A 54695-nucleotide genomic window follows, 5' to 3' on the forward strand; every position below is an offset into this window, starting at 1 on the left:
GATTCGTAATTTCTCGCCCTTTGATTCGCCGGGGTCAAGGCCGTGATCATTTCCTCCAATCGGGGTGACTCATATCAACGTTACATTAATTTGATCGCGATGTCTTAATTCGCGACCTCGTGACCCTGCCCGTGTTGTGTGCGCGCGAGGCTCTTCTCTCGACGCGCCGAGCAAGCGGTTGTTTTTGTATCCCCCGCGAACCGGTTATCGCGTTAACTCCCGTCGCGGGGACAAGATTCGATTCGTCTTACATAGGTGTCGCGTCGCGTACCTCCGACACGTCACAATATATAAATTTGGCACGAAACTCTACCGAGTTTCTTAATCATCTCAGAGGTTGATTTGCAGTGGGTAAAATCGTCTAATACGGTGTATTGGGATTTTGATTTTTACAAAGCTAAGTACTTAATGGACGGTTTGATGAAATGAAAGGTGTCATTATTCTGACGAATAGGAGTTGGTATATGTTGGTACAATTGAAAGGATCTTTCAGTTACTAAAGAATTTTCTATTACAAAAATCAGTCCGTTTTTTATGTAATAAACCTGGAGGTTAATATGGCTTAGAAATTCATGTACATTTTCATTATCTAGTACACACGGGTAAGTTGCTTCGGGTGGCAACAATCTCACAGTCTTTTTTTAATCCGTCGATATATTGAGTCGGTGTAATTATCTTGGGATGTAAAGTGCCTTATTTCGTGAATAACACTGCGCAGGGTCGATAATTCTCGATCGACTTCATTGGTTATAAGGGTTAGAAAAGATAGGTGCAGTTTGACATTCTCCCTAGTCTCTAGATCGTTTATCCTACGGCCAATGTCCTTATTGTATTCTTCTAATGTTAAAATGTTCTTGCTAAATATCCTTTCGCTTTTATGCACGTTGGTTATGGTTTCATTAAAGTTACTAATCGTGGTTTGAACTATCTGTACCTGAGATAATCCGTTAATTCGTATTCGTCGACATTTTGTCGGTCTATGGAGGCGTTATAATACTCAGCGTCATTGGCATCTAAATTATTCGTGATGGTTTTAAAAATAGTGCCGATTGCATTAAACCATCCTCTTTTAACACGATTGTGTCCTAACAAATCTTTTAGGTTTGATCTTTTGTTTTCATTTCGGGAATTAATGAGCGAATATTTCTAACGGTGTTTGACAGCTTTAATTCCCTGAATTTATTGAAGTCTTGACAATAAGTTCTTGTTTTTTCGAAATTAGCATCTACTAGCTGTATCTTGTCGTTTATATGTGATGAGCTTCCATGTAGTACCGTAAAAGTTAAGCGGTTGTAGGCTGTCATAATAGATTCTCGGCGAGTGGTCGATTTTAATAACCTGGTAAGACTCGGCGTTGATCGCCACAATGTACCTGTAACAAATGTGTCATTCGTTACTTCGCTTCGATGAATTTGCATGTGTTAAACGATCTGTGTGCACCACGGTTCTCGTTTTCTTAATCTGTATGGTGACGTTTACTAGAGAATTGACTTCCACTATGTGATAAGGACCTGTATAATTGGGTGTTAAATTCTTTGAGCCGGTGAATTGTTCTACCCTTAAGTATACTTTATCTCCTATCTTCTATTTTACAGTACTAGTTTGTTTATCATAATATTCCTTGTTCTTTTGTTTGGAGACAATCAAATGGTTTCGCAGGATTTTTGAAATTTTAGGGCTAGGTCGCTTACGATGTCATCATAAGTATATTTAAATTCTGGTGACTTCCAACGCGGTCGGGGTCTCTGGTTTTTCTCCAAAAACTAGCTCGTAAGGGGTATAATTAGTGGAAGTATGTTCCGTGGTATTGTACGAATACATGGCAGTGGTAACCATTCATCACAATCTGTTTGACTTGGTTTTATATAATGTTTTAAATAATCCCCAAGAGTGGCATGGCTTCTTTCGAGAGATCCGTTAGTTTGTGGATGATACTCGGTGGTCTGAATTTGTCCGATTTTAAATAATTTAACGGTTTCCTTTAATAAGATAGACGTAAAATCACTACTTTGGTCGGTTAAAATGAATTCAGGGATTCTGAACTTGCAAATAAATTCGCGATGAAACTTTTTAGCAATCGTGGCGGCTCCGTGATTCGGAACTGGGTAGGCTTGAGAAAATTTCGTTAGGTCGTCCTGAACAGTTAAAATATACTTATTTCCATTTTCTGTAAAGGGTAGGGGACCGACCACATTTGAACTTTTGAAGGTCGTACCTATTCCGGGAAAACTAACCGAGCTTTGCTTATTTTTTATTAGCCCTCTATGGGCCGAATTTCTGATTTAAATATAAAAAAAATTGAGAGAACGAAAAATCAACAATTATAAACCTATATATGCAGATGAAAAAAAAAAGGTCTCAATTCATTTTACGTGTATAACTGGACTAATCACCAACCCCGTGTATATCTGGATCACTGGAAAAAGGGGCCAGCATGCATCGGTATTGATGCTACAGGAAGCTTAGTGGACAAAATAAAAGGATGCAGTAATGGTCAATCCGGTCTAGCATTTTTATATAATAGCATTTTGACATTTTAAGTAACATCGACAATAGTAGGATAATCACAGCTACCTGTACGCAATGTAACGGCTCATATACTGTGACAACAAATGACGATTCGAATTAAAGAGGGACGGTTCCGGGCCCTCAGCGTCCGGACGATCACTCGTTACCTTCACCCGATCGTCCAAGCGGAGCCGTTCGAGCCACTCTAGAAATTCCACCAGGAACGAGATCAAAAGTAAGGTTCCAGGCCTCCCCGGATGCCAAAAGATACTACGCAGTACTCGACAATCTCAAGATTTCAAACGAGTACAAACATTACTCGAAATACTGGGCTGGAATGGTCTCTCCGCCTCGACGATAGTTACGGCGCGGCCGGCTAATTCAGGGCATACGCGCCAAGGCTCAGAGAGGGCGGGGTAAGACAAAACTGCAGGGAAAGGAAAATTTAAACGAGAATCGGGGAGCTCAAGCCGGAAGATGGGAGAATTCAATCAATAAAATAACGATAGCCAATCGAGGAAAGAAAATCCACAATTTTATTCTAATAAAGAAAACAGAAATAAAGAAAAATTATCAGTTTGACAAATTTTAATCATGGACCAGAGAAAAATACAGCTGGGACGGAGTTCGCTGCAAGGCCGTCTCAGCGAGGAGGCCACGCTAAAAAATCACTCAAGATACAATTAAAGAAATCCAATCGGCTCAGACATAGGTTGGATAAATCTCAAAATGGATCACAAAGAAAAATAAGTTTCGCCGCTTTCATGGACCAGTATCCGTGACAATTACACAAACTCAAAAATAAGCTCCTAGATGATTTGATTCAAATTCAAGCTACGGTAATCGAATTCTCATGAAAAATTACATTACGCAAAATTCTCGGAATCGCAATACAATTCGAACTTGATTATCTCATAACTACGCGAAGTTTAAATTCTTACACAATATTATTCAAGAAAATCCGACTCGAAATTGACTACGTAGAATAACCTCTATGCTAAATCAAGACATTTGCTCGAATGCTAAATTAACACAAAAGTATTGCCAAAGGAAAGATAATAGGGCTCTCCCGAAGAGAAAACAATGGTCGCGAACGCGGGCGACCGCGTGGTCTGCACACAGTTTCTCCGCCTCCAAAACCGACGGAAAGACAATTAGACAATCCTACTCAGAAACTGGCCCTAAAGAACAGACTAAATTAACGCATCAGCAAAACTATCCCGCCGAAGACCAAAACCATTCATAGATCTCTGCGCGAGAAATGAACTAAATTTTCGCGACCAGACAATTTACCATTCGAAATACTACTACGCGCCTTTATCTAAAACTACGCGACAGAAAATTTCGGGACAACGCAAAAGAGAAAATGAGTTCGCTTCCCCGTCGCTCGAGGAGCCCTACGGCCTCCCTGGAGACCAAACGAAAACACGGCTCTCTCTCAGTCTCTCACCAGAGAAGAAAGGCCCTACCAGGAAATCGCCCGCGCGAGAAATTGGAGGATTGCCGACGCGATACTGTTCTGGCCCAAAGAACTCGAAAAGGGCTCGGATTCTACCAAAGTACCGACAAGACGGGTTCCTCGAGACAGACTGGGTACTTATTTTACACAAAAAATTCCGCTTCCGCTCTCCGGTCCCTCGGCCAAAGTCCCTCGCTGAGTCGGAAAGTCTTAGAACTCTGCTGAAGTTCGGGAGAGAATCGAGACAACGCACTAACAATAAGTTAAGGAAAACTGCTTGGACGGTGAGGCGATCTGCTCGCTCCGGCGGTTGAAGGCAGATAAGGATGGAGCTCTCCGTGTGTTGCTCCTTGTAGGGTATCGGCTGAGACCCCACAGAATCCTAATCCGCGTCGCCAATTGGTCGGGAGAATCGGCCCGTGCCCTGCGCGCGCCGAGCCGCCGGTGATGCCATTGCGGCCGTTGCGATCGGTGGCCCGTCGGAGCCCGTCGCGGTCTGGGTTCTTGTGGCAGCCGAAATTTTCTACTCCGGGGGATCCTGGCTCACCCAGGGCAGATCATCCGACAAGCCCCAGGTACTCCAACAAGGGCGTGGTCGGACTCCTGGCCCGCAGGTTGTTGCTCCTTCCCGGAGCACGGCACCCACGTTTTGTCCGGTCGGTGGCAGTCAGGGTCTTCTCTGGAGCCCCTGTCTCCTGGTCCGGTTCCTGATCGGGTAGTCCTGGATGCTCTGCGTGCGGCTGTGCTCGAGCCGCTACAGCCCGTCTACGGCTCGCCCCCGCAAGGCAAGGCCACCAGGGTCAGTTGCACGGTCGGCTTGATCCTCCAAGTCATCCCGACGGACTGGCCGTGGCACCTTGATCGGTGCGTTCAATCTTGCATCTCTGTGCGCCGCGGCTTCCTCGGCGTCTTTTCTCTTGACGCCAGGGCGACGAGCGACCGCAAGCGCGCGACCACCGCAAGGTTGGGGCTGTTTACACGCAGGCTTGAGCCCCGGTAAGCCTGCCGAAATTTACGAGCTCTTGAACATTTGACCGAATACTCTGTGAAATATTGCGGTGAATGCCCAAGAATGCGCATTAACAATATCGACTAAACATGCATGTTTCACAGAGAATTGAGAAGAAATTGTATACAATATAATAATTTGTACTGAAACAAAAGACGCCGAAAAATTAAATAATTAAATGTCATGATTTTCCTCCCCTCGGGTCGGTGACCGCCGGACCTGGGATCCTTTATGGCTCTAAAAATGAGTAAAATAGCAAAATTGGAGGAGTCGTGACGTGGCCCAAATTCTACCACATCACAATACATTTAAAAAAACATTTCTTTGTGAGTACTAAAAAAACATGTCAATTAATAATGGCAGATGAAACTACAGTTTACAGCTCCTAGAACTATTTGCGATGTTATACTAACAAAACAATTTAATAGAACATTAGTTAATTTTACTAAGTTTACTCCTCAGTGTAACAATTAAATTTAATTACAACGCATTAAAATATTCCGTTCTAGTAATTTCGTATACTTTGGTATATTGTATGATTACTATAACTATATAAATATTGTTAAAGTTTCAGTAGGCATAAATATTTTTTATCGTTCTAGTGAAAAAACTATTTATTCGCCGCAACTAAAAACATTTCATTGATGTCGTTTTTCACTTAAGTAAATGGCATGGTTTTCTAGTAACTATAACTAAACATTTTTTTTTCTGTGTAAGGGGAGTCTCAGGGTACTTCAAATTTTTTTTTCATATAAAAGTAAAATTACATCTTTCAACGCTATTTAATTACTGTAATTAAAATGAATGTTGAATAATTTATACAAAATATTTCAACGAGTTCAGTACTTAGCAAAGGAGTATATCTTAAATTCAAATAACATTTTGTTTAATGATTTTCTTGCATATAAACGAGAAAATTAATAGATACGATGGAACATACTTATACCAAATAGAACTACCGCTTTGATTAACTTTGATTCTAATTACGTTTTGAAGAAGTCATTGTGTATTACTCGCTATAATCTTGCGGACTGTCCATAATTTTGTTTATGGGAAATTCAAAGATTATAAAGCTCCTATGTATCAACCTCTTACTAAGACGTGGCTGCAGGTTTTTAAAGAGAAAACTGTCTCCTCGCAAAAACACCTTTCGTGTAAAAAAAAAAATTGCGCCAAATACGTTCTACTGTAAAAAGATCTACCCCTATTTTACAAAATCGTACCCGTGTACTTAATAGCGAGCAATCGCACAAAACAATGAAATAAGTTACTTTTGCCAATTACGTATCTTGGTGTTACATGGAAAATAAAATTCTATAGAACCATACCCTTAAAGTATTAATTGTGCACATGTAAGTAACGAACCATTGTAGCTAAATACGTATATTATGTTATATTGAAAACAAAATCTATCTTAAGAGTTTGCGATGGATAACCTTTTTGGGGTTCACTTTTGGCGGTTTATGATTCAGGGCCGCCGAAGAGGTTGCACAATTCCAGCAGTGATCAGGTACCTTGTACCTCACCCTCGCACATTATCTGAGCCCATTTACTTTAATACCTAGCCCAATTATTTTAATACCTAAATTACTCAAAATGCTTGGTGTGTGCCAGATACCTTAAGATAATGAATTCCCCTACGCGAGCTTCGTCTAAGTGGGTTCCAGGTCTCTCCGCAAGAGCGGGCTTGGAAGGTGAGGGCAAAGGGCGCGAAGTTGCTCATCCCGAGCTCGTTTCCGAACGAACCTTTATTTCCTCGGAAACTCAAAATTTAACCGTAGGATTCTCGGATCTTCGGGTGCGAAGTGCCAGCTAGCTCATTAATAAGTCACTCTGAGTGGCAACGGAGAAGAGCGTGATAAGTTCAATGTGAATTCTACTACGGACGGTAAAGGCCCGATTTTCTGCGTTATGGTTGCCTTGACCAGGAAAAGGTTTCTCAAAATAATTTAAGAAAATACAAAATTTAAGGGGATCACCCGTTCTCAGTTTTATTAAAACAAAAGAAATAAATTCGAATTTGAAATTAAGTTCGGATCACAAGATCCAATCATAGTTAACAATCATATGGTAACAATTAATTACACCGCATTTTCTGATTGATATTTCCCGACCGCTTCGGGTGAAAGCTCGCTCGTAGATGCACAAAAGGGACTCGTGAATCACTAAATAATTTGCCGATAAAAATATAAGAAATATTCGGCCGATGAAAGTTATGCCGTTTGGAACATTTACATTTCAGGTTAAAAATTCAGAACAAGAATTAATTACACACTTAAAGCGCATTAAACCAGAGAAATAAACCTCGAGGAGAGAAACACGACTCAGATAGTTTTGTGATAAAATCTTTATCGATTTATTATTATTGATGTTGTTGTTGTTGTTTGTTGGTGTAATAATAACAACAATAATAATGATGATAACAACAACAACGATGGCGACGATGACGATGATGATGATAATAATATAAATGTTAATATACTCTCTGGATTCTCAAATTTCGGAGTCCGTCTCCAGCGGGTGAGCGGCATAAACGCGTTCGTAAGAACGAGATTAAAGTGCTATTTTGAATATTAACAAGCCGTTTCCGCCAAAGCCCTGTTTTTTTCCCGCTCACCCGTTTTGAAGCCCTACAAAATGAAAATTATATTCCATTTTGGATAGAATGTTATATTGATCTCGAGCAAGTACTTAAGATAAAAAAATATTAATGGTGAATTTGAAAAAATGTGGTAAATCCCAATTTGAAATAGTATGTCAATGTGTTATATTGTGAATATTTAAGCTATTATTCCAAATAATTCTACCATTCAAAAGTATTTTAAATAATATTGTAGAGAATCACACCTTGAAACAGTATTTCAAATATTATTTCAGAGAATTATATTTTGAAGTAATATTTGAAATTGTGTTTCAATACATATTATTTTTTAAATAATTTTTAAAATATATTTTTTATTTCAAATAAAATTTTACACAGCCCTGCCTATAAGAATGATTTTCAAATGTCTAGCCGACCTTGTGTGTGACGGTATTTTCATGGAAAAAATGTTATGTCACGTAGTATATCATTAAAAGGATTGTTAGGAATTTGAGAAATTTAATTATGAACATTTTGATATTACAATTTAATAATTGTATGCTATTTGACTTTAAACATGTATTTAAGAAATAATCAACTCTTCTTAAAATTACTTTCAGTAAAGAATGTTTCCCCTGGATTCTTGACCTATATGGAATTATCAGAATTTTTAAAACTCTCTGAGTAATGTGCAGAAAATATTTCATTGAATAAGTTTAATTCAAATTGATCCATTATAAGTGTATGAAACAAGGAACTTATTTTTGAACGGAACTGAGGGATGATTTGATCTCCTTCAAATCAATTAGAGCAGCTATAAACGAATAGGAAGAAAATAGGAAACGGACAGTTAAAAAACATTTTTCATCAGTAGCATCTCGCTCAAACCGATCCCCTAAACTGATTAACATATCGATTTTGTCACAAAAATGTATTTGGTACAAAACGCTACCGAGTTTCTTGCTTATTGTTACTAATGCAATACGGAGCCAACGTGCATTCATTTCATAATCTGCAAATAACCGAATTTGTTAACATTTATAGTATGACGAAAATGCACTTCATTTGAACTACTGGGTATATTCTTAATTCATTTATATAGACTTGTTTTCTTTGTTCATAGATGGCACCAAAAAATAAAAGTTCCAATTCTGCAAATAAAAAGAAAATACAGCTTTCGGAAGAAGAAGACGACGAAGACTATAGGAGGCGTCGCGATAGAAATAATCAGGTAATTATACTTGCTTATCGTCATACAAGAATAAATTAAGTTTATTATACAGATTCTGGCTGCATTTTCAAGGCACAATTCTCGGGGGTACAAATTGTATGAAGCGAACTGATTTTAATTAAGAATGAATAACCGTTTATTGGGTTGAATCGTTCATCTGTTTCAGTACAGAAATTAAAAGAATATCTTTAAGGCTTGGCGAAGAAACAACTAATTTTCGGTTAGAATGGATTCTGGAATCTATTCTGCTTGTAATTCGATATACATTGCGACGCGTTTTCCTGCCTCAGGTTTGCGATCTGCCAAGTGGGGAGGGGATAGGGGTCTGCTAGGTCGTCCGGCGCTCCGCGGGGTCGGTCGACGGGAGGTCGCTTTACGGCCGCAGGGCCGTTTTAACTTTATCAGGGCGTCGGGCGCGAGAAGTGAGCCGTGGTACGCGGTTCCCGGCGAGGGGGCGGGATCTACACTGCGGAACGCGAGAGTGCCCGATCTCCGGCCATTCAGCCCCGCGAAAGTCGTCCTGACTTTTCACGGGACGGTACAGGCGGGAGGTTAGCCGTCCGGGCTAAAAGCAAAATGGACCGGGTGGTCGGAACGTCCGAAAAACTGGACACCAAATTCCGGGAAACGGCGCGGTAGCTGTTTATTCACCAACTAACGGATACAATCGATAATTAGAACTAACAGAGACACTCGATAACAGACTTCGGGATCCTGCCGGCACAAGAACTTGAAATGGGAGCCATGTGGCCCCGACGAGGACTGGTTGCGGCGTAGACCCTCCAGAGCACCACGCTCTGCTGGACTCTGTGCGGTCCTCGGCCCGTCAACTTCGACTCGGGGAGCGGCAAGTACCACGCAAAGCCGCGGGATCACTGACACGTCACAACAGTAACGTCCGAGAGCTACCCTCCCCGCAGAGGAGGTCTCCGGTATCGCGGGACTGCAGGACTAATACAATTCTGACACGCTTCACCGGCCGTCGGTCGCGAGGCGCACAGTAAGATCGAAAATGGAGGGAGTGGCACGCGTCGAGAAGGGTTTCGGCAATAAATCGAACATTAATATCGCCAAAACGGATTCTATTTGACTTCAGCTTGGGTTTGCTCACCCAATTTTTCAGGAACGGGCGGCAACGGGGTAGGGCTTTCCCTTCGGCAACGGAATTTTTTACCCGGGACACGGAAGACGTAATAGCACCGGTGACACTCGGAGCATCCAGGACAATAAGCTCCGAGGGTCGGCAGGATCGCCCGAATTGCGGGAAACCCTCTCCCGAATTCCTCCGGCGACTGCGAGATCGCATAGGCGATAGGCAATTAACTAGGCCCACGCTAGATGTCGAGAAGGGTCTCGCGGCGCGCCGATTAAAGATCAACGCTCCGCTGAAAGCCGCCAATTGCCTGATAAATGGGAGCGCCTTCCTCAAAAATCGCCTTGACACGACACGGTAACCGAAGGCCCACACGGGACTGCGCGCGGTAGGTCTGCCGGCCGACCGATTACTTAAACAATCCGCCGCTACTTACACTTACTGATTATTTCTGGAGGCCCCGAGCATCGCTGACCGATGCTGGAAGGAGAATTAATGAATAATTTGGTACTTGCTCTTCCCGTTCCGCCCCGATTTGTGCCGGCAGTCCTACCACGTCACAACATACAGGTGACTATCGAAACAGTTGGGACGTATGCACTCGCCACAAAAATGCTAAGCGCTTAGCATGGGTTACATAAGGACATTGGAATATTCCTAGCAAACAGATTCACTTTGTCTGCACGTCAACTTGAGATCATTTATAAACCTAATAATGTCATGAAATGATTAAATCTAACGTCCATTTTACATACTTCATTAGGCAAAATGCCACAGTTCAATGACGTCACATGATCTCGTTTTCGTGACCCCTGTGAAGTTGGCGTCTCATAGATTAGCGTCTCACTGTTCAATAACAGTTCTAGCAATGTTCACGATGCTTCTACAGTTCCCAATAAGATTAAGAAATAGTTCCGCTCACTACCCCAAAAATCGTACTTTGAAGAAATGAGTCGTTAACTTTACACATCACATCACATCTCACGAACGTAGCTATAAATTTAGAAATATTCGGTGAGTTTCCTGCTCGAAAATACGTTAGTACAATAGTTTCGAATAGTTCATCCGAAAATCGGTACCCCGCACATGTTGAAAAAATTGTATTTACATAAACGAAAACAGTAACAAACTATAGCGCCCCAATGTAAAATGGACTATCGTATTTCAATAGAATATTATCATCGTGGAAGAATTTAATAATTCGTTTTCTATCCCTTCTTTAAAAAAACTTAAATCCTCATCCTGAAGGTCATTTCGATTTTCATTAATAAACGTGTATATATGTTTTTTTTTGCTTATACTCAATCTCAGAGTTTCCAATTCGTTACAAATGGATCGAGAAACTACTTCAGACGGTGGTAGAGGATATCCGATATTGTGTTGACGGTGCAAAACCCACCAAATCCACAGCTGAATAAAACCTACGTTATTGTATAAGCGAATTGCATGCAAGAACGGAGCCGAAAAACAAACAAGGCAGTGAAATGCTGATCGACAATGCTGATCTGGATAGCAATCAATACTCTGAATCCGTTCTATCTATCGGCCTTCTCTGAATGTCGTATTTCGAAAGAGACAAATCTTTCGCCTCTTTGTTTGTTTTCCGGGCATCTTCTTGTATGTAATACACCTACATAATAACGTAAGTATTTCTCAGTTGTTGATTTGACGGGGTTTGCACCGTCGACAATGTGGGGCATCCTCTTCCACCGTCTGATGCAATTTATCAATCCATTTGTAAGAAAATGGAAACTCTGGGACCGAATTTAAGCAAAAAACATATATACACGATTACTAATGAAAATCGAAATGGGCTTCGTGATGAGGTTTTAAAGGTATTTGGCAGTACAGGAACGATAGAAGACGAATCTTTAAATTCTTCTGTTAGTAACCAATGCGATACAACCGTTCAATTGAAATAAGATGATTCCAAGTCAACATTTGACAGAAGACTTAAGGTGATATAAAAGGGTCGGCTTATACATATTGCGATGGGAATTTCTTATCCCTAGTCGGCAAACAGTCATACGTCCAGGGATATAGTACGAGACAGGGGTCGAGCCCGATCATCGGCCCTTCCGGGAGCCCGATTTATTTAGGGCGCCAGGTGCGCAAGCGCACCTCGGGATCCCGGTACCCGGTAGCGCGAGCACGCCGACTTGGTCCGACGACGGGAACTTCCCCTGGGCGTATCCGACCGGCTACCCAGTCCCGCGAGGACCTTAGGCCCTTCGCGGCACGGCAGAGCTGGGGGGTTCGTACTCCGGGAAGCGCGAGCGAGGAGAAGTCTGATTCGGGATTCGATAATCAGGGTAGGGTAAAGTAACGAGAAACAAAACTGCGATAGATCCTCCCTTCGGGAGATTTATTTCGCCTGAGCCCTACACGGTAGCGTGTTACAAAATCGGCGGAACGTTACGCCAAGTTGATACGGAAAAAACTTAAACGGGGAAATCGAAACTTAACGGGACCAATGGAAAAAATTAGAGCGCGCGATTACAGAAACGAACTCCCCGGTGGGAATTCGTACAGGGTACAACACCCTAGCGGACGGACCTTTACTGTGCCCCCAGGACCCCGATAAGAGCCCGGTGCCTTCGGTAATTGCGCAAAAGGGATTCGGTGCCGGCCCGCGATACGGCCCTACATCTCCCACTCACTCCGACCTGCTCACTGGCAGCCTAAAACGAAATTCCTATCCAATTACGGAAATACGCGACAAGACGGTACGGGGCGCGATACATTCGAGCGGGTGGGAGTTTCCGCCCGTCGGAAAATTACATTAAAAACCCGACGCGCTTTCCGCGGCTCGGAAACGGTACTTCGATAAAGGCGAAAGTTCTCCCAAAACATTCGGGAGGCACGCACGGAAATAAAGACCTCCCAGTTACATTCGGCCGTTTAGACGCGTAATGGCGGCGATCGCGGCGCGGTATCGGCTCACGGTTCGGGAAAGATAGCGGTCAAAGAGGCCCCCTGGGCAGGCTCGGGCTCACCGGTAAGATGTCCGCTAAGGCCGGGACACTCGGCGGAATAATTCCGACACATGCGCCGTAAGATCCTACATTCCGGCTTCGGTGTCCTGGTGGGCCTAGTGTAACTTCTTACAGGGCCCCGATCTGCCATCTCGCTTAGTTTAAATAGGTCACTAGGCCGCCTAATTAGGGCGGCCGCCGACTGATGGCAGCAGGACCTCCGAATTCGGGGGCTCCGCGCGCTGTCCGTGAGCCTGTGCAAATTCTTTCCGCGTGCACGGTGCGCCTGGCGCACCGTGAAGCCTATCGCAAATTTTACATTATTAGGAAACCAATAATAATTATATAATTGCCAGAGGGACTCCTCCCCGCTCCGGTCTTAATATTCCTTGTGACGAGCAACGATTTTTGCTACGTCACACCACATATAAAGTATGGGGTTTATTAATTATATATCTTCAGTAAAATAAATTATATATCTTCAATAAGCACTAACTTTGTTCGATGCAAACATTCGGACAAGCGTCTCCAAACAGATTTGGCATTTTTCTGTGATTGTTATTCTTGAGGAATTTCGTAAGAAACAAATGATAAAAAGAAAATACTGATGTTACATTCCAGGAAAAGATACTCGATGTGAAATAACTTTAATCGCTAGTCATATATCCAATACACGGTATCTTATGCAGAGCGTCTAAAGTCGCCTGTCATGTCAATTGCATTTTATGAAGAGCAACTGTAGTCGCCCGTAGTATGTCAGTGGCATTTTATGCAGAGCGACTATAGTCGCCCGTAGTAGCGAAAGGGTTAACTAACGCCTTAAGCGCTCCTCGCGGAAGGCGCGAGAGTTGGCGGTGAAGCCGCCTTTCTCAGTGATTGCGACGCCGCGGTGCGGGCGCCGCTGGAAACAGCGGCGAAGCCACCACTGCCCCCCAAATTGACCCACCATCTGGGCGTTTATTATGTATTTTTGGCGAGGCGCTCACTTCTCGCACTGTCATCTCACGGGGGTTTATTCGCCGAATTACGTATTCGCTATATGAAAGAACAAGATCACTAGCACTTCCGGTCTAGTAATATTGCTAAATAATGGTACATATCTTGTATATTGAAAACTGTTGAGAGGTATTGGGTTATAGGCAGGAAAAGCGGGAAGATGGAAATCCGTTAAAAGTAAAGAAAAGGACTCGAGTCTATCTATATTTTTTAAATATGTATTACATTCATATTTACATGTACTGTAATTAGAAGTTCAACAATATAATTTTCTTATGATGTCATATAAACATGAATTATTTAACAGTTTTCAATGTTTAATAATGTAACATAACCTCGCAATAATAAAAACTAACCTGTACATATTAGTCAATTCTCTTTCTTCTAACGAAAATGGGATGTGTTTGAAAACCTGGCACTGCATACTGCTCGCTTGCGCGGCGTTACCGCTCGGCTACGCACTAGTTGCGAGGACAGCTAACTCCACTATCTTATATTCTACGAATCACATTCCTTTGAATCCAAGGGGTAATTTACCCTTCGAATGTATCGGATGGTACCTGATCGTATTCGTTTATTAATTTTAATCATTAAAGTCCTTTAAGTCCAAGAAAGTCGTACAAAGCTAGTTTTAAAACGAAATTATACATCATTTTATTAAAGGGTTGTTACAACCCTTAGAATTCGTTTTTCGAAAAAAACCAAAATATGCTTTTTTTGTATTGTTCTGGTCTATGAATTAACCAAGTTTCATTTGGATAGAGCAATTACTGCTCGCGTAAAGGGTAAAAGAAGTATTAAAAGGGGTGGCTCACCCCTTAAAAATGAATATTTTCGAAAAATTCCAAATGTATGTTTCATAATTCTTCATTCCCTACATTTTGACGGTTGTTCCATGAAAATCGATCGAGTGCTTCTATATGAAACAGCAAACTCACCCCCTTTCACGGCCAACTTTGAAGCCTGATTTCACCCCCTAAAAGTGTTTATCCGTCGATAAAAAACAAAACGGGTCCCTTAGATTTTAGTCCTCTATAACATATTTAAAAATGAACAAAATCGGAGGGGGACACCTCAGGTACCTTTCTTGTTAGTCAGGCCGACTCAGGACTTCCTTTCGCAAGCGTATGTCAAAATCGCGTGCTAATTAACCGAATTCCATGGCTACCTTTTGGTTTACTGGGTTATGACTATTTCGTAAACGGTGCCTACGTAACATCTCCCCTCTTAGATGAAACATCATCTGACGGATGGTGCTTTCAAGGGTGTTAACCTAGAGCTGCTATTTTACTCGATCAACCGTGTGGGTTTTTAATGGTAAGTGTGCCAGATGTTGCGAGAATGGGAATTTCTCCTCTTTTAATTTCTGTGGGGATGAGTGTGATCTGAGACGGTTAATCGGGTATCACAGGGTTTGACAGAACCAGACGGGTGAGCTAAAGTGCCGTGTCTATGTTACTGATCGGTAAGATGGCCATGACTATTCGTCGGAGGTGTTGACAGAGGAATTGGGTTCAAGATGAAATGACTGCGTGGAGAGATGCCTTTTGTGAACGCGAGGGGTTCTCTCGGTGATTGATGGCATACGGCGCGGTGACCTTGGCAACTGACATCGTCGGTAAAAACAGGTACGCGAGTCCTGCGAGGACGATAAAAAGCGTGGAAATTGAAATTCCTACCGGAAGGTAGGTTGTGAGCTGGCGGTGGAGTTGAGTTTGATGTTGGGTTTCGATGCTGTGAGCTTCTGCTTCCAGTCGTGATAGAGCCATTCCGTCCTTGCCGTGCTCCCAATTTTAGTTGGTACTGCCGAGGGTAAGTTCATTGGCTAAGTGGTTGATAGCTATTTGGTGAGGTTCGGCAACTGGTCCGGAAATCGATGTGAGGTTCAGCACTATTGATGGCGTGTAGTGATAGGACGTGTTGGTGGACATTTCTCTGGTTGCTATTAGCTGTGTGGTTGGGCTGATCATCCTGCATCCGGGGGCCAGTTGCAAGATCCCTTGTCCTTTGATTTCTTCCATGCCTGTGATTTTATTCTGGCAATGGATCCTTGGGGTGTCAGGTTTAATGGCGGCGTAGAGCCAGCTGTTAGATGTTACCAGCTTTTGCCAGTACGTGGCTCCAGGGGTTGTAAGTCTAAGGTTGCAGGTCTTCCAATCCATTTCCTGCGGCTGGATCAACAGTTGAACTTCACAGCTCGTGGATGACTCGGTTTTATGAAGGGGAATGGTGAAGGAGGCATTGTTGGATGTATTGGTCTTCTGGTGCAAAGAAGTAGGTTTGATCTTCGGAAAGGGCTATATAGGGTGTTTTGGGTAAAACGTAGGCTGCTATTGGGGTCGTTGTTCCGTAGGATTGTTGAGTGGGAATTGGATATGTTTTGTATAAGTGAAATGGGTCTCTGTCGAGGAGGGGGAAGATTAAGATGAGGATTAATCGATTGTTTTGGTATTGGGTTTGAATTTCTGCTATGTGGTTGAGGGAGCCTGCTAGGAGTTCTTGGGTTGATAGAGGAAATTGCAAGGGTGAACTTGTTTGTATTAAGTTGACTGATTTTGTTAGTTCTGGAGATAGGATTGTGGGGTGTAAAATTCCTTGCCGGGCAAAGAGGACTGTGGCTGTTATCAACAAGATTCCGGAACGGTACTCCTGGACCAAACTTCCTAGGGCAGTTATCCAGCGCCATACGGAAGTTCTATATGCTTCTCAATGTTTCTCGAGGCTTTGTTGACTTAGTTCCCCCGGTATTCCTTTCGTGATTACAAAATATCTATTGGTCTCGTATGTTAAATTATCCAACCGTTGGTGAATGTTTTGGAACTCGGAATTTACGATATGGGTTTGGTTTTCTATGATCTGCGAGAGGGGTTTTGTCCGCTTCTAGCTGATTTAATTGCTGGTTGTAATATTCGGCGGCCTCAGATTGAGGGTGCCGAATAGAGGTTTGCTAATGGTCCCAATAAAGGATAGCGGAGCTCCGCGTTTGGACCGTCTGTTCGGAGTTGACATTTCCGAGATCAGGTTATTAAGTAAATCTACGTATTTCTGCGTATCAGTCATGAACGCGTTGATACGCAGAGTCCATTCACTGGCCTCACAGAAGGTGACATTGGCCTTTCGGCGGTGGTCCCCGGCTTCCTTTATATAGGAAGCTATTTGTAGCCTTTTTACAAGAAGGGCGTCAATTTCAATTGCGGTGACCAGACGCCACCGGACATGAAATGTCCGGATTTCTTGAATTTGTTCAAAATAGATTCCTGGGGATTTTCGGATGGGTGTCGTCTGGTATCCAGAATTTTCGATGAGTCCCTTGACTAGGTGGGCCAGTGTGAAGAGTAGTATTCAGACGTGCATCCTTGTTTGTGTTAGTGTTGTTCGTGTCAATCTGAAAATTCACTTATGTCTATTGTGTGGAGGTGAGTATACGGATGAGTGTTGAGTGTTCTGCTGAGTTAATTTGTAATCGGGGTCCTTCGCAAAGGGTGCTGATTCGGAGGAATTTGTGAATTATGCAGGAAGGCCGGTTTTAATTTGTCCAAATGCTTGGTAATAATTTTCCCTTGGTTCGTTTTTATAAGGGCATTATTTAATTCTAAAAGTTCAATTATTTCGCAAGGGCCTACATAAAGTGGGTCGAATTTATGTGTCCGGGGTTCCTTAAGGATATAGGTCGGATATCCAACTCTGAATTGGATTGGTTTTATTTCTCTATTATATATGGTTTCCTTGGAAATATTAAGATTTGCTCTGGCTATCCTGCGGGTGTTTTCTAGGTGTTGTGTTAGTTCAGTTAGGTAATCATTATAGGTTTTTAGTTCCTGCTCGGAGGGATATGATGTTGGCATTTGAGCTGTCTTTCCGTAAATTAATTCGTGAGGGGTGAAATTTGTTGCCTCGTGGATCGATGTGTTATAAGAAAACATCGCAAATGGTAACATGAGGTCCCAATCTGCATAACTTTCCTTTTAGTGTTTTAGATATTCTGCGAGGACGTGGTGGCTTCCTTCTAAGGCGCCATTTGTTTGTGGACGGTATCCGAAAGTTGTTATTCTTCGAATTTTGAAAATGTTTGCTAGTTCCTGGAATAATTTTCCGGTGAACGATGTTCCTTTATTAGTTAAAATAGCGCGGGGGGTACCAAATTGCGTAATGAAATTCCGGGCAAAAGCATTGGCTATGGTTGAGGCTCTTAAATTTGGTATTGCTATTGCTAAGCAATATTTGGTGAGGTTATACTGAATGGTAAGAATGTGTCGGTTTCCAGATGGGGTCACAGGTAGGGGTCCTACGGTGTCCATGGATATTTTTTCAAAGGGTTCTGTGGGGGTATCAGTTATAAGCATGGGCTCTCGTGTTTTTATTGACTAATTTTTGTTTTTGACAACTAGGGCATGTCTTGAGGTATTCCTGAATTTCGCGGTGCATATTTGGCCAATAAAATTGTGAGCGTATTCTATGGAAGGTTTTTGTGGTGCCCTTGTGTCCACCGAAAAGGCTGTCATGATTTTCCTGTATGATTTGGTTTCGAATTTCAGGAGAGGGTGTTTCAATGGCTCCGGTACAGAGGGAAATTTTCACTAGACTGTTTCTGAAGATGGTAGTTATAACATTTCTAAAGATTTCTGTAGGGATATGGTCGAATCCGTTGTTTGTTAGTGGAATTCGAATCGAGGTGATGTCAGTTCGTTTCATTGTCTTTTTGAGAGATAGTGAGATTTCCAGATCGGTAATGGTGGGGTGATCATCATAATTATATGTGTGTATTAGTGTGAAAATTCTGTAGGGGTTTCTTCTGCTGATAATTACTATGCCGGGTTGCAAACCTTCTTCGAGAAGCCGTTCTTCGTTAATGTATTCGATTTCTTTAAGGGCTTTTTTAACAGGGTCGGTGCAATGTGCATCGCTCGGAAGGAAATGAGCATAATTATCTGCTTGAGCTAAAAGTGTAAGGTTATTCAGAGAAATTTTGCAAGAAGTTGCAACTGAAGAGTCGCTGGGTGAGTCAACAAGCTGCGAAAGGGGTGGAAGGCTGACTTTAATTTTATGTGAGGGAGATTCCGTACTTTCGTTCAGTGAAAGAGTTTTGATCGGTTGGCTAGGCGTGGATTGAGCTTGTGGGGTTTGATTCCGTATGGGGGTTGGTGCGAAGGTTCAAGTGGACTTTTGATGATTTGGGGAATATTTCCTGAGATAATGGTACGTCTATTTGATGCAGTGGGAGTTGAGAATTTCGAGCAGGAGGTGTGTAAATATTCGGAATATTCTTTTAATTTTTCCTTTGCTTCATCTAATGTTAATTCCTTGATGGCCTTTGCAGTTTCTATTTCCTCCTGTTTTTTCCGGGTAGGGATGGCCATTCCGGATTCATCATATTCTCGAGTGGGTAGCTCGGGATCTAACGGATTTATATGTGGGGCGTCGCAATCTTCATTGGAAGTCTCGTTATTGGGACTGCTTTCGATGATCGGACTACCGAGACTTGTTATAGAGGACTCCCGGAGACTTAACTCGGTATGTTGGCGTTTTAGCGTTTCCGTTAATTCTTCTGATATGTCATCGGGATCAGAAGGATTTTTGAAAAGGATTGGGTTATCTTCATTTGTTTCCGGAGGGTCGTCCAGGGTGTTCTCTACAGCTAGGGAGGGTAACATGCTTCCATTTGGACGTGATTCGTCATTATTTTCTTCGATCTCTGTGTCGATTGCGCTGGAGCTTGTTTCTTTGTATACTACGGGAGGTATTCGTCTCTTGGGTCGGGATGGCGAAGGGGTAGGTTGCTGTGTGGTATGTTGAACAATTGCATACCGGGGAGGTTTGTACTCAGGGTCTTTATTGTAGGGTTGCACGGGAAAAGAATTCACGGTTTTGCGTTTCCTGAATTTGTAATTTCGGTAGTTTTGTGACTGTTCTTCTGGGTTCGATTCCGTGTCCGTGAGCTCACCGCTAATACTATTGCGAGACCAGTATGCGACGGCTGCCGGGCTCGGCTTATCGGGGTGTACAGTTAGGGGTTACGAGATGGAGCGTCTGCGTTTAGATTTGTTTTTCCGAGTTTATAAATTACAGAATATTTGAAGCCTGCCAGTTTTAGTCTCCAACGCATTAATCGCGAACTAGGATCTTTTACGGAGTGTAACCAAATGAGGGGTCGGTGGTCGGTGACCAAAACGAATTTTCGTCCATTTAAGTAGGGGCGAAAGTATGCTACTGCATATATTATGGCAAAACATTCTGTTTCAGTGGTGGAATAATTTATTTCTGTTGAGTTTAGAGTTCTGGAGGCGTATGCAATCGGAAGATCCTGTCTGATCTTTCCTTAACTTAGAATCGCGCCGACGGAGTAATCTGAAGCGTCGGTGGTGACTATAAAGGGTTCACTGAAATTTGGAAATTGCAGAATGGGTTCACTACAAAGTTTCTCTTTAAAAATCTCGAAACTTTCCTGTTGGGGTTTCTCCCAGATAAAGGGGACTTCTTTCTTTAAGAGCTCGGTCATTGGTTTGGCGGTTTTTGAAAAATCGGGAATAAATCTATAGTATCCTGCTAGTCCGAGGAATTGTTTAATATTTTTTGCATTTTTGGGTACTGGGAAATTTCTGACTGCCTTTAATTTTGAAGGGTCGGGCCGTACGCCTTCCGAGGTGATAATGTGACCCAAGTAAGTGACTTCCTTTCTTAAGAATTCGCATTTATCTGGTTGAAGGGTGAGACCGTGCTGTTCTAGTCTTCGTAATAAATTCCGAATTTTTGTTTCATGTTCCTGAAGGGATGACGCATATATAACTATGTCGTCTAGATAGATGAATAGTTCTGCTCCTTGGAGACCTGTGAGAACTTGGTCCATAAGCTTTTGAAATGTCGCGGGTGTGTTTTTGAGACCAAAGGGCATTCGCATGTATTCATAGTGTCCATTGGGGGTATTGAAAGCCGTTTTTGCTCTATCATTTAGGTCCATTCCAATTTGGTGGAATCCGCTGGCTAGGTCAAAAACGGAAAAATATTTCGCTCCTCCTAGACGGTCTAAAATTTCTGTGATGCAGGGAAGGGGGTAACTATCACCGACGGTTTTTTCGTTAAGGGCTCGGAAGTCAATATCCATGCGCCATCGCTTATGGCCTTTTGAGTTAGATTTTTTCGGAACTATCCAAAGAGGTGAATTATATGGGGAACTAGAAGGCTGAATTATATCGTCTTTAAGTAGGTTATTTATTTGGCGTTTGATTTCCTCTTGATGGATGGGTGGATATCAATATTGTTTAGTGTGAACCGGGATGTTGTCTGTCGTAGGCATGGAGTGGGTGAGTGTGTTCGACATTCCTAATCTATCGCCGGGCAGAAGAAAACAATTTGGGAAGTTGGTAATTATTATCCAGACGTGGTTTTTTTCGACAGAATTCATGTGATCTAATTTCAAGACTTTACTAATTTCTCTTATTCGCGAGTTAGGATCCTCAATTGGTTGTTGCTCCGTGCTGATTTCGAGTTCTTCCTCAGAAGAATCCAAGAAGTCACATGGGGTTACATATTGTGGATTTATTTCGATGTCCACGTCATTTTCCGTGGTATTAGTGGCAAGTACATAGCAATATCCGTCAGATATTGTTACTACTGCCTCGCCTATATATATGCCTTCCGGGGCTGGCAATTGGGGCAAATATCCTTCTTATACTTCAGGGTTCCTAATTGGTATCTTTATTTGTTGTCTGGTTCTGGATCGGAGGTTATCCTTAATTTTGACGAAATCATTCTGTAGCTGGTCGAACTCGTGTATATTCTGAAAGGGTAGAGGTTTAATGGGTTCACGTGCAGTAACGACGGTATTCACGTTGCAGAAAATTTCGGCTTTTTCTTATGTGAGAAAGGCATTTCCGATGATTCCGTCGCAGGGTAACATGGTTTGTTCCACGTCATAGGAGGTGACTCGGGTATTTCTGAGGGAGATTGTGGTGGTGCCCAGGGCTGCGGCTATGTGACCGGTTATTCCTCTGATTTGGAGTTTTTCTTGGGATGTGATGGGTGTAGAGGGGCCTTGTGCATTAAGGTGAATCATATTTATGGAGCAGCCACTATCAACTATGAAGGTTCCTTCTCCATTTTTCAACGCGGGAGCTTGGATTGTAAGCTTAGGTGCCGGTGCTTTCGTGATAGTACATCCAAATGTGGGTTCTACCTTTCGAAGGTCACGCGGGGGCGATCCTGTCGGGGTGCGTTCGCCTCGTCGGTAACTCGGCGAGCGCGCTCGGAGTTTAAATTCCCGGGTGGATCATTTGATCTGCGGGGAGGAGTACCTTTTCGTAATACTCCTCGAGGTGATGCAGATCGTTCGCGAAAATCTGCGGGGGCGCCACATGTGCCGTAGTGTTCGGGTTTTCGGCATCCCGGACAATATCTTTTGGAACTGAGTCCTCGCGGGTCCGGAGTAGGACTCCTGGAAGTGTTCATATTGTGTCTTCTTCCGGGGTCATAACGGGTGTACGAATATTGGTCTGATCTGTTGGTGGGCTGTGTGATCGCGGGGAGTAAAAGCTTTAATTGATTGGTTAATTCTGCAAGTGTGTGCGCGAGGTTAGTGTCGTGGCTTACTTTCGGGGCCAATGTAGGTAATGGCGGGCTCGTGGTGCTGACGAATACTTCTCGAGTGTCCGGTCGCGGGCTATAGGATCTGTGATAGCGTGCGGGTTCTTCGGGGTCTCGCTCTCGGGACCCATCCTGAGGTCGAGGGATCTGGGGGTATGAGATGAACCTCTGGTTGTTTCTATTAAATTGTTCGTACCTAGAATTCCTATGGGGGCTTCGATAATTTAGAGAACGGGCTTCGTAATCGTCACGCCGGCCACTGTATCGTCCTGGAGATTCTGACTGATCTCTCCTACTCCTTTCTATTTTCTCGAATTCGAGGAGGAGATCAAGTACCTTCTCGCGGGTGTCAGGATGGTGAGGGGTTATGTAGGGGGTGATGTCTCTGGGTAATCCATGAATGAAGGTAGTGGCTAAGGATTTTTCGATCGAGGGGCTTACGTCGGCTCTCTTCGATATTGAGCGCGCCGAGAGTTGAAGTTCCGCAGAGTGTCTTAGAATTTCGGGCTTGAGTACTCGCGTCGAGGATGGATAAAACAGACTCGAAGTTTCAAAAAAGAGTCTCGAAAAATATACGAGTAAGTAAGAGAGTGTTTATGTGAATCTTTGGATAAGCCGGAAATCTTTGAATGAGTCAATAAGAACTCCGAATAAGAAGTGTCGCTCGCTGCTTATGTTCTAACTTATAAAGGGTTTCCACCCCCGACGTTTGAGTCCCAAAATTTTGGTGGTGGTAAGAAAATCTATTTGATCCCTGATGGTGGGGTTTGGACAGAATCTCTTATTGGAGAACTGAGTGCCAGTGGGGTTTGGAAAAATCTTTTTTAATTGGGGAAATGAGTTGTAGTGGGGTTTGCAAAAATCTCTCATTGGAGAAAACAAATGGGAAAATGGGTCTTCGGCGGATGAGTGGGATTTGGGAAGTCTCCTATTGGAGGGATGAGGTCGGAGGGAAAAATTTTGGGAGAAGTGTCCTCAGGAGAGGGAGGTTGATTTTTGTCTTTTCTACGAATGTAGCGATTTGACCAGAATTTATGGGCTCACCGGTATAGGAGTGGATTCGGATATCGTGAGGGTCCCCCCTCTGGCAGTAACGCCATTTTAGATACTCAAATGGTAGCACAAGCTTACACACTACGTTACCGACATTTACCAAGTGCATAAGCATAAATCCGCTGTTTTTTAGTCCGAAAAATGTTTTTTTCATAGAAAGCGAAAAAAGAATTTATTCAAAGTACTGGCCCTCGCTAGCTACACATTTGTCCCATCTCTCGGGCAATTTGTGGATACCGCACCAAAAAAATTCCTTCTCTTTCGAGGCAAACCACTCATCAAGCCATTGTCAGATGTCTTCGTAAGAATCGAAGTGTTGCTCAACGAGCGCGAGGGCCATCGACGAAAACGGGTGGTAGTTGGAAGGGGCCAAGTTTGGTGAATAAGCGGTATGGGGTAACACCTCCCAGTTGAGGGCCTCCAAGTAGTTTCGGACCATTTTTAATGTGTGCGATAGTGCGTTGTCGTGGTGGAAAATCAACTTGTCATGCCATTTCTGATAATCCGGCTTTTTTTCACGCATAGCACGTTGCAATTTGATCAGTTCTTGGTAGTAGCGGTGGGCATTGACAGTTTCACCACGTTTTAACAGCTCATAGTAGACGATACCCTGGCTAATCCCACCAAACGCACGGCATCGTCGTCCGTCCTAAGCGATTTGGTCTTGCAGACGATTTTGATGGTTGGCCGGGATCAACCCACGATTTCTTGCGTTTAGGATTCTCGAAAAATATCCACTTTTCATCGCCAGTCGCATTCCGATGTAGGAACGACTTTCTTTTTTGTCTGGCGAGCAAGATATCGCATGTGTTTTGGCGTCGCTCTATCTGCCTATCGGTCAATTCATGTGGCACCCATTTTCCGATCTTTTGAACCTTTCCCATGGCACGTAGGCGCATGGAAATGGCTGATTGAGTAACATCCAATTGCTCGACAAGCCTTTTTTTTTGCGATGGGGTATCGTCCTCTTCCAAAAAAGCCTGCAATTGATGGCCCTCAACCTTCCTGGGCCGATTTTCACGCTTCTTGTTTCTCAGATTAGAATTGCCGTCTTTGAACCGACGAAGCCAATCTCTGCACGTTGTTTCCGATAAAGCTCTGTCGCCATATGCGTCCACAAGCATTCGATGCGATTCGGCGGCCGATTTCTTCAAATTGAAGCAGAAAAGCAGAGCTTCCCGCATATGCTCTTTTTCTGGTAAAACACTAGATATGATTACCAAAGGAAAAATGTATGTTGTTGTATGAAATTGCTGATGATGTGCACTGATTATTGTTGACAGATGTCAAACTCCTACCAAAAAAAAGTGTGGCTTGTCCATAGTAACTTAATATCCTCACTAACGCAATCTATGAGCAAACAGCGGATTTAAGCTTATACACCTGGTATTTTCTGTTGCAAAAGTAACAGCTTCTCCTTTTTTTAGTTGGGTAGATTTTAGTTCTTGAGGCATTTCTTTTCCGTTGAATTTAGCTGTTCCGCAAAATCCAGCCTTAAGTATTGCGAAACGGATAACTGATGAGGCTCGCCAAATATTGTGTTTTTATTTATAAAACATATTATTGTAAATGTAACATAGTGTAAGTGTTTGGCAATTCATTACTACTGTGCGCTTAATTATTACTTTATGGATATGTTCTTATACAATTTTATCTTGCATATAACAGTTAGTGCACATTTTTAGACAAAGTAACTGATTTCATTGTTTTTGTGCGATTAGTCGCCACTATATAGATGCTACTTTGCAAAGTGATTTTTTCCAATGAGATGTATTTGGTATAAGTTTTTTTTTTTTTACATCCAAGGTGGTTTTGTGGTAGTTTTACATGTTTTTGTAATTTGTGATGAGTTATATAATGAAAGAATACCTGAATATGCAAGTCCATCAGATCCATAGTGATGACAAATTCACAGAGGCTTCAAGTATGAAGCCACTTTATATTCATCGAAGTTAACCAGAAAATGCCTCTGTTAATATACGTGTTACGTGACCGCCGGAGGGAATCGAGGCCGAGGGAATTCAGGTGTTCTTTTATCTGAAACGTCTGCGTAACGATTTTAGATATTGAATTGAGGAGATGGTCCGAGCGGCTAGACCAAATCCTCTGGTAGGATCTGTGAAGGGTGATAACCTAAAGAGGGGCTCAATGAATGGAGATTATTAACAGGTTGACAAGAGTAGCTGTATTTGTCTACTGTCAAAGAGGGTTATTATAAATCGTAGGGATCCATCTGGGCCCTTTAACCTAAATTTCTCGATTTCGTCTTAGTTCTGCGTTGCGGCGGTTCGGGTGTCGCGATAAGGCGGTCAGTGACGGTAGGTCACTGGATGCCTGGAGTGCTGACGCAGAGTTTCTCGTTATTTCTATTACGAGCTACGCGTGAGTATAATAGGAGTCAAAACACTGAGATTTGGGTGTCAACTGTGAACGAAGGTACAAAAGGGTCTTATTCTATCCGATTATCCGAAGATAGGTAGGGAATTAGTAAATGTAAAGAAGGTCTAATCGGAATGGAAGATGAAGTTAAGGTCAAATATGAAAGTGACCCGAGCTTGCGAAAGGGCTTGTACCTGGCTTAATCAGCGGCCAAGTTCGGTGACGTCCTTGGATCGACCTGCCGGATGATTGTGCGTGAACACTTTCCGCTCGCGACATGCCCTAGCAGTGGAGGTCTCCTACAAGCCTCCCGTCCTACGGATGTAGTGGTGCCGCCGTCTCTTCCTAGCTTAATGCCCTTGGATCGTCGGAGTACCGAGCAGCACAACTGTAGCACGAGGTGCAGGTGATTCTCCGAGTTCGATGGTTTCGGTCTTAGACTCGCTAAGAACTGAGAGCCGAGAACCACAGAGTCCAAACTCGAGGTCGATGATTATCAGTAAGAAGTCGTTGCAATTAGGTAAAAGTTCATCAAAACGGTTGATGGTTTTTATCGGTGAATTTTTGATGGCGTTTTGGTTGGTGGGGGTTCCTATGATCTGGATGAGGGCGATGATTTCAAGGGTGTTCAATGTGCTGCAGAGTTATCAGGATGCGCTTCGGGCCGGTTGATCGCGACCTGGTCTACTTGGGTTGGTGGCGCAATTTCTATCTGGCGGACTCAGGACTTCCTTTCGCAATCTTACTGGTAAATCGCGTGCTAGTTTTGTGGAATTCCATGGCTACCTTTCGGGTTACCAGTTTATGACTATTTCGTAATGGGTGGTGCCTACGTAACAGCACTGATTATTTCCTCCTGAACGATTTGATCTCGTATCTTTTTCGATGTGAGTCTTTTGAATTTTAAAACAGTAATGAGCGTTCTACCGAACTGCAGGTTTTCCAGCGCTTCCCGGCTTAGGAGTAGCGACTTAGGGCCCCGCAAAGGTGGGATTTACATTCTGCCGCGTCTTCGGATTCCGAGAGCTCGCCAGCGACTCCCGTTCTCTGAACCCGGTGCTGATTCGGGGTTTCGGGCGCGGAGACTTGCCGCAATGGCAGAGGTCGAGGGCCCCGCGAGCCCGCGCGTTCCCTGGAATGCCAGCTCTGCACCCTATTTTCGCACGCTGCAGGATTCGCATTTCATAGTCGTTTCTTTCGTAATTATAATTTACTTATGTATTAAAATTAATCAGGACTTAACATATCTTATTAAATTTCATTTTCTAACCATTAATACTTTCTGCAGGCAGTAAAACGATCCAGAGTAAAAAGTAAATTACGTACGCAGCAAACATTGGAACGAGTCGGGCAGTTAAAGTCAGAAAATGAATTACTAGAAGAAAAAATTAAAATGCTGACCAAGGAACTTGGATTACTCAAGGATCTTTTCTTGGTACACGCTGGTAAGAATTACATTTACAATGTTATGTATTTCATCGCTTTTCGCAGTTGAATTTGTATTCGGCAAAAATACGGAGATATTTAAAGTAAACAAATATTTAAAAATTTGATAGATTTAAAAAAAAAGATGGTCTCGAATTGTTTGCAAACATTGTAGTTTACGAATTGTAGGAGACCAGTAAGTTACCTGTTCCTTATATTTACACCAGTCCACAGCGGGTCAATTTAAATATTCTTTTACCAAAAATTTATATTATCCTCCATTAAGCATTTTATATCGCAACAAATGTAGAACATTAACTTAGAAACTTTCTCACGTTTTTTCATTCAGTACAACAACCGTATATAATTGTTTTGGGAACGTGAAACAATATATATAGTACTAGTTAATCCCGGCGTTGTTTCGACCTTTTTTTTTTTACAATTTTAATTGAACGGGTACAGAACAATACTTTATAATACCAGAAATATTAGAAGTTTTCGATTACTTTGCATAAACTGCGACGGGACTTAGGGTCACGCACTGCACACCCTGCAAATTAGGTGTTCCGTGAAATTCTTCCGCGGTAGTTCCGAGTTTGGTCGGGCGATGGAATTCGAATACGAGGAACGGCTCGTTTTAATTTATTTAATGCTCCAAGTATGCCTCCGCATGCTGTCGAACCATACCACAAGTCCGTCGATTCTTCTGGCTAAGACATTCAGCTCGGCTCCCGGAAAACCGCGAGAAAAATCGGAATCCGGCTACTTAGCCCCAAAACGACCTAAGCGACTAGGGATTCATTGTTTTCAAGAAATTTCTTGATCTTGACTTCGATTCAAGAAAATTTTAAGTTAAAATCATCGGAAATGATTTCAAGTCGAATGAACATTTTATATTTCAAGATCAAGATTTCTTGACAAGCTTTCGAGAAAATCTTGAATTTCTTGAAAACATGTATGGAATTGTGTGGCACATATAAATACTTCCACGCGCGTGCGTGTACAATCACAAGATTTTGTGTGTATGTGTGTGTTGCAACGCGTTATTCTATAATTGGGGCGCGCTGGTAAACGGGAGGAAAAGATCGGGGTCCGCAGATGGAGCGTCACTCTGCGGGGTCGGCCGAAGGAAATTAGCCCGACGTTCACAGGGCCGCTTTTATTTCTATTGGGGCGCCAGGCGCGAGAAGCGCGCCGCGGCCTGCGAATCCCGGCGAGGGCAAGGCCGACGCCGCGGGACGGGAAACGGCCCTGATCACCGGCTACTCAGTCCCGTGGAAGTCGTCACGCCTTTGTGCGGCACGGTAGAGGCGGTTTGAAGGCCACTAGTGACGCGAAAGGTACCGGGAGGACGGACCGTAAAAGAGAACGCGACGGAATAATCCCGACCCCCCCGCGTCGGAGTTACTCACAATCCAAAATTCACGCGGCGCGGTGACTGGCGATCGAACAATTGGCTTGCGGCGGAATCGACGAAATAAACAACAAAAGGCGCGACTTAGAAGGCCCCCTGGGCAGGTTCGGGCTCACCGGTCGTCGGTCGGTCCGGGACAGGGCCTCTCTCGGCCGGACGGCGGTGCAGCGGGTCGTCGGCGGTAGGACCCCCTTCAGGACGGGACGGGCCCCTCGATACGGCTATCGTCGGGACGGGATAGAGTTGCTGGTTCTGCTGTCCCCTTAGCAATGGCGATTTCGTCGGCAGTACTTCCGCTCCCACCTCGATGTCCTAGCGGGTCTTGTCGAACCTAGGACCGGGTGTCGGCCTGCCCTCTGGACCCGCCGAAGTGGGTTACTGGGCCGACTAAATAGGTTGGCCACCGGCCGATGGCAGCAGGTCCTCCAAATCGCGTGACGCTTCTCGCGTCTCCTCGGGACCTTTTAAACGTCTGCGCTCCTCGGCGGTTGCGCGGCGTCTCCGTACCTACTTCCTTAACGCCACTTTACGAAATATTTTCTTACATCAACCCTTAGCCTAACGATTACCAAGGGGACCCCTCCGCACTTCGGTTTGTGTACACCCCTTGTGATGTGTGGGGAATTTCACCACGTCACAGTATGTATGTATGTATGCATACATTCACAAGATATTAGAAAACATTAGCTACCTGCATGTTGGTTGGTCATAAATACTGAAAATTTGAAAACCACTATTAGGTATAATTATTACTAGATATGTACTGAATTAAAAAAATAAAGATTGCATTGTTATAGATTTTTATAAAAACGATAAGAAGAAGAAACAAACTGTATAAATGTCTTGAACGTGTTTTTATAATGTAACATAAATATGAAACGTAAAATAAAAAATGTAACTATATAAGCTTGTTTCTTTCTTCGTAATCAAATAAAAATACAACTTTTATTCACTTAATTTGACACTGGATTTTTAGCGCATTAATAAATTTGAAAAATAAATTAAACAATGCCATAATATAATATCAAAAATACAAGTAAAACTAGAATTCTTTGTGAAACTAATGAAATGACACCAACAATATTTTTAAATGCATTGTTAATTCGTGAACTCTTAGTTAGACATCCACGATTTTAAGCACATTAAACTTCTTGTGGATGCTTCGTTAAGTCTGTTTCTAATTCTGGAAACAGTTAAAGTCTTCAGTCTTTCAAAACCACTTTTCAACGGGTGCGGAAGTAACAGGTGTACTGAAAAAAATCTTCGCTATCTGTGACAAATTGGAATGAATATTTGAACGTTTCTGCCACCAAGCTAAAACATCTTCGTTTTCTTCGGCTCGCTTTTCTACGAGATAATCCGTAATCTCTCTTCTCCAAACAGCAGGCCCATTTGATTTGTTAAGGTGAAGTGAAACACGTCGAGGAACTTGATCTACGTTGATAAAGAAGATTTTTCTAAATGCCTACGTTGCCGACGTTCGTTTTTATATTGACAGTTGTATAGAATTATATTAGATATTGTACCAAATGGCATACTCCACCTGTCGTTTTCGTACAATAAATATCAAGAAATCGAAGTAAAACTCCAGGAATCCTCTGGGTTCATGCTTTCTGGGGCCCTAATTGACTGCAGAGGGACACCCTGCGCCATCTGTGATTTCCAGGTCAATTAAATTTTCACTCCGGGACCTCGTATTCCCATCGTTTTAGCATAGAAGCGCATACAACACTGTCTTTGCCTTTATCCCGTTGAAATTCGAGTTTATCGATTACCAGAGAATTCTAAGTTGTCGTAAAATTGTCTTGACCCTTTAGTTTCTCATATAAGAGCCTTCAATAATTGTATATTGATCGAAATATGAGAGCTCAACGCCATTTTGGTTCTGGTCTGGGCTAAGTTAAAAAATTTTTTCCAAAAATCCAAATTTTCAATGTGTCAGGACAGTTCTTAGATGATCAGGAATGATGTGTCAAAGTTTCGGATAGTTTGGTCTAATACCTTTAAAAAAAAGTGTTGTATTAGAATCGACTGATTTGAAGGGGGTTTCACTTCACCTTAAATAGCCTACTAAAATCTAGATCATATTCATCAACATTTGATATGTTTGAAATGTCTACACATCCAAACTGTTTATGTTTTCGGAAAACTTAAAGTACAGGTTTATACTTCGTTTCAAATATTATTTCAAACTGTGCAATTGCTTCTATTTTTTTAAGTTTTCTCCCCATGAAGTTGCACTGAAAGTTTCAACTTTGTGCTTGGGACCTAGAATCGTAATGACGCAATACATCCAATTTGTTTCATTTTAATGTTTTAGAATTTTATCCCTTGCAGCTTGTGAACAAAGTAGCATTTGCTTGGCTGTATTATCTCCGCCGGGTTTTTCATCAAGTTCTTTAGCCCGGGCTTCATGTTTGTCTAATAGCAAATTTATACTAATTACTACAACCATAGAGCGTGCAATACTTTTCTCCAGAAATCATTGTTGATAACTTTTTACAAACTTTCAAATATTTTCCAACTTGCTCCAAATCGTTATCTTTTATTCTATAACATTTTAAGTCACTTATATTGTGACACAAAAAAATGTATTGTGCATTTTAATTGAACAGCTCAGTTCAGCATTTCAAATGTTGAATTCTAACCAGTACATACATCTATCACCGGCATCTTCATAGTCACATTGACCATTTCCCAGAGTCTTAAATTTTAATTGCAACTGCTCAGATTTTTTAATTTTTTTCACAACACGTAGGATTTTTCCTGCAGGAGAGTCTGCTGTAACTCTTTCGTCAGGCGCGTCATCATCCTCTGCTTTGAATTCTTCTTTACTTTCTCGAATGTCAATTTTTAAAAGTTTTAAAAAGTCCTGAACAGCAAGGTTTAAAATGTGCGCAAAACAGACAAAATGTTGGTTTTCATTGTCGAAATCGGTAACATACTGTTATACATTACGCATGAACGTAAAATTTGAAGCCATGTTATCGATGGTAATGCCCTGAATTTTGTCAGTAATGCCGTGATCTTTCAAAACTTTGTACAATAAACCTGTCATGGCTTCTCCGAAGTGCTTTCCTTCCACGGGGACAAAATCTAATAAAACGGACTACAGCATCCACTCTGCATTAATACAATGCGCAGTAATTCCATAGGAACCCTTCCTGCTACATGCGGACCATCCATCAATAGTAAATGATATTTTGCTGTCATTTAACCGTAGAAAACGAGATGCAGTCCTTTTAGTACTGTAATGGTACGGTCTAGACCGTGCAAAATGCACTGTCTTTTCCATGCTGTCAGGGGTTCGAGCTGCGTCAGAATGGTCCAGGAATATTAAAGTGCCGCATTCCGAGGTGCGAAGATCCGAGTAAGAGAGGGGCAGGCATGCGAATGAAGGATCGCGATGGTTCGTGTCGCGCAGGCAATGGATGCACAATGGAGGCCTCTTGCGTGAGTCTCGGCTTCGGTCGCTCAGCTGATCGGGGTCGAAATTCCGAGTCGAATTCGAGTCTCGATATCTCGAATGTGTCATGATTCCCTAGTTAACTACAACCGACGAATCGTCTTCACTTTTCTAAAACGGATTTTCGTTTGGATAGGAAGTGAATTCTCAAACTGATGGTTTATCACTCAAGAGTATGCCAGATGTTGATCCTCGAATCCGGGTAAAAAGGATTTTTGAGTCAACCCGTTTTCACCCACACCAAGGTGTGAGTGGGAACGGGTTGACTCAGGTTCGTAGTATTTCGGAATCCTGTTATTCGCCTATTGTCGAACTTATACTCGATTTCTGAGTGAATTTGATTGTTTTATTTTGTTCCTGGTGCATTGCTATACTGGTGTTGGAGGCTACTTACTTTATATTATCTAGCTTCGGCATCCGCTCGCGTAGGGTTTTAGATTTTGTAGTATTTTTCGATGAATGGGTTCTTGTTGCACTTATTCGTGCTGCAAATATGATATCGCAACTGCGAAAGCTTGGCAGTTCGGAGGCGGTCGACGTGGCAGAACTCGAGCTATCTTCCGCAGTTGTTGACTGTGCGAGGTCCCGCTTCGAGGTTTTTTTTCATGCATAAATTTATTATGATTAACAATATTTTAATACATTTATTTTACATTTTTAAAATCGATAAATTTAATGAGAAATATTTTCGAAGTGTTCACCATCACCACTCGAGCAACAATCAATTCTTTTTCAAATTCAAAACTATACAAAACTTTACTTAATATTTCATCTGATATACTATTTACAGTTTTTCTAATAGCTTTCATTAATTTTTCTGTTGTTGGATTTTCAGAATAACAGTGATCTGTAATGTAACCCTATAAGAAAAAGTCACATGAGTTTAAATCTGGGGAGTATGGTGGCCACTCAATTCCTCATTGAGCAAATTTAAGGTATCCTAAAACAATCACTCGATTATCATATACATTGCAAATAGCCTCGAACACTTCTTTGGTGCGATGAGGCGCTGCTCCATCTTACATAAAATGAAAAGTTTTAACCCAACCCCTCTTCTTTGCAAAGGGGAAGAACTTTGTCTCGAACAGCTCTTTATAACTATCCCCAGTGACCGTTGAATCGAAGAAATATAGGTAAATTCCTTTTATGGACAAAGCTGCCCATAGGGTTACCTTTTCTGGATGAAGAGATTTTGATATCAAAATATTAGAATTTTCCGTACCCCAAAACCGATAATTTTGTTTATTCACGTATCCATTCCCAAAATAACCAAAAATGAGCCTCGTCGGAAAAAACAATTGTATTTTCATCAATTTCACCGGATTCAAACATCTCTGTTATGGTTTTGCAGAATTTGACACGTGTCTCTATAGATCTTGTTGTTAATAACTGATGAGTTGTTACTTTATATGGATGTAATTTCAAAAAGTTTTTTACAATCCCGTGTATCGAAGATTTTGAAATTTTTAGTACTTGAGCAGCTTTTCTGATGGTGGAATTTGGATTTTCTGAGAAATATTTTTCTACTTCATCCACTGTTTCTTCCGTCACAACTGTATATAAAGGGCCCGGAGCATCATCTACGGCTCTGAAGAGTATCATACTGTATTAAACTGTCAATAATCCTGCAGAAAAGCGCATTTAAGTGAAATTCAGTTAGAAAAATTCATGAGACAAAACATGAACACGAATAAGAATTTTTGTCATACCTTTTTAGAGTGTTTTCACTAGCATCTCTATGCTGTCTAAACTTAGTTCTAAATCCTCTATACACGTTTGCATACACTTTACCTCTAGAGTAGAAGCACTCAATGAGATATACTTTTTCTTTAGTTGTGAGGTCACTCATTTCGACGCACGTATTCGTAGCTCTACAGCGTCTGAAATGAAACTACCAACGCTCAGGCATATGACCATCAAATAGAGAAATCATACTCAGATGGTGGAGGGGGAAGAGAGTTATTTAGTTTCAGCAACTTCCCGTAAGACACCCTGTATAATAATTTGTCGGGTGTTAAGGGGGGTTTGAGTTGATGTGCGAGGCTTTGTAGTTGTAGTAGATATTCTGTAATTGGTTGGTTTCGGTTTTGGGTGTATGTTCTGATTTTTTGTTCTAGGATATTTATGTAGTCCGGTCCTTGGAATGTGTTTCGTATATGTTCCTCGAAGTCGTAAAAGGAATTCCATTGTCGGCGGTGCATGTCGTACCATCGTTTTGCGTTGTCCTTGAATAGTATGAATATATTGTCTAGTAGTTGATTGTCTGCTAGTAAGTAACTGTGTTGTAGTTGCCGTATTGTGTTGAGGAAGGTGTGTAAGTTTTCGTGTGTCTGTCCTGAGTATGTGATTTTCCAGATATTAACACGTTCAACCCGGCGTGAACCACCGGTGGTTCACGGGCATTGCTTTCATCTGGCGGCAAAAAATTCGCTGGGTTGAACGTGTTAATGATATGGATTGGGGGTTTGTATGCTTGATATGGTGGTGTGTATGTTGGAGCATTGTATACGATTGTGTATGTGTGGTGTGAGTATGTTTCGTATTAATCGGGTGCTGTGTAGTGTGGGTGTGGTGTTTCTGTAGACGTAATGTTATATTGTGGGTAGGGTAGTGTGTGTGAATGTGTGTGTGGTGTATTTGCTTGTTGGCTAGTTGAGGGAATCGTCGTGTGGGGTATATACATGTGATGCTCCTGTAACGGTGTGGTTTTTGTGAACATGTGTGTTTGATGTGCTGCGGGGGTATGTGGTTGGTACGTGATAGGGAATTGTTGCGTGCGGGTGTTATGGATTTCACGTTGTCTGATCTGTTCCGAATTAATGTCTAATTCGGTTGAGGGTTCGTCGTCTGTGTCGTGTGATTTCCAGTCGTTGTAACTCTGTCGTATGTTGTTCTAGTGTGTCCTGTAGGAGTTTGACCTTTTTCTGTAATTCTTGTCTTTCCCGTCTTAGCTTGTTTTTCGTGTCTGTGTCGTCCGTGTCGATTGGCGTATTTCTTATTTGTACAGTCTGTTCCTCGGTTGGTTCGATATGTATGGCGACCTATGACTGTACACTGTTGTTATTACGTTCCGTCCTGGTGTCGTCTTGTGTTTTTTGTCTCGTCAGTTCCGTTTCGTCCATTTTCGCTGTTGGAATCCTGTCCCGTGTTCTATTTAATTTATATAGTGTTGAGTTCTATGTGTGTAATTCCTGTGTCTATGTATTTTATTTTTGCTTTTATTTTTGAATTCTTATACCTACTTTTCTATTCCTGTTCTTCTAAATCTCTATCTTCCAGTATTTCTATGTTTGTGTATCTATAAAAAAAAAATGTTTCTATGTTTCTATATTTCTATATTTCTATCTCTTTCTATACTTATATCTTTATCTTTTTCTATATTTCTGTCTCTTTAGGTTGAGAGTAGGATGGGGGTGAGGGGGGTCGTGAATTAGTGGTTAGGCGCCAATTTATAATGGCGAAAATGAAAAGCGGTGGAGAGAAAGGGGGGAGAGAGGGATTAGGGAGGACGTAGATCGAAAATACTTCGTTTTATTTAACCTCAGTAACTAATCTACTGTACCTTAACCTATTCACTTAAAGTCACTTACTCTACCGGGGCGCACACGTGGGCGTTGACTGGCGGGAATGGAGGTCGCCTCGTGGCGGCAGTCCACTGGTGGGTCAGGTGGACGGCGGGACTCGGCGATGGCGGAGCCTTCGCAGCGGGCCGGAGTGGGAGGCTGGCAGCGGGCACGTTCGGCAGAACAGCGGCAGACGGGTTTTTACCGCAACGAAGGCTTCAATCTCTCGGGCACGCACTTTTCCTGCATGAGGTCGGGGCGGAAGTCCCTTGGCGGACTCGTCCCGCTCGGCCCTCGGCCCTCGGCCGTCTTCGGCGCTCCTCGGCGTCGCTCGGGCGCGGTGTATGGCGGCGTATGTATGGCGGCGCGCAGTTCAACTGTGGTTGCCGGGCCTGCACGTTACATATTAAAGAATCAAATGCCTATATTCGATTAATCTTTTGTAATTTCTGTTTGACTGTCCAAAATCACACTTAAATGCATTGAACAAGCCTCATATTATATGGTAATTTAAGATAAGATTACGTAGAACTCTGAAACTAACAAAAATGTTTAAGGGGGGATATTTTTTTTCGTGAAAAAAAAATCGATTTTTCTGCGACCGTTGTTTCTTATTCTTTCACGACGTTAAGAATATGTATGCCAAATTTGAAATCAAAAGTCTCAAAAATGACCAAATTATAAGCGTTTTTATACCTGCTTGCCGACTCACGGTTGCCGCGGCAAACGTGGAGAGGTCGGAACGCCCGATAACAAACGCGTTTTTCTCGAAACAGCTTTTTTGCAACTGGTATGCACGATATCTAAAAAACTGTTGAAACAATTGTCTTCAAATTTGGACATCATGCTTAGTCGACATCCTTTTATCGTTTGCTGAACCAAAAAAGCTGTACGTTAAATATTTTTTTCTTTACAGCAAAAAGATCGGTTAATTTTGTCGGATTAATCTATAGTTCGGGTTTAAAACGTCGCCGGTCCTCAATTTTTTTTTAATTTTTTTCCCTTCATCAAACGATAGCTACATGTGTGTGAAGTAAAAATGTTCTTGGGTTTTTGTGTAGGATCAATGACAAGACTGGAATCGTGTACGCCATCGACTGCGGACCATTGAGTGTCGAGGGGCCTGGGGGGCGTATTTTTGGGGGGAATCATTTGATATTTTTTTTATGCATATATAACATATTAATAAATCTACATGCCAAATTTCACATTGATTCGTTGTATAGTTTCTTCACCATAAAATTAGAAAAAAACGGTAATGTTAGCAAAGAAAAAAGAAAATCCTCCTCCAATTGTTGCTGAAGATTGCTTTTTGGCACAAGAATATTTAAATTGACACTGTGCGACCTCTCGATTTACCAGAAATCCCGGGTGGATCGTTTTTACATGGATGAAAATCGTACAAACAAAATACTTCAATAAAATTAGAATATGTTACCAAAGTATTCAGTACCTACACGTATTTACATACAAAAACGAACAATAAAAATTCAGAGAAATTATTAGTATGCTGTGCATATAGATCAAAAGGTAGGCATTTGCAGGATACATGTGACGTTTTCAACAGGAAGCAGACCGGGTGCACGAGTGGAGGGAGAATAATTAGAAGAAAAACAAAATCGTCGAAAATAAAATGAAATTTAATTTTGACTTTAAAAAATGTTTGCATACTTTTTAATTTTACAACATTAATTTTTTTACGACCGAAAAATGAGTGAAAAGACGAATCCGAAGATCTACAACAAAGGTCATTTTTGCATATTTTTGTACTAGTTGTTCAAAGTAAAAAGTGTGCGTGTAAAAGACGAAACATTAACCTCTGCGCATGCGCACTTTAATTTTTTTTATAAACCTATGACTTGATGTATACAATTCTATCGAATAGGATTAAAACATGCCCTTATTGTAATCCAATCAGAAAGCTTAAAATTTTTAGGTGGAGACAATAATAAATAATGCCCCACATAAAGATTTACGCTTATGATTATCCGTATTATTTCATTACAATTGCTTACTTTATATGCTACTACGTGACTATGATATGATAATAATTTTTGCATGAAACTTATTTATTTAGAATACCGTATGAATTGCCGACATATATTAATTCACAATTGAACAAAACGTACAATAAATGAAATGATTTATAACAGAATGTTACCATAATTATTTTAATTCTGTAATTACTAATTTGATATTAAAATTGTAAAATTTGCAACAATTAACTTGAAATTAATTTAAAAAACCAGTATGATTTTTATAAAAATGTCTGGAAGGATTTTTATGTAGCTTAATTTTTTTTCCATAATAACCGAGTAAACAGCTAAATAAAATTAGAAGTATTTGGTTTTCATGCAGTTAATGTTGTAAACAATTCTTTAAATACTTATTTTCTTTATTTTAACTGCTTAAGTAATACCCTGAATGTTTTTTCTTTTATCTCTCTGGCGATGAGTATTTTTTTCTTGTTTTTAGATCGATCTACGTATTCATACAATACAAAAAGAACGCCCTTCATATTTATGATTTTGTACATGAATAATTCTAATTTTCTATTGAAACATTTTTCAGGCTCAAATCAACAACTTGTAAATCTACAAGATGTGGACTTAAACGCACTTTTAGCAGAAGATGTAAGACCAGTAGAACTTGAAAAATCTACGTCGAAATTATGAAATACATCAGTCTCATGGCAGAAGTACCACTATAAAAATAAATTTGGTGAACAACTCCAGAAATGTTATTTAAATGGTTCCATGTTTAGAAAAAAAGTCGAATATCTTAAGTTCTAGACATCTCTCATCAACTTGTACGTATATAAAATATGTCACCATACAGAATTAATCTTGTCCAATTTTACTAATGCCCACTGTATTAAAGAATAAGCGACTTTTTAATATAAAAAAGAATAACATATAAACGTGCACTGTTCTAGCGAGAAACGTCCACGATATTTCAAAAATGTGCAAAATTTCAATGGAGGAACTTAATCAACGATTACGACAAATGTATGGAAACCAATATGTAAAGTTATATAAATAAAAAACTGAAAACATTAAACGGAAGAAAAAAACGTTATGTTAACAATAACGCTTTTTTCTACATGAAAGTAGAATATTGACTTAAACTGTTGTACCTACCGTTAGTTTACGGAAACCCGGATGATTCATTGTCATTATTTTAAGAGCAGTAAGACGATTGCTTAGCTAGTCCGGAGAATTTTTTAATTATTCCGACCAGTTATGAAGGCATAAAAAAACATAACTAATACATGTAATCAGATTATTTTTTTTAAGGAAAAAGGAACTGAACAACCCGTGCAATAAGATTAATATCATTGGTAGCACCAATATATTTTCAGTCTTCAAAGTATGAAAGATACCGCCCATTTCGACCTTATAAAGAATGAAGAGGAGATGAAAGGCGACGAGAAACTCTCGTGTGGCCGACTGTATCGTAGATAATGTCGATAAAAATGAAATACTAATCGCTACGCCATCTACACGTACTACCAATACGTAGACGTGCTGTTGATAATTCCAACCACCACTCTCATAAGGTAACGCTTTTGGGCGGGCGTTACCGACAGTACAACTTTTCGTGGCAGTATTGTCTCATTCTTATTCCAAATATATGATCTCCACGTAATCCGGTGAAGTAACAGATGTTTAAATAATGAAATTTTGCTTCAATTTCACGAGTTTGCGTACTGCGACGGGAAAACCTATCACCTCGTCGTCAAACAATCATACGCCCGGACCTTGGGCAATGAAAGGGGTCACGTCCGATCTTTGGCCCTTCCGGAAACCCGATTTATATCAAAGCGCCAGATGCGCCCGCGCGCACCTTGGAATTCCGGGGCTGAGTAGCCAAAACACTCCGACCCGGTCCGATAATTGGGGCCAGCCCGGGCGTATCCGACCGGCTACTCAGCCTCGGGAAGACCTTACGCCCTTCCCGACACGGCAGAGTTGGGAGTTTGTCACGGCACAAGATGAGTGAGGAGGAACCGTTCTCAGAATCCGCGAAATGAAAGAGTTCGTTAATAACAATTAACAGAGAAGTGCCCTGCGATAGACAGTCCCGACGGAATCTTATTTATTGCCTCAGGTGGTCGCGCCCGCGGCACAGAAATTAGAACGGGAGAAAGGGGTGCCTGTCAAAGGGAGCGGACCCTTAGGGGGAATTAACAAATCCAAAAAACGTGATGTTTCGTGATCAATGTCTCGGGTATCCCTCGGTAGGGGTCCTAGATGGTGCACAACGCCTTGTCGAAACATTTTATGGCTCCTAGGTGCCTCGATAAGGGTCCGGCGCCCGCTAACTGCGCATACGATAATGGCGTCAGCGTGCGGTATAGCACCGCTACCCTCGCTCATCCTGACCTGCGTGCACGCAGCCGCGATAATTCCTGGGAATACGAGAAAGTAAACGGCACGATATAAAGAGGCGAGCAAGGGTCTCCTCCGACGATAACCTGTATAAAAGCGGGACGCTACCCGACGGAAGTTTAACTCGGCATACGCGAATCGAAAGGTGCCGCCTGAACACGGAAAATGGCGACTAACCGCCAAAACGATACATGATTCCCGGACCGACAGATACGTGAAAACTACGGGAAGCCGGCACCCTCCGAGCGGCGTCAGGATTTTCCCGCACCTTTTGACGACGCAGGCAGGGAACGGAACACGCACGTGGAAGCACGGAACCTCGGCGAGACAGACGCGAGTCGGAAGTGATTGGTACGCCGCGACATTCGCGGAAATACGGAAAGCGACCGGTAGCAGACAATGGTTCGGAATTATAAGGTAGATCGGACTCCAATCAGTTCGCGGACGGGGACGACTCACGGTTCGGACAGTATGAGACGATAATGGCGGTGTAGGAGGCACCCTGAGCAGGTTCGGGCTCACTATTACGGTAATAGCTCGGCGGGAGCGGGACTCTTCGCGAAGACGGCAGCATAGCGGCACCCTCTGGTAGGCGAACAGTATGGAGCTCCTCGGGAACAAGACGGGACGGCGTCTCTCGGGTACGGGACGATACAGTGCCCCTCGGGAAGTCTAGCCTGTATGGAAAAGCGCTGCCGTGAAGCGAGACGGGATCGGTGGAAATGTTCCCGGTGTCCGAGAGTCCCCCTGGCAAAGCCGGTTCCGCCAGATCTTCCGCTCCAACGGCGGTGTCCTCCTGGCGGGCCTCGTGGAACTCGTTACCGGGTTTCGACCTCCCCTCTTAAATAGCTAAAATGGGTTACTAGACCAGCTAATTAGGTCGAGCGCCGGCCGATGGCAGCAGGACCTCCAAATTCGGGGCTCTGCGCTCTTTCCGTGGTCCCGAAAAGTTGGCACTCATGCGCCGATATGCTCCGCGCCTTCACATAGCTGAGTCTATCGCAGATATTTCTCGAATTAATTGTAACAAAAATTTCTTAATTTAATGATAGTCAAAGGGACTCCTCCCCGCTTAGGCACAACAAATTCCTTTTGTGACGGGCGAAACTTTGCCACGTCATAAATTCCTCCCCCAGGGAAGTTGGAGCATACGGAAGCTATAGGAGCACCTCATGCAACCCAAGAGACCTCCAATCGCATAACGGGAAGGACCAGGAGTAAAGCACAGGGAGTTTAAGCCAGCCACGGGATTTATTCGGGAATTAACAAAATGCGCCTTCCTCTTGGCCGAATAAACAACTAAGCCAATCCCGGTCGGGAAACTACACATTAAATGATTCCAAAACCTTGACCGCTAATAAGAAACCATTAACAGGACGGTACTACAAAAAAAAAAAAGACCTCGGCGGTACCTAGTATACTTTGGAACGGTATTTAGTAGTGAACTAAATGTTAATATTGTAAGACCTTAAGAAATAACCTCGGGTATACTATCTGCAACGCGCTTAGGGAAATTCAGGGCGCGCTGGCAAACAGGGGGGACAGATCGGGACCGATAACGAAGCCCTCCGCGAGGTCGGCTGGCGGGGGTTCGCCCGAATGACGCAGGGCCACTTTTTGTAGGGCGTCAGGCGCGTGAAGCGCGCTGCGGCCCGCGGTTTCCCGGCCGGGCGAGGCCCACATCGCGGAGCTAGACTCGGCCCCCGATCGCCGGCTACCCAGCCCCGTGGAGGTCCTTGGGACCTTCCGCGGCACGGTAGAGACGGGGGGTTCGGAGTTCACGGGATTGTCCGAAAAGCTAGGGAGAAACGCTAAATAAAACCAAAACCTCCGACGTTCTGTGAATAGGCGACCCGGTAGCTCTTTATTAACACGCAGGTGAAACGTAAGAACATTTGCGGTAACTCGGACATAGACTTCGGGATCCCGCCGGCATAAAACGGTACGACGGGGGCTACACGGCCCCGGGGGACGGGAAGCACGGCCTACCCTCCAGAGCACAACGCTCTCCACAACTCCGCTCGCTTCACGGCCCGTCACAACTCGACTCCGGAAGCAGCGAGTATTCCTTCCACCAGGACTATTTCGGGAGCCGCGGGATCACTTGACGATACACGAACATAAATCGCAACGAGAGCGAACCGGTCGAAAACGCGGGAATTAACTATCTGCGCGTTCGGCGCACGCGGTCCGACGCCATTACCGAATGGCCGGGAGGTACGCGCCGAGGAGGATCACTTTAACATCACAATACGGACGAAACGGAAACGGACTCTACGATAATCCCTTGTGGGTTTGCTCACCCTTGACGGTAGCAGCGGTACGGAGACGTTAGCGGCTCTCTTTTAGGTGGCAACGGTAGCCGGGACGGTAGCAGGTCGGCAGTAACACGTCCGTCGGCGCTCGGAGTATCCAGGACAATGCGGGTCCGGGCGCCGGCAGGACCACCAGAAATTAGGAAACCCCTTGCTAGACTCTTCCCGCGTACGCGAGACCGTTTGGCGCTAGATGATTAACTAGGCCTACGTAAGATGTCAGGACTCGTCTCGCGGCGCGCTACGCACCGTCCCGACCCCTGAAGACCGTCAATTTCGCGGTAGATAAACGTCCTCCTTGAAGATCCTCCCCGACACGGTACCTTCTTACAGATTACGTAATAAATGCGCTACTTACAATTAGGGACTGTTCCTGGATACCCCGAGCGTCACCATCCCATACTGAAAATAATTTATTAAGGATCTCGGTACTTACCGCTCCCGCTCCGCACCGACTTGGGACGACCACGTCACATCTCCGGGAAACGAAAAGATAAGACTTAAATTATCAACTGAGCACGACAAATAACTTGTTGGAAACAAAAGCGGTAATTGGGAATCGGTAAAATACTTAACACACTCAGAAAAATAACTCGACGGTTTGGGAAGCGATCCTCGGGAACATCCCTCCTGACGATGCGGGACGGAATAGTTGGCACATCAACAACAAAAAAAGCGAAAGGGTGTTGTTACGTCCTACGTAACGCTCCCTGCACGTGCATCGAACTAGCCCGGGAGGCCCAGGATTTTTCTTCTTCAAAATAATAGACTCATCGAGTCTAAAACTCGTTCTTTTCAATCCAGGCAACCGAAGGTCTCCCCATCTTACAAGGAAGGTACCTGAGGTGTCCCCCTCCGATTTTGTTCATTTTTAAACATGTTATAGAGGACTAAAATCTAAGAGACCCGTGTTTTTTTATCGGCGGATAAACACTTTTAGGGGATGAAATCAGGCTTCAAAGTTGGCCGTGCAAGGGGGTGAGTTTGCTGTTTCATATAGAACCACTCGACCGATTTTCATGAAACAACCGTCAAAATGTAGGGAATGAAGAATTATGAAACATGCATTTGGAATTTTTCGAAAAAATTCTATTTTAAGGGATGGACCACCCCTTTGAATTCTTCTTTTACCCCTTACGCGAGTAGTAATTGCTCTATCCAAATGAAACTTAGTTAATTTATTGACCAGAACAATACAAAAAAAGCATATTTTGGTTTTTTTCGAAAATCGAATTTTAAGGGTTGTAACAACCCTTTAATAAAATGATATATAATCTCGTTTTAAAACCAGCTTTGTACGACTTCCTTGGGCTTAAAGGACTTTAACGATTAAAATTAATAAAAGAATACGATCAGGTACCCTCCGATACATTCGAAGGGTAAATTACCCCTTGGGTTCAAAGGAATGTGATTCGTAGAATATAAGACAGTGAAGTTAGCTGTCCTCGCAACTAGTGCGTAGCCGAGTGGTAACGCCGCGCGAGCGAGCAGTATGCAGTGCCAGGTTTTCAACCACTACATGTAAGTAATATTTCATTTTCTCATTTTTAAGAACTACAGTTGCAATGAAAAAAAGAAACACGGTTACGTTCAGTTTTTATATTAATACAATCTAAATATGAAACAATGTAATACGTCTACACGATTCGTCCAGACATGTGACTCACTTTCGATTTTTCCTTCATAGTAATAGTTCATAACAGTCGTTCTTTGATATGAAGTAGACTGATAATGGAAACCGAACCTATCGAACGAAACTGAACAAACCGAAATATTACTAACATATAGTGTTTGAAAACCTGGCACTGTATACTGTTCGCTCGCGCGGCGTTACCACTCGGCTACGCACTAGTTGCGAGGACAGCTAACTCCACTGTCTTATGTTCTACGAATCACATTCCTTTGAACCCAAGGGGTAATTTACCCTTCGAATGTATCGGATGGTACCTGATCGTATTCTTTTATTAATTTTAATCGTTAAAGTCCTTTAAGCCCAAGGAAGTCGTACAAAGCTGGTTTTAAAACGAAATTATACATCATTTTATTAAAGGGTTGTTACAACCCTTAAAATTCGTTTTTCGAAAAAAATCAAAATATGCTTTTTTTGTATTGTTCTGGTCAATAAATTAACTAAGTTTCATTTGAATAGAGCAATTACTGCTCGCGTAAGGGGTAAAAGTATTCAAAGGGGTGGCTCACCCCTTAAAATTGAATTTTTTCGAAAAATTCCAAATGCATGTTTCATAATTCTTCATTCCCTACATTTTGACGGTTGTTCCATGAAAATCGATCGAGTGCTTCTATATGAAACAGCAAACTCACCCCCTTTTTCGGCTAACTTTGAAGCCTGATTTCACCCCCGAAAAGTGTTAATCCCCCGATAAAAAAAAACACGGGTCCCTTAGATTTTGGTCCACTATAACATTTAAAAATGAACAAAATCGGAGGGGGACACCTCAGGTACCTTCCTTGCTAGTTCTCGCGACAGGCTGTCGCCACCACTACGTAGGTTTGTTCGTTTTGCCTACATTTTCTACACTTTTACGAAAAGTGTATGTTACCGACGCGATGATTTCTACCCGTCGATTGTGGTTTTCCCCGGAAAACCACAAGAAACGAGAGGTCTGGCCAGCAGTCCTCACCTCAGGTAAGGTTGCCATTTTGCCCGAGGGATTAGCCGGGATTGCCGAAAAAGGGGTATATGAGGCGAGAAACGAAGATAATTAGTCGACTCATGCCGAGTGAGTCGCAGCGCTTCATTCGGGTAGTGCGGTACGGTCGTAACTAGTCGTGCGTATGTGTGGAACAATCGCGCGGGGGAAGCATATGTGCGAGAGTGAGTGAAGTGCGTGCTACCGAAGAAGCATGAAGTCCAAGAAGCTACAGCGGGAGCCACTTGGCTGGAGCGGTCGCCTTTGATCAGATGAAGAGCGGATCGCAGTGACTGGCGTCAAGGAGAACTGTGGAGATCAATGAGAAGAAGCAAGAAACCCTACAGACTCCAGTGAGATAACCATGAAATGTGCCCGAATTCAGGGATTGTGAGGTGGCGTGCGGGTCCGGCCGGGTTTGGTCCTCCGCTCGGGGGGGCCACGTCATCCGTGCTCGATACCGTCGGGGCCGCCGTGGGTTGCCGTCTGTCCCCTGCGGACTAGCCGGCGGACCGGGAGGCAGTAGGAGTGCGTATGTACTCAGGCTCGACGGTATGTGGCGTGACTTGCGTTGGGCATAGCCCGTCGCTCTCATTTGTCCACGTACGAGACTAGGGGGTGCGGGGCCGCTCCGTCGGGTCTCTCTCCCGGTCGGATTGCGACATTGTCCATGTGCCATAACTGTAGCTCGATGGCAAAAGCAACCCCCATGTGCTATAACTGTAGCTCGATGGCAAGAGCAACCCCCATGTGCCATAACTGTAGCTCGATGGCAAGAGCATTAGAAAAGTGAAGGACTCGCGTTAGCGCGGCGCGTTGCCGCGTAACGTGGGACCGAAATAAAGCCTTACTAATTATGAGATAATATTTTTGCATGACCCCACAATGGATTGTCGGAAGAGGAGCCCAGGTAGCGAACCCGAACCCCGGAGGGGGGGTGTTATGTTGTGCCTAGCCGCTTAGGGGGCGCCTAGCGCCGCAACCTAGCGGTAATCTGGTCTGGCACTCAACAGTGTACATTTTGGCGTTCGTTTTGACGGAAATGACGCAGACGCCGCTGTTCGTTTTGCGAGTGCATCTAGACCGAGTCTACACTTTCTACCCTCAATCCCGAGCGAGTGCAAGAAGTGTAGCCCGCGAATTTGGCGGCAAATTTTAAAATTGAAAAGACCAATAAACAGTAAAATACAAAATTTATGCTAACATCTCAACATAATATAAACAGTAGTAATTATTAATGCATCATCTTCGTGTATAGAACGATTTAGCGTTTTAGTTTTGTACATAATGTTTGAAACAATTTACAATAATTATGTATTACTACGTAACCGCGGTTGGAATGAAATAAACTATAATTTTTCACAGTTGTATTTCAATTGTTTTTCATGCTACTGCAATAATATTCTGACTCTTATTGATCCTCAATACCTGAAATTCGTGAAAGGAGTTTTCTCTTCTACAATTACAAGGTAATAGAACGAATTGTAGGATTTGAAGAAAACGAAGACAGTTCAAGACGGAAGGCTGAAAGAAGCATTACATTTTCGTATTCGTCATCGTCTGATACAGATAACCTCAAAATCGCGTACCTCTCTACTAAATCGGTCATCTTGGATTTTCGTGATGTTTCTGGCGTTCGGGACGTTGATGAAAGTGTATGTACACTTGTGCACTTTAAAAAAAAAGTGTAGTACACTCGTTACACTCGAGTGTAGAAAGTGCAGTCAACGCGAACAAACCTCGTAAATAGTAGATAAGTCGAAAGGGGTCCCGAAGACCTCGAGCCTAGCTGCTCCTCGTAATATTCAAAATATTTAAGAAAAGGGGACCCCGTAACGACGGATACCACCCCTGAACGGGCGAGTTCGTGAGTCCCAGCAGAACGGCGACATTAGTAATCTATTCCCAGAAAAGTAAACATTAACTTCCGTCTCCCGAGGACACTTCTCCTAAGTTCTTCGCTCCGAACTCCTCTTCCTAAAACCGTATTTTACAACCCCTTCCTCCAATAAGAGATTTTTTCCAAACCCTACTCCTTTCCCTAAAACATGGTTTTAACTCTTTCCTCCAATGGGAGATTTTTCCAAACCCCACCATCGGGAACTAAAGTCATTTTCATGCCCCACTGCCGGAATTTCGGGAGTCAAACGTCGAAGGTGGAAATCCTATATAAGTTAGAACTTAAGCAGCGAGCGACACTCACTTACTATTCCGTTAGGTTTTCAGCCAAATTTTCGAAACTACTTAAATCAGTTTCACTTCGCGCGCTCACTCATCTCAAATTTAGTGCGACGCCAGCGAACGGACAGCAAATCCAGAAAAGAAATTAAGGTATTTAGAAATACCCACACACACGCACACGCGCCCAATTTGTTGTTTTTTATAAATCTTTCGTAACTTTTATCCCATAAACTAACTAAATTGTTCCACAGTGTCTCTATTTCGTAATATACACCCCCACCAATATCGATAAGTGCTCACAGGATTCACTGAGAGGCCCACAAAATTTCTATTCCCACAATTCCTTTCGACTTCACCAAGGGCGCGGAGGCTGGGTCTCGCTTCCCGTTCCACGTACGAATATTCTGTCACGACATGTACTTTCCACTCCGTACCCGAGGCGTAACAGTGTCTGACGACAAAACTGGAGCCTGATTGGGAATACAATACAAAAAGCATAATGGAGTATGTTTGTGAGGGCGTTCCATAATGGACCGCGAAGTCAAACTAGAATGCGCGCCCTGAGAGGTTCTTTAATATCGATAACACGTATAAATTAACCAAACAAAAGTTCGTTTATTGAAAGATGGCGAGTTATGATAAGTGAAAACAGAAGCTACCAAGGTTTGGTTAGCCTAGCTGAAAAAATGCCTAAATTGAAAAAGTGGCTCGATGACGTTCTGAGTCAACCGAAGCATGGGTTGAACTGAAGCTCTTGCTACTTTTTAAGGAAGACGCGTCCCCTGTGTCTTGCCTTCGGGATGGGGAGCAACAATGTCGCCGATTGTTTTCCGAGTTGTAGGGTAGTTCGCAGAAGTGCGACCATAAACTCCCTGAAGAGGGTTGCTTGAAAATGAAGAATTTTTCGAGCACGTTTCCCTCATCAAAAAGTAAACCAGTAAAGAAGCCCACGCTGCGCTTAACCCTTATCGATGGCTCTCACTGTTGTATGTCGAGAATTGGAGACTGCTAATGACCACCTTAGCCCAAGACAGCCAAAAATCCACGGAAACACTCCCGCGACATGTACTATCCAAGCGGCGGACTTTCTCGTCAAGTTCCTCGGAGCTCATCCTAAACAGAGTACACGATAAAGAAACTATGATTGACGTCATTGCCCACGAACTCCCTGGCTCCGGATTATGTGCCGACGTGCCCGGGAGGTATCGCCTTCAGGACTATTCCCGGCAGTATCCGCTCGCGTGGCGGTGATAACGCCGATCGCCGTTAGCGCATGAATGGTAATCGCTCAAGGTGCGAGACCCTGGGCACAACAGCCGTAGCAGAAAATCCATCTGAGGAAGGGAAACTGGGAATATGGGTGGCCCAACCCCAGGCAGTTCCAACATTCGTCGCCCCTTCGGTGACCGTAGCCCGACAAATGTGCTTGGTGGCGACGTCACCCATGCGTCCCGCTTGGGCTCGTCTCTGGGTGACTCCTCCGACGGGGTCCTCTCCTCGGTGGCCGTCTGCAACATCGCGGGATGCTCGGACGACACAATCAGGCCCTGCACTCGGTAGGGCTCTGGGTCAAAGGTGACCGTCTTCGCGCTGATGCTTCCTCCACCCTCGGTAAGTACACTGGCGGGAGAAATGTACCCACGTCGGAGGATGCCTTGCCCTCTTCTGGCCACGGGAGTACTCTTCTCCGGCTCGAAAATCGCCTCTATATAGGCTCCTCGGCCACTTCCGTGCAGAATCCAGCGGTTGGGTTTCCTCGTGGCCTCCGGCTCGGTCTTCCGTGGCCCCTCCCGGACTGCCTCGGCTTCCTTCATGGCCCCATCCAGGGTCTCGGAGCTGATTCGGCGGTAAATGTCCCTGCTTCGTGGTCAACGGGAACCGCTGGGGTAATCGTGTCCGGTTCCACTTTTGGCAAGCTCAACGCCTCGACCGGAGCCTCCCGGGCCATTCGCTTTCGGAAGGCCCCCAGAAGGCCGTCTGGGTCGGGGGATACGGGGGGGGGTAACCGAAGTCCTTGCCAAGGGATCTATCAGATCCGCTAGCAGGGCCGGCGGCCTCCCCAAGCCAGTAATGCTCTTGCTCGGGAATGAGCCGCTCCACCAGATATACCTAGGCTGTCAGGGCCTTACAGAGACCCGGATCGGTGCCATCAGCACCTCCATCTTCCCAGTGCCCAATTTCTTTCCTCGGGACGGCTTCCCAGTGTCCTCGCGACCGCTCTGGTCAGACATCTTCTTCAGGGATATCCACCAATCCTATTCGCCGAGATGAAGGTATCTAGCGGAGAACAGGATCAAGAATATCACAATTACACTCACAAATAGACAAGTTTTAGGTCAGACACATGACATGTCCATGAGCCGATTCCCGAAACGCCTGCAACCTCGTACACGACCGGTGAAATAATTCGCATAATCTTACATGGGCCGATAAATCACGGTTCTAATAGCCGCAATATAATTCGCTGCTGACGATAGTATACGCTGTTTTCGCCATACTAAATCTCCGACTGGTACTGCTTCAGAATATGTTTTTTATGATAATACAGAGCCATTCGCTGACGGGACTTCGAGATTATTCCTCACCCGTAATTGGAGGGATTCTAACTCTTCCTATCTGTTTCGCCAACTACTGGGTTCCGCCTCGATAATTACCCTATCCAGTTCCAATGTCTGTCCTAGTGACCTCAATGAGGGAGGGTTACGTCCGAAGTTCAAAAACGCAGGAGACGTCCCCAGAGCATTATGGTGCGCGGAATTATATGCGAAACGGAGCACCGGCAAATGATTATCTCAATCGCGGTGGTTATTCTCAAGATAGGCTACCAGTATGGTCTTAACCATGCGATTTACTCTTTCAACCGGATTAGATTGAGCGTGATACGCCGGGATCTGGTAAAAGTTAATTCCGTGAGACTCGGTTAGTTCTTTTGATGCGAAATTGACGAACTCAGTACCGTTGTCCATGAGTAGCACCTTCCGTACGCCCCACCGAGAAATTACCAAGTCCTCAATCGTTTTCTTAATTAGAGCTCCTGTGTAGAACTGGCGTAAAAATCGCGACGAAAATGCGTCGACAACGCGTGAAGAACAATCGACGAGGATGGCCGCATTCCCCACGGGAAGAAAGGAGGAGTGGGGGGAAAGGACGCTATCTACATTTTATCCATTTATTTTACATTAAAAGTATGACGCAATGAGAAATTGCGATGCGCGGTGCAAGCTGATCAATAACTACTGAAAATCACAAAGGGGCGGTCCGAAAAAAAATTGTGCTCTTCCGCACAATTTATTGGGCTCCACGTCGGGTGCCAAAACTTGTGACGTGGTTTTTGTCGTAAGAGTTCGACGCCCTGATTCTAACGCTAGATTTGGGCGACACTAAACAACTCGGAATCTAAACCGCACTATTTCACACGCGATAACAAAGTACTCAGGGTCGCAGATTTCCGGCCTAAAGAACGCTACTTATACGACGCGCAGTCGCGTCCTCCCTGCTGATACCGGTCACTACTTAAAATCCCACAACGACGGCCGTATTTAATCGGAGCCGTACGCCTCCTAAAAATCTCTAATCCCAATAATCAAGGTCGTGTGGCCAATACCTTAAATACAACGACGAGTTTCTCGTTGACTCGTTTCTCGCCGTCTCTTTCCCTCTCCTCTCTTTCACTCTCAAAATCCCTCAACTACTTCACACAGCTTCTGCTGCGCACATCCGTACGTATCCGTGGTCTAGACATGAAGAAGGAGCCAGACTCCCTTTGTTTTTTATTGCCCGTCGACACGTGCAAGCCGAGCACGCGACGCCGGCCACCTCCCCTACTTGGTGACCAATCCGTTTGGCCAGCGCTTCCGAAAACCTCAGTCATTGGCCAATGGTAGGCGCCTCGGATCGCTCATCGAAGCAGGGTCTAGACCATCCGAGGATCCATGACATATTTCACGAATCCGACCCTGATTGGCTGGAATCCGTACGAGCCCCGTCCCGGCCGGTATCGCCGTACTTCGAGCCCCCGCAACCCGCACGCGTGGTGTCCGTCCCTCCTTACCGGCCGCACACCTACTCCCGGGCATCCGCATGCTCACCATCCGGAACATAACCTAGCCTGTCAATCAGCGCCCCTAACTTCGGGGCCCGTGACAGACTCTCAGTGGCAGCTGGGGAACCGTGAGTGTGGCTTGAGACTTCTCGCTCTCGATTTCCGACTCTGCGTCGGCATCTCTATGCATGTGTCAGCCCGATCTTCGGAGGCCCCTTGGAGATTAGTTCTTGATGTCGCCCACCGCATCCCAACCGCACAATCAGGTAACTCTTTAACCCTTTATGACTTTTCTGTATTTGAGTTCTTACTAATTTTCCTATTGGATTCCCTATAATATTTCTCAGGCTCAATACTGGGGCGGTATCCCCCGAAGAGAGAGAAAGGCAATCGAAAGGCTCCGATGCCAATCCCTACATACTTCGTATGTCCCACTTGGCCCCTAATATCATTGACAGGGCATGTGGGATCCTTCTCTTGTGATGCGATTTTTCTCAACTGAAAGCGCGCTCACCTACGTCGGTTCTCGCCCTCGTCTCCCTCCCCGTTCTCCGACTGTCCGAAGGGGACCAGTTGATTTTTGTTTCCCCGGAACCAACAAACCGGTCTACTCTGAACCGCGACGCGCGGGACTTAAACCCGGAATATTATAACCAATATTATAACAAAACGGAGAGAAGGGCGGCGATAAAGGACTCCAACGGCATGTCCCGTGTTGTTCAGGTGGCAAGTTATGGAGAACTAGGGTCGAGGTCGCACCCGAGCTAAGGGAGCGACTGACGGAGGCATAGTCGAGAACAGGATTAAAGAAACTAATATATTTGTTCGCCTTCAGTACATCTTATTCACCGCGTTGTATACCGCGGCCGGCAGGGTTCCTATGGACGGCGTAGGCGTCCGAAGCACCAGTGGACTCGGTCCCTTGTTATGCGAGAGGGATCTCCGGAACTCCGATACCCCCTACATGAAACGAATCGGTAGCCATTACCTGGAGTTTCTTGGAACGACCGAGGGCAGAGACCGCGAGAAGTGCCCTAGGCCTCCCGGACCTTGACCTCGGCCCTCTTCGCACACATAACACATACTTCAGACTCTCTCCAACCGATTAACTTCGACTTTTGGATTCTTCATCTACCCGATTTTCTGAGGCCTAATCTCCCCTTTAGGGCTACCCCGGGGGTCCTCGAAGGGTGAATGGTTGGATGATTTGGTCGTCTTGTGGGGGTCTCAGGAGTCATCGCCGGGTCCCAGGACAAGAGTAGGGGTCTGCGAGGTCGTTGGGGAGTCCACCGGCGGGCGTCCCCCTGGGGTCTACCTTGGTGGCGATCTGCCCCTTATCCTGCCAAAGCTTCCTCGGCGGTGGCTGGCGTGTCCACCATGCGAGGTCTGCCACCCGTTTCGGCGCCTCCGAAACTCACCTGGTCGACCCCTTCCCAAGCGGGGTGCTGGGACTACCGGACACCTGGTACCTGCCGACGAACCTTGCGGGACGGGGTGCGTCACCCGGTTGGGAGACATTAACGTCCGTCCACATACCGCTTTCCGGGCGGGCGCCCTCCTGGTAACCTCGCAAAATGCCCCTTGGGTGACTAGGGATCCCATCACCCTGAGATACTGGGCTCCGGGACTCCGCCCCCCCCCCCCACACACATATATACACATGCGCGCGCGTGATCCCTCGGCATCTGTTGCTGTACTGACTTCTCGCGTTACCCGTGGTGTCCCCGGAGATCCCGAATCGTCTCTATCCTGGTGGTGGTGGTCCCGAGACGGACGAAATCCCGCTACACTCTATATAGTGACGGATGGCAACGAACCACGCAAGGTAATCGGAGGGTCTTCTCCGTCTTATATATTCTTTATATGGGGCCCGGGCGATCAGGCTTATCCTTCGATGGACATGATTCCCAGTAACGTGAGGGGCATCAAGCCGACCATGTTATATAAGATATTTATACCTTAGAATTGCACGGCTACATGTTCACACGTGACAAAAAACATATACGCGCGGAAAAATTACTCAATTATAATACAAAATTTCACTTCAACAAATTGATTTGAAAGTGGATCAGCAAAATTTATTTGCAGAAATATTTTTGCAGTATGGGTAACAAACAAATTATTGCTTCACGGACGCAACAGGAATTATACTTCTGGTTGGGATATTCCTTACTACCGGTAACAAAGCGAACACGGCTCGTATCATTGAGCAGTAACGATATTTTCTTTCTATTGCTAAATATTTATTTGTGAATTTCTTTAAGCTCTCTTATGATTAATTTATGTTTGTAACTTACAAACGTTGTTACTGTCAGTGCAATTATTACTGCAGTAAGAGCAAAATTTTACCCGCAATGCTGACCTGTGCTAATAATATGTTAACTCAAAATGGCAACAAATTTTTGATCTGAACACAGATCAACCTACCTGTAGTACGGATCAAACACCATTTTTGGCCACGAATTCAGTCGTAGAGCCAGGGACTGGGGTGCACAGAGGGTCAAGGGCGGAAATAAACTAGAGTAGGGGTATTAACAATAAAATTTTTATTACTAGTCAACAAATTTAAATTTAGCCTTCAAATACAATTAAATGTCCTCCGAAATATATGGGGTCGACTTCAGCAAGCTTAATTAAAACAATGGGTGAACATGAAAATCGCAGTGACAAAAATACGATATACAATGAAATTGCAAGGTGCCGGAGTTTCAGGATCACAAACCTGCCTTGACAGAATCGAAGTCTGGTATCCTCCACGTCTCATTACATGTGGCATAATACCAAAATTGAAGAATAAGTTTTAACAATAGAACAATATAAAACTTCGAGAATAAATTTTAAGAGTACAATTTTATATCAAAATCCAAGAGTAAAATTTAAGGATAAAACTCAATATTAAAATTCAAGAATAAAATTTAAGAATAAAATTCACTATTAAAATTCAGGAATAAGACTTAGGAATACAATTTATTATCAAAATGCAAGGATAAAATTTCGGAATAAAACTTAATATCAAGGTCCAAGAATAGAATTGAAGAATAGAATTTAACATCTAAACTCAATGGTAAAGGTTAAGAATAAAATTTTTAATATCCAAGTTCAAGAGTAAAACTTAAGGATCAATTTCTAATATCAAATTTCAAGGATGCGACTTCAGTACAAAACTCTCATCATTTAATTGGAGTAGGACTTAGGAAAGCTCTTCAGGCATCAAGCTTCAAATAATAAAATTAAACAATCAGGAAATAGACGGTTCGAAGTGTTACGAGGCTACCCGATTTTTCCTCTAAATAGAGAGGCGCGCATTTTACTAAGTATGAGTCAGTTACCGAAAGATAAATATCGAATCAAAAGCACGACAGTATCGTCAGATTAAACCGAAAAAA

The 54695-nt window shown here is 43.6% G+C and overlaps 1 protein-coding gene across 2 annotated transcripts; it reads left to right on the forward strand.

Annotated features, from left to right (window-relative positions):
* Positions 1–8680: 8680 nt before the first annotated feature.
* Positions 8681–38789, forward strand: LOC105703809 (CCAAT/enhancer-binding protein gamma; the record flags this gene model as incomplete). Of its 2 annotated transcripts, none has more annotated exon segments than XM_012432497.1 (3): positions 8681–8788; positions 27150–27306; positions 38301–38789. In XM_012432497.1, coding segments are annotated over 3 exon segments (369 nt in total). In that variant the 3' UTR covers positions 38405–38789.
* Positions 38790–54695: the final 15906 nt, after the last annotated feature.

The sequence above is a fragment of the Orussus abietinus genome, unplaced genomic scaffold (genome assembly GCF_000612105.2).
Source record: "Orussus abietinus isolate OABI.00-Male unplaced genomic scaffold, Oabi_2.0 scaffold525, whole genome shotgun sequence".
Classification (NCBI taxonomy): domain Eukaryota; kingdom Metazoa; phylum Arthropoda; class Insecta; order Hymenoptera; family Orussidae; genus Orussus; species Orussus abietinus.